The 72,089-nt window shown below is 40.6% G+C and overlaps 1 protein-coding gene across 2 annotated transcripts; it reads left to right on the top strand.

Annotated features, from left to right (window-relative positions):
• The first annotated feature begins 49,890 nt into the window (after positions 1-49,890).
• On the top strand, positions 49,891-70,357 carry Top2 (DNA topoisomerase 2). 2 transcript variants are annotated; one of them, XR_013083349.1, is made up of 24 exons: positions 49,891-50,374; positions 51,149-51,478; positions 51,585-51,828; positions 51,900-52,286; positions 52,384-52,623; positions 52,726-52,831; positions 52,943-53,095; positions 53,186-53,355; positions 53,433-53,643; positions 53,734-54,322; positions 54,780-55,011; positions 55,092-55,291; positions 55,380-55,515; positions 55,598-55,897; positions 56,088-56,321; positions 56,395-56,580; positions 56,671-56,788; positions 56,878-57,030; positions 57,660-57,741; positions 57,810-57,889; positions 57,972-58,250; positions 58,329-58,447; positions 68,848-69,368; positions 69,456-70,357. XR_013083349.1 is itself a non-coding variant. In XM_076799935.1 (23 exons), exons 2-23 carry the CDS (start codon positions 51,177-51,179, stop codon positions 68,989-68,991), a joined length of 4,665 nt encoding a protein of 1,554 aa, XP_076656050.1. In that variant the 5' UTR covers positions 49,891-50,374; positions 51,149-51,176; the 3' UTR covers positions 68,992-70,357. The 2 variants fall into 2 exon arrangements, 1 of the variants encoding a protein (XP_076656050.1); XM_076799935.1 differs by having other exon boundaries at positions 68,848-70,357.
• The last annotated feature ends 1,732 nt before the right edge of the window (positions 70,358-72,089 follow it).

The following is a 72,089-nucleotide window of genomic DNA, read 5'->3' as shown; positions in this document are numbered from 1 at the left end:
CCTTTCGTTATCAGGGTGGTCGTTTGGTCGATCAGTCGCTGGTTCCGGACATCTACCAGGAGGCCGATATGTGCTAGAAAATCAGCACCGATGATGGTCTTGAAGACATCGGCGATCACGAACTGCCAGATGACAACCCGACGAAGGCCCAAATTCAGTGTCAACGTAGTCGTCCCGTACGTTGGGATTGGCGTGCCATTTGCCGCGGAGAGCTTGTATCCAAAGTTCGAGCATAAGCTGCGGATAAAAGATTTCTGATAGATGCAGAGGTTCGGACCGGCGAACTCGGAATCATTATGCTTGAGCTGCCCCGGGCTGTCCAGTGAATCCGGGACGAGGGCCTTAAGGCGCCCGGTCCTGATGAGGTTCCTGGACGGGTGCTGGCCTTGGTGTTAGACGTCCTTGCCCGGGCCCTAATACAGGTAATGAACTCCGGTTTGAGCCGGGGACCTTCCCCAGGGAATGGAAGTGCGCCGGGCTGGTCCTCCTCCGTAAGGTCGGAAGGCCCGCGGATTCTCCCGCGGCTTGCCGGCCCCTGTGTCTCCTTGACGAGGTAGGAAAGATTTTCGAGAAGATTCTTGCGGACCGCCTCGTCGAACACCTGTCCCGTGATGGTCCCGAACTGAGCGACAGCAAGCCGGAGGGGGGGGGGCGTTTGACGATCGATGCGTTTGGTCGTTTCGCTACCCATCGGACTGAGGCTATCGCTCGGGGCAGTGAGTCTCGACATCGTCGACGTCTTCAACGCCCTGCCCTAGAATGAGATAGTAGGGGCCCTGGAACACTTCTAGATGCCCCCCCCCCCCCCTATCTGAGGCCTAATAATACTTAGGAAAACTCAGAGGAATGGGCGGAGCCGGAACCGGGGCTCCGTGGCCACGTGCGTGCGGTGGAATGGGTGGTCTACTGTCGACCTGACATGGGCCACACCCACAGCCATGCACCGTGTGTCCGCCTGGCGGGTGGCCGAAGAGTGGGAGACTATATCGGACCACTTCCATGTCACCATGGAGGTGGACGCCACCACGCAGACGGATAGGACCCTCTGGGCGAGAAGCATCCGGTCCGTGCCCAAGAAATGGGCGCGGAAGCAGCTGGACGGAGACGTCTTGAGAGCCGCAGCTCTCGCCTATTCGTGGCTGGGAACCAGGGAGCGCGGGGCGGACGAAGAGGAGTGGTTCCGGGGCGTTATGGAGTCGCTGTACGACGCCTCCATGCCCCGAGCTAAGGACTGCGCCTTGGAAAGGTCCATGCACTGGTAGTTGGACGAGATCGCGGTCATGCGGGGGACGTGTATCCGCGCCCGCTGCCAGTACACCCGTGCTAGACACCGCCTCTCGAGGAGGGGTGACGATGAGGCGAGTGTAGCCGACCTATACAGAGAGTACAGGCCCGTATGGGTCTCCAGCGAGCAATGGCTGCCGCCAAGGCCTGGGATGAGCTTCTGAATACCCTTCATAAGGGTCTTTGAGGGCGCCTGTATAAGGCGGTGCTTGGGAAGCTGGACGTCCCCTTTGACGGAGCAGCTCGACCCCGAGTTCTTGGGGCGGCACGTGACCCCGATGGAGACCCCGGACGCGTACTGGCTACGGTGCTGGACGTCCTGGCCCCTGCTTTCAGGCGGGTGCTGAATGCCTGCCTGTGCCGGGCAGTCTTCCCGGGTGTATGGAAGTCGGCAAGGTTGGATCTCCTCCGCAAGGAGTCAGGCCCGCAGATTCTCCCGCTGCGTACCGGCTCATTTGTCTTCTCAATGAGATGTGCAAGATTTTCGAGAAAATTCTCGCGAATCGCCTGGTAGAGCACCTGTCCGTGGTGGTCCCGACTTGAGCGACAGCCAATTCGGGTTCCGGAGGGAGCGATCGACAGTGGACGCGGTCATGCATCTTGCCTCCCTCTGGGCTGCGGCTGTCGCTTGGGGCGGGGTGTTGTTTGCTGTGGGGTTGGACTATTATATATCGAGGGCCTTGGACTATTTTCGGGAGGCGTCCGTATCTCCGGGCAGCGATTCGGGACTACCTGTCAGACAGGTGGTTTGAGTTTCCGGGCTGATACGACATAATGCGGAGGGAGGCGATGCATCGCGAGGTCCCGCAGGGTCAGGTCCTCGAGCCTCTGTTGTGGGACCTGGCGTATGATGCGGTTCTGCGGGACCTCGCTTCCCCCCGATGTCAGTGTCATTTGCTACGCCGGTAGTAACGGAGGGGGAGAATTGGAGGAGGACGGACCACCTTGACGAGATTGGTGTGAAATGCGTCGCCGGTGGGATCCGCAGGCTGGGGATGAAGATATCCGTCGGCAAGAAAGAGGCAATGTGGCTTCACGCATTGCGTCGGGGTCGGCGGGCGCCCCAGCTCTGGATCCGGGTGGGCGATGCCACTGTCGAGGGGAAGGAAAATATGGGTTATCTCGGCCTAAACGTTGACAGCCGCTGGCGCTTCGAGATGGGCTTCGACTGTACGGCCCCCCGAGCCGAGAAGGTGGCGGTCGCCCTTGGGCGACGAATTCTGCGCAACGCCGGCTGTCTTTGCGGTCCATACGGCGACATCGTACCATCCCTGCTGAGACGGCATTCCTTCCGAGGGAGAGGGGGGGGGGTACGGCTCGCCAACAGTTCATGGCGAAGGATTGCCTGCTGTATCCGCGGAGGGGAACTTAACCGCCAGGGGGGCGTGGTCAAAGTGCTGAAGGGCTAGGCCCGGCGGGACATTTTGACCCGCTGTCGGCAGCAGGTTGTCGGACCGGCCTATTGTCCGGGCCCTCCTGCCATTCTGGAGGGATGGATGCGAGAGGTAGGGAAGGATAACCTACCGCCTTATGTAGATGCTCTCCGGACACGGTTGTTTCGGGGAGTACCTGCGCAAACTAGGCGGAGCCACGACGGCGCAGTGCCATCAATGTCGAGAGGCCCGGGATACCGCGCCGCGTCCTTAGGGGCATTATCGGGGCGGACCTCTCACTACCGGCCGTGGTTGACCATATAGTCGACGACGAGTGGCCATGGAATGCGGTCGCTTCCTTCTGCGAACGAGTAATGACGCAGAAGGAGGCGGTGGAGAGGGAGAGGGAGAGTGAGGCCGACTCCCCCCCTCCGCCAGGCGAGTGGCCCCTAGGGGACGTCCTCTAGGGATGGGCGGGGCCTAGAGTGCGTCTCACCCTGTTCCGCCAATACGACTGGCCGGCCGCCCTAGCTACCGGGCGTCACGGCCTGGGTGGGGTAGGAGCGGACTAGGTGAGCTGAAACTCGCCTTGGTCTCTCTTTATCGCGTGCGGAGACCTCCTCCCTCGGCCGGGTGGGGAGTCTCTCAGGGCTACTCTACCCCTCGACCGAGGGAGGGGTTCTCCGGGGGTCGCGAGTTGGGGCTCGTGTCGCCCAGCCTAGCGGCTCTCATGTGGGGGGACTCCGTGTAGTAGCCCGCGCGAGGTCCTACTAGAGTAGGATCACATGGGGATAGCTTCTCTCCCCTCGGGATGGGGTCATAGTTGCCAGCGGTAGGGGGTGGTCGGTTGTATTCGATTTCGACATCCCGACCGCCTGCCAATTAGGTCAGGGAGGCCACCGTGGGGTTTAGTGGGTATACCCGGCATTGCACACACCGCCGGGAGTCCCACATACCCCCGTTTCCCACCCAAGTGGTTTGGAAGATGCATAGTGCATTTCCCTCGTGTTAAAAGAAAAGGCTGGTTTCGGGACAAGCGTATCTCAGCGATTTATTGCTGCATCTCTTCCGTCTTCTCCTGCAAGAAGATGAGGTTCCGCATCATCTGCTCGGTCAGTACTTCAGCCTTCAGTGCGTTTCCAGAATGGTATCCACCAATTTGGCAACTTTGTCTAGCGGCGTCTCCTTCTGAGTTGCCAGGATGGCCCGTATACTTGCGGGTAGGCGCCCAAGTCATAGAGTCCGCAGGTGCTGTAAAAATTGAGACAGCTTACGATGTCCGATCTCTTCCCGCTCCACGAGTTATTGTATGTTATCGGAACGGCGAGGTGATCGGAGAGGATGATGGGACTTTCCTCCGGGCCACCCATGCTTGACCCAGGTGTCGATAGACCGTTGGGTCCGCTTCAAGTGCCCTTCAGTTCGTCTCTTAATTTACGACGGTCTCAGTTTGCTATTGAGGACTTTGGGACACAACTCTAATAAACATGCTTCGACTAGGCCTGGAAAATGTCCACTCAAAAATAGCTTCGTCGAACGAGAGTCGTAAATTGCGTTGGCCGTTTGCACGAAAGAACGACTCTTTTGTGTGCGTGCGACCGGACGCTACATCACCCCCTTACCAGTGCAAACGTTACCTAATTCTACTTATCCTACATAAACTAACTTACGTTTAGACCTAAAACTACTATTTACAAAAAACTTATCTCGAACTATTTACAATGACTAGCATCCGACCTGTAAGCGGTCGGGGAACCATACTCGCCTACCCGATCGAGTATGTATAGATTTTCGCGTACCAGCTTGTGGGTAATCAGGAATATGCCCGTCGTTCAAATTTCTTTTGACATGATCCTGGTCGCGTTTCTCGTCTATGTCGTTGTCTAATATGTAGGCGGGTTTGAGCCTGTCAATTGAGACGGTAGTTTCTTTGCCTCAAACCCGCACTACGAAAGTTTTCTTATTTCGACATACGACTGGGAATTGACCGTCATAAGGATTTTGCAGAGGAGTTCGCACCGCGTCTGTTCTAATAAAAACGTGCGATGTCGTCTCTAAGTCCTTGAATACAAAAATCCTCCTCTGTCCGTGACGTGATCCATTCACCGGTCGCATGTCTCTAAAATGCTCGCGGAGCTGGCGTACTAATTCCGCCGGATCAGATACTCTGATCGGCTCGTCGCTAAATATCTCCGCTGGCAAGCGTATGTTTTCGCCGTAAACTAACTCGGCCGCGGATGACTTAAGGTCGTCGCGGTGCGCGGCGCGGATACCCAGCAGAACGGCAGGCAACGCATCGGTCCACCGATCGTCGGCGCGACACTTTATCGCGGCCTTCAACTGTCGATGGAAGCGTTCCACTAGACCGTTTGCTGCGGGGTGGTAAGCGGTAGTTCTCAGGTGCGAGCACCCAAGCAATGCATTTAATTGCTTGAAAAGATGGGACTCGAATTGCCGGCCCTGATCGGTGGTAATTCTCGCCGGTGTCCCAAAACGTGCTACCCACCCCGAAACAAAGGCACGCGCCACAGTTTCGGCCTCGATATTCTCGAGTGGGAAGGCTTCTGGCCAACGCGTAAACCTATCGACGCAGGTAAGGCAGTGTTTATTGCCCCTAGACACAGGTAGTGGTCCTACCAAGTCGAGGTGCACGTGCTCGAACCTGCTCGACGGCGGCGCGAAGGTGCCTACCTCACTCGAGACGTGTCGATTGACTTTTGCTCGTTGACAAGCGAAACAATTCCGATACCAATCTCGACAATCCTTCTCCATTGACGGCCAAACAAAACGCTGTTTTACCAGACGGACTGTCGCCTTCGCTCCCGGGTGCGACAATCCGTGTACGGCGTCAAAAACTTGGCGTCGGAAGGAGGGTGTTACGTACGGACGCAGGTTCCCGGTGGACACGTCACAATAAACGAAAAATTAAAGAAAATTAAAGTTTCACCTAGAACTGATGTCGAATATCTTCGACCACGATTCCTATACCTGTGAATGCGAAGGAAATATTTTTCATCACACTATAAATATCGATCAGAAGATGTGTCTGTGTGTGTGTTAACTGTTAAAACAACACTGACTTTCTCTTAAGTTATCATCAGAGATCTTAAAAATGGTGTCCTTCCACGATGACACATTTCATGAAACGTGCATTGACCGACTGTACAGATCTTTCAATTGTTTCGGAATTAATATCACCACAAGCTCTAACCAGAGAGCAAATGAGAGTGCTCACGTTCGGGGTTTTAGTGTTCCCACTTTTCCTGTATCATTTTTTTAGCATGGAACAGAACCTGCATCGTGTTTTTAACCTGGAACAGAATCTGCATCAACTTTTTAGTCTGGACCAGAACCAACATCATCTTTTTAGCCTGTATTAGAACATGCATCATCTTTTAGGCTGGATCAGAGCCTACATAGAAGAGCCTCTTTTAACATAGAAGCACAGACGAGGTATAAGGATAGACCTATCATCTTATGGGACTTCATGTCTCATGTTCTGAAATATCGACTGTTTAAAAAATCAGAGGTTTTGGTATGCCCTCTACGATTTAGAGTGGTGAGTTTAGGAATTATATTGAATTACAGGTATCGAAGGCGTAGTTGCCAAATCACATCCGAGAATATTCGTCGCATAGTTATTAATTTACTGTTACTTTCGTGTAATGCACGGGACGCATTTCGGCTATTTTCCAAGTTACAGACGCAATTCTGGAAAAGTAAACGAAACGAGCAATTACATGATTAATTCAACATGAATATTTCATTCCTGTTTAAATACAATGGTTTCTGTTTCCATACTCATTTTAAAGCTAAACAAATGCTTTTTCAATTTATATAAATAAACCTTTATTTATTGATAGTAAACAAAATAATAATTGTTGTTGAAAATTGATATACATATTTAGCGCTATTTTTATCTGGAAATTGATTCATATAAACTGTTGTTGGCTTCTTTGAACCTTCTGCTACCAAATACAATTTTCAAAAGGATGTAAAGAATATTCAAAAGATTGTCAACAAAAATTTTAATGACAGTTATGCGAGGTTCCACATTCGTTGCAAGTTGCGGCGTGTCTGTTATTATATGTTAACATTACATATGTATACTATTATTAGTTCTTTTTCCCAAATATTTTCATAAGTTGTACAAGAATTTATGAATTATAAACTGTTTGGAACTACAGCGAAAGGAATGAGGTATAACGGTTGTGAAAGAGACGGGTAGAGAATAATAGTGGACTGTATGATATAACAAAATAGTATATTAAAAGAAAGTGGAAAATGTACATGAAAGAGATGAGTATACGAAGGTGAAGATGTGACGCACAAACCGTGAAGCGCACGATTTGGGAGATAAACGAGTCGTGAAGCGCACGAGTGAACGAAAGTATAAAGCGACTGTGATCGAGCGATCGAGCGTGTCAAAGGACCCCGCGCAGCGGTTATCGCGGGTTATTTATACTGTGCGGGGCCATCGACAGCGGTAGGAATAAGGAGTGGGGTTTTTGAAAATGACAAAGGAATTGGCAGTGTCGAACGTTAGTTAGCGCACGAGGGCAATGCCCTAACGGCCGTTGCTGCACAGGAGACAAGGACGGTGGGTAACGGGTTTGGTATTTTGGAATATGGGAAACAGTGGCTCATGCGACAAGTAATCCTTCAGACGTAAACATAAAGTTTACGTCTGCGTGCGTTCACCCGTTCTCGGCGCCAAGCTCGATCAGCTGGGCTATTGTCAACGCCGAGACACGGTCACACCGAGGCCGCTCGTCTGCGGATTAGCGCGCAAAAACTTCATGGCCTCTATAAGAAAAGAAATGGTGTTTACGTTACCGAAGTTCCCGGTAACGCCTGCAACGATTTCGAACATTCCGCCCGCCTTCGACAATCGTCGAACGAAAATGATAGCGCGTGGGTGAGCGGGATGCGAATGAGGATGATTTGAATTAGATTCGATGATATGATATACAAAGATGCGATGGTTTACACGGTGATGAAATGAAATAGGTCACGGGTAGCCCGGGGTTTACACGTCCGCCGCACGGCGCAAGTAAATGATTTTTGTCACCGGTCGCTTGTATTTGCTGGTTGCTGTCTTGACGGTGACGACGCGGACGTGTCCGTCGGCTCCTGGATGGACCTCGTCGATGCGCGCCAGCGGCCATCTGGAGGGGGACGTCAGCTCCGATCTGATGAGGACGAGTTCCCCGACCTTGAGCGATGTCTCCGTGGCGGTCCACTTCGGCCTGGTCTGCAATTGGTGCAGGTACTCTGCTGCCCACCGGCGCCAGAAGTGTTCCAGGCGTTGCTGGAGCCGTTGCCAACGAGTTAGCCGCGACCTTGGCACCTCCAGGAGCGACGAGGAAGTGACCTGGCGCCAGCGGGGTGAGGTCTTCCGGGTCGGTGAGGGCTTGCAGCGGCCGTGAATTGAGGCAGGCCCCCACCTGGCAGAGAAGGGTAGAGAATTCCTCGTACGTGAGAGGGTCGTCGGAGACGACCCTGTGGAGGTGGTGCTTCACCGACCGAACTGCCGCTTACCAGAGCCCGTCGAAGTGTGATGCGCCCGGTGGAATGAACTTCCACCAGTGCTGCTCGTTGTACTGTAGCAGTGCGTTGTGGAGCCGCCTTCCCACGCGCAGGATGCCGTGTGCGTCGAGAAACGGTGTCAGCTTGCTGAGCCCGCTACCCCTCGATACTGGCTTCTCCTGTTCGACGGCGGAGATTTCGTTGATTTCGTGTCAAGTTGCCGTTGGAGTCGAGGACCCAAGGCTAGTTGCCGGGCCTGAAAGGATCCAACCGAAACTGGTCTCCTGCGCGACCGGACCTCGATGCCCTCCGCTTCTGGTGCCCGCCAGCAGGACCTGTGGGTATACATCCGCTCCCAGAAGCAGGTCGGTGGGGGTTGCGGACATGAAGGTCGGGTCGGCGAGAGTAAGCCCCGAAATATGCGGCCAGGTTAGGGCGAAGGTGTGGCAGCGCGGCCTGTATGATGTCAGCCGGGGGAGAATAAGCGCCTCCACTGCGCAGGAGAGTTCAGCTTGGTGTCTCGAGGCGACGTCCATACGGGTTCTCCCTCTTGCGCTCGCTGTGGCCTTAGCACCTGCGCCCTCTACCACCTGTGAGCAAGACGTCCGGTGGAGTTGTAGTTGTTGTACCAGCGACACCTCGGAGCAAGGGTCAATCAGCGCCCTGGCGACGACGGTCCGACCTGCTGACTGGCTGGACACGAGGGCGGTGGCGAGGAGTTTGTTTGTTTTCGAATTAACGAAATGCCGAAATGGTTGAAATGAATATAGGAGTCGTTCGTTTCACAAGTTTATTGCGTGGTAATGAAACTTGACAAGTCGGCCTTGTCGGCCCTGTTTGCTTTACAAACTGATACGATGGCACGACGTTACAAACGGTGTTACAAAGACGTTACAGCGACTCCCCGGTGTTAGAGATACGACGTTGACGATTGCGCGGTGTTATTGGTAAGAAGCTCTCTATCTTAGTGCTTGGTTGTACTTATATCTACTTCTGCCCCCAACCACGATTCCCTCGCTTCGTCATTTTTTGCCTTTTGGGAGGAGTCGTTGAAATGACCTAGGTGCTGTCATTGACGGAATTGAACGGTACCGCCTTGCCAAGACGCACTCTCAGGTACTGATAGTTCCGTAGGGGGTGAGGGTCACTCGGGCGGACCGTTCCTTGAATTTGGAAGATGACCGTAGCAGACAATGAAACAAGGAAGCGCTTCGGACCTGACAAGATACATTGAAGTTAAAAACGCGATAAATAGGATGGCGCGGGCTGGCAAACAGATGGCCCGGGGACGAAATATGTAGTTAAAAATCAGACGCTAAACAGTTGTGTCCCATGGCTTCGAGGATTTATTGTAGCTATGTCATAAACGGCAGTTTATTTGAATTCGCAGGGTTGTAGACGGACCCGTCTCGGTAATGGTGTTAGAACCGTTTTTTCGGTGGGCACGTGGCGGACAGCAGGCACGCCTAGGCTATTGTTTAAAAAGGTGAAGGCGCAGGTAACTCAAGGACGCTCCGAAAACCGTTAAGCGTGAAGGGGCGGGGGGGGGGGGCGCGTCGCAACAATTGGCAAATTAAGCTTTTGTATATTTAATTAGAATAATATTATTAATACGAATAAGTTGTAGAGCTTATCCCGATGAAAATGAGTCCAAACACGACATCATTTGGACTCTGTTCAATAAGATTGTAGTTTTTATCGTAACATTACGTATCAATGAAAATTGTTCGATTACACTCGAATTTGAACTCATTTTCATCAGGAAAATCCCATCAATTCACTCGTCACAATTTTATGAAGGTATATTGAAAAATCTAAAAGTTTAAACTTCCATTTGTGCGGGATCCTCGATCTGCTTACATTGTATGCCGTTTGTCAGTCACTGGGTCTTTGAAGTTCGGCGCTCGTCGGACCTCATCGCCGTTTTTTTTTATTCGGGCTGGTAAAAGTTATTCGAAGATTTATTCAAAGCCTTCGAATAAAAGATACAGATAAAAGATGAAAAAATTATTCGAAGTTTGAATAAATCCGCTTCGAATAAAAAATATTATCTTTATTCGTCGGATAAATTCTCGTCGAATAAAATTATTTACTCGATTCTCGTTTGAATAACGAATAAGGATAAAGTATTTTTTACTCGAATCGTTATTTAAATAATTCTTTATCTAAATAATGGCCAACTCTGTTGGGCCCATCATCAGTGACCCAAATGAAGGCGTCTGGGTATGTTTTGAACATTTCGGATAACCTGGCTGAAAACTGTTTGCAACAAAAGTTAATCGATACTCAGTCATTTATAAATCCCAATAGAAAAAAATTACAAAACATTATTTTTAATAAAAAATTATGGTCACCTTAATTTTTAAAATGCCACTAAGTATTTTTTATTACATATTGTTGTAGCTGATGTCAAAACGAATCCTTTATTTATTGTTAACAAATATATTAATAATTGGTGTTCAAATTCCAAATATCTACTGATTAGAGGCTATTTATATATAACCAAATTACGTTCAAAGCTTGGCTTTGTAGTTTTTAGTAAATTATTAAGATATTTGTTTTGTAAGGTTTATGAAAATTTTCATAAAAACCACTTGCTATGAAAGTGAACTGAAAGCAATGTAGTTAATCAATAATAGGAACAAATTTATGTCATCCTATAACAATAACAATACAGTTCTAAACGATGAATTTATTCGTGTATACATTACAATTATAAAGTACATATTAAAAAACATATGCTGTTAAACATATTCGTTATTGTACGTATATAATTTATAATATATAAAATTATATAAAATTAAATAATCGTAATCGAAATTGGTATTTGAAATCGTTGAAGCATTTTAAAAAACAATATTCTATTGTATTCGCGAGACTGCAGTGACTATATTGACTATATATAGCTGTTTTTAATTTTAATTCCTACCACTAACGACGCTGTCAGCAGATTTCAGTTCGAGCACAGACGAGGTATAGGAGTAGACCAATCACCATATGGGGTTTCGTATCTCACACGTAAACAACTGGTTTTCTTACGCCCTCTACGCTGACGAACAATAAATGTTGGAACCAGATCTACAAAAATGATCAAATCTGGTCAAATACAAATGATTAACGAATTATGTATGTGATGTTATGACTATATGTTCAAATTATATTTTTTTATTTGATGTCATTATGTTATATATCTACAATTATCTTTTTCAATACAATATTAATAAATATAGATACCACGTTTTCAAATTATAGAAATACAATTTTCATAAATCTTGAACGTAAATAACATTACGCATACATTTGTTTTATACATTTTATTTATACATTTCCCCATACGTACAATTATTATTCGCATTTCTACAATTTTTTAACACTGTTAATACGCATCCATTTTGGACATATTTTCTAACTGAATTTGAAAAAGAAATTAAATTGAAATTTACTATATATTTTCATGTATATTTCATTTAAACAACATAAATTTTAGCTTTAAAGAATCTTGCAAAATATCAATTCATATCAATTGTGAAATTCGAAAGAGTTGATCGTTTTTTGCGAGATGTCAATCTATTTTACTGCTGACTCAGAACGTAGTTGTATTATTTTCTTTCACGTTTGTAGAGAGAAAATAAACGGCGAACGCAACAGTACGACACATACGAATACTTAGTATTCGAGCTGTCGAGCTATTCATCAAGCACGATCAGACTTGTAGGGAGTATCGTTGACTCCCTAGTGCATCCGCTAGGCGACGCAGCGGGCGCCAATAAATAGGAGCACGACTCTATGTATCTAGGGATTTTCCCCGAGACACGCTCGGCGTCCTCCCTAGGCACCAGTCGCACAGAGTCTGCCGCCACGTGCAGATACAAATAAAGTTCCTCTTGCCAACATACACGTGCCTAGTTCTTTACCTGGATGGTAGGCCCCATACCTACAGACTCGTTCAGTCTGTAGCGTGGCCAGTTGACCACGCGAACATAGCTAGATATATATAGTATCGATTAATGGCGCGGAGAGGCAAATTTAAATATAAAATGCAATCGCGTATTTCATACATACGTATTTTATTTGGGCGCGATAGTTTAGAGTAGGTAAAGAAAGACCGGGAGAGTTCCATAGAGATCCTTGACGAAATTCGAGTCGGCGAGACTAATTGCGGAATTTAGAGAAAGTCACGCAGCCTCTTAGAGTAGCTTCTCCAATTCTACATAAATTAGGGATAGTCGAAGTCCGGAATCAGTTAAGGACAAGAGGTCATAAATTCTCAGTCAAGGACCTCTTGGAACTCCCTCGGACCTCTCTCTTGTTCGGTCCCACATGGCCCCACGTCCCTTGTTTTGGCGGGGCTTCACCCTCATGCGTACCCCACTCCCGTGCGTGCGCTATTAAGATCCATCCACTACCAATCACCATCAAGCAGCAACCGGAAGACGAGTGATCCGACGAATCAACGCCTAGCCAGAAGATCCCAATTTTCCTATTGGCTAAGGAAGCGAGACGAGAAGGAAGAAGCTAGAAAAAGGATTCGAAGCTCCAGGACGACACAGAACTCATTATAGAACCGAGGGAGTTACATCTCCAAGAATTTCTAAATAAATCTTTAACAATTATTTTCGCCATTTTACTCTGTGTACGAAGTTATTTGTGAACCTCCACGAGCAGAGCGCTTCAGCGCTCCACGGGCACTCGAACCCACAACAAAAGTCCCCATCCCACCACACTGCGACGCAACAGTTACATACACGAGTTTATCACTATCGATAAAAAGTCTCCCAGCGGTTCTGTGCAGAGTAGGCTGCATCTTGGTTCCGCACTTATCCGCGGGACCCTTAAACCTACGACTGGTGACCCCGACGTGATCTGGAAATCAAGAACCACGCTGCACGTGCCCGGAAGCTGGTGCACGTTTTCACGGAGACCACCAGGAAGAAATTGCTGGTTCCTGGCGGCGAGCAATGCGCTCGCTCCACGCTGCCGTTGCTGGTTCCCGGCGGCGAGCAATCCGCTCGCTGCACGCTGCCGTTGCTGGTTCCTGGCGGCGAGCAATCCGCTCGCTGCACGCTGCCGTTGTCGGTTCCAGGCGGCGAGCTATCCGCTCGCTGCACGAGGTCGAACACTGCACATCGGATGCCATCCTGGACGTCTACAGAGGACGAGCTTGCTGGAGTTCCGCTAATTGCGTGAAGCCACCGACCACCGGCGCCTTGACGAGCATCACATTGCAGCCAGCCTATCGACGAGCCCAACCATGCGTGCGCCGGCAGGTATCGTTCCGATTATGCGAAATTTCGCCCCATTAATGTAAACGATCGTGATCGCCGCGCGGTTCCTCGTGGCGAAAATATCTGCGAAGCCATTTTCGTATACCTGTTGATTCGACCGTTTCGCGACCTTCGCGTTGTTGTGTTTATGCCGTGTCGATTCTCCCGTCGACTCGCGTGACCGCTACGACACCGGGTAGTTCATGTTTACCGCGTCGCGCCGTGCCCTTGCGAAACTGCGTACGTCTGCGCAGAGCGCGCGTTACGAATAATTCGCTGCCGGTCCAAACACACGAGTGTTCGAAAATCGCGCAAAATGACTACCCACGCGCCGCTCACTCAGGATGAACTCCTCCATGCACTGTTACAGGGTCGCGTCGATTCGTACCGGCAACCAAAAGTGCCCGATTTCTTCAAAGAAGATCCGGCACTTTGGTTCGCACAAGTCGAGTCATCCTTGTCCGCGGCAAGAATTAACAACCAAAAAACAATGGCTGACGTAGTGGTGGCCGCGTTGAAGTACGACGTTGTCACTACGATCAAGGACATACTATTCATGTCGCCTCCTCCAGAGGATTTATACGATCGAATAAAAGCACGAATCATATCTAGCTACGCTGTTTCTGCCGAGAGCAAGCTCCGACAGCTCTTGAAGGGCGAAGTTCTGAGTGAGGGCAAACCGTCCCAGATATTGACGCGCCTCCTCAACCTGAACGACGGGTCTTGCAGCGATGAAATAATTCGCGCCGTATTTCTAGAACAGCTGCCGTCGCATGTCCGTGCCGTCCTGGCCATGGCGAACGTTTCCGAGCCGCGGAAGCTCGCCGAATTAGCCGACAAGGTCGTTGAGGCCTCCGGAACAGGCACATCCGCGATAGCTGCCGTCTCGTCCCGAGACGCCTCCCTACGCGCGTTAGAACTTCGCGCACCCGCGAGAGTCGCGTCCGCCGACGAACCCCTTCACGGAGTAGGAATCGATCGCGCGAAAACCGCTCTCTGCCGAAGGAAACCGCGTGCTGGTTTCACAGGAAGTTCGGGAAAGATGCGCGTCGTTGTGTCAAGCCGTGCTCCTGGGAGACGGAAAACTGAAAAGTACTAGCTGTTTGGAGGCGAGCCCGTCTAGTACCGAATCTCATCGTCTCCACATACGAGACCGCGATCTCGGTCTCACGTTCTTAATCGACACCGGAGCCGATCTCTCTTTGCTGCCGGTTGCCAAAGGCTCGCGTCGCCCAACGGGTTATAAACTCTACGCGGCAAATGAGACAATGATTGACACGTACGGCGAGAAGCGTTTGACTTTGAATCTCAACCTCCGCCGTTCATTCCCGTGGAATTTCTGCGTCGCATCGGTACCGTACCCGATAATCGGTGCCGACTTTCTAAAACATTACGGGCTGCTCGTTGACTTGCGCCTCCGCAAACTGATCGACCCCATGACGAAGATTGCCGCCATCGGCACTGTAAAACCTTCGTCCGTGCGCGATGTTAAATCGGTCGATCCAGCGTCCGCGTTCGCCGGAATTTTAACCGAGTTTCCGAATGTTGTCGGGCCGTCACAGAATAATGACCGTACGCCACAAGACGTCCTTCATCATATTGTGACCGAAGGTCCACCAATTGCGGAACGCGCACGGAGGCTAGCGCAGGAAAAACTGCGCGCCGCGAAAGCAGAGTTCAAACAGCTCGTCAGCTCGGGAATTTGCAGGCCTTCTAGCAGTCCTTGGGCGAATCCTATTCATCTCGTCCCGAAAAAGGACGGGGGCTGGCGCGTCTGCGGCGATTACCGCTGTCTCAACGCGGTAACGATTCCTGATAAATATCCAGTCCCCCATCTTCACGATTACTTCGTGAACCTTCACGGAAAATCGGTTTTCACGAAGCTCGACCTTCACCGGGCATATCAACAAATTCCGATCGCCCCGTCTGACATTCCGAAAACGGCGGTCATTACCCCGTTTGGACTTTTCGAATACACGGTAATGCCCTTTGGCCTTCGTAATGCCGGACAAACCTTCCAGCGTTACATCTACCGTGCCCTCGGGGATTTAGACTTTGTATTCGCGTATATCGATGATATTCTCATTGCGTCCTCGAACCGAAAGGAGCATGAAGATCACCTACGCGTAGTCCTGCAACGCTTGCAGGAATATTGTCTTCGGCTAAACACTCAAAAGTGCGAGTTCGGGAAGTCATCTCTCGAATTCCTCGGTCATGTCATTGACCAGCACAGGTCTAGCCCAATTCCCGAGAAAGTCAAGGCCATAATAGATTTTCCAAGGCCTCGGACCGTTGCCGATCTTCGTAGGTTCCTTGGCATGGCCAATTTCTACCGACGTAGCATTCGACACGCTGCCGACGTGCAGGCCCCCCTGCACGAGTACCTCGGCGAGTCGAAGAAAAATGACAAACGCGAGATTGTATGGACTCCTAAATCTGAGGAAGCGTTCGCTCGGGTCAAAAGTGACCTCGCCAACGCAACCATGCTCGCTCATCCCGCGGCAAACGCAGTGACGCGTATCGTCACTGACGCCTCCGATTTCGGCATGGGCGCGTCACTCGAGCAAAAGCTCGAAGACTCTTGGAAGCCCTTGGCTTTCTTCTCCAGGAAATTCAGTCCTGCCCAACGCAATTATAGTGCGTACGATCGCGAGTTGACTGCCGCTTATGAGGCACTAAAATACTTCCGACACTTCTTAGAAGGTCGTGAATTCAGCATTGTTACAGATCACAAGCCTCTCACGTACGCGTTTCGTCAGAAAGCCGACAAGGCATCTCCTCGACAGCTCAGACAGTTGTCGTATATCTCACAATTCACCACTCGCATTGAGTATCTTCCTGGCTCGGAAAACGTCGTTGCCGATTCATTATCACGAGTCGACTCGCTGCGCCTCGCCGCGAACATTTCTCTGGATGAACTGTCCAAAATGCAAGAGATCGACGACGAGCTTAAGGAACTACTGCGCTCCGCTGACCACTCGTTGTCCCTGCGACAGATAAGGTGGGGACCTTCCCACACTGCGATCGCGTGCGACCTCACGGGCGAAACCTTGCGTCCGTACATTCCACAGCCGGCTAGAAAAAAGATTTTCGACACATTCCACAACCCTGCGCACCCCTGTGCTAAGATCACAGATCGGGTAATTCGGAAACGTTACGTCTGGCCGGACATGCATCGCGACATTATTAAGTGGTCCAAAGACTGCTTGGACTGTCAACAGTCTAAAGTAACGCGGCATAACCACGTGGCTCCTGCGGAATTCGTAGCTCCCGACAGCCGCTTTAAACACGTCCATATGGACATTGTCGGTCCGCTGCCGGTTTCCGACGGCAATCGCTATTGCCTTACAATAATCGATCGTTTCTCGCGATGGCCCGAAGCCATTCCGCTGCCGGATATCGAAGCAACCACCGTGTGTAGAGCTTTTGTAGATCACTGGATCTCGCGATACGGCACGCCAGAAACGCTAACAACTGACCAAGGTAGTCAGTTCGAATCCAAATTGTTCACAGCGTTATTGCAACTATCCGGTTGTCACCGGATACGTACTACCGCGTTCCATCCCGCCTCTAACCGCATGATCGAACGATGGCACCGCTGCCTGAAAACCGCGATAATGTGTCACGCGAACACGAAATGGTCACGAGTCCTGTCCACCGTGATGTTAGGGTTGCGAAACAACGTGATGGACACCGGGTCCTCACCTGCCGAATACCTGTACGGCACGACGTTGCGTATTCCGGGAGAGTTGTTCTTCCCGACGACGGTCCGTCCGACCCGCAAATATTCGTTGAAGAGTTTCGCGATCACATGCGCCAAGTGAAACCTGTCCCCGTGGGACAGCGACATAAGAAGCGCGCGTTTATATTTAAAGATTTGTCAACATGTTCGCACGTGTTCCTTCGCGCAGGCACTCTCAAGAAATCGCTTGAACGTCCATACACGGGACCGCATAAAGTCTTAAAACGCGTCAACGACAGAGTTATCGAAATCGAGGTCAATTGTAAACCGCGTTCGGTATCTGTTGAAAACGTAAAACCCGCGTACGCAGTTCGCGAATCGAACTTAGAAGCTGCCGGCGACCCTGCAGTCGTTACGGGAAGCAGCACGATCCGCACGTATACAAATAAAAAGCGCGTTACGTTCGCTGCCGAAGCGAGTAAAATTACAAAAAGAAAATTGTAAGAGCATGCAGTATGTATAACACTTCTCCTTGTTAAAACAGCGGTTAATTTAAATGTCGTATACACTCGGGGGGGGGGGGAGTGTGTAGGGATATTGGCGCTGCCGCGCCATTCCCCTAGGCACGCGCCTAGAGAATATGCTCCGACGAGGTTGGCACTCTCAACCTCGGGCAATGCAGGCGAGAGAACCGCCCGATGTACTCTCTCGCTGCCCGACTCTCGATCGAGACAGAATTCTCGATCCTACGCTCTCGAAGTGAAGTCGAATAAAGTTGTTTTGTTACATACACGAGTTTATCACTATCGATAAAAAGTCTCCCAGCGGTTCTGTGCAGAGTAGGCTGCATCTTGGTTCCGCACTTATCCGCGGGACCCTTAAACCTACAATGTTGTGTTTTCTACCTCCCTCTAGGATAGATTTTGGCTGGAGTAAGAAACAGAAGGCCAACGACGGTATCTCGTCGGTGCAGAAGACCACTAAGGAAAATCTCGTCGGTGAGAAGGTGAATCATCACGGAACCAAATCGATTATCAAATGTTACATTCTCCGACAAACGTATTCAAATTAAACAGATATTTTTTTTTAGTGTTGCTTTTTAAGATTTAAAATATTAAAAGTAAAACTAATATCAAGGACGAAAAATTCGTAAAAATATTTTACGTAAGAAATTATTAAAGTATAATTTTAGGAAAATCAATTTCTACTTCCATATGAGATACCTTAATTTGTAATTTAAAAATATTTCATGAACAAGCATTATTTCCTTACACTTTTTTATAGATAATTGTTCCAAGAATCGATCTGTGGGAACAGAAATATGTTGAAAACCAGAGTAGCGTTTATTTAACGTACTATTCCGAATAGTATAGAGTTTGTAATTTCTTTAGAGAAATAGACATTTCAAACAGCGAATAAAAGATACAAAAATGATTTGTTACGCATCAAATAAAAATAATAATGTTATCTCTATTGCACACGTAATGAATTTATTCGACGAATAAAGATTTTTTTATAAAGACCGACCAACAGCCTACAATGTAAGCAGATGGAGAATCCAACATTATTGGCAATTTATGCTTTTATGTTTTTAATCGGAACAATATTGTTAATACGAATAAGTTGTAGAGCTTATCCCGATTAAAATGAGTCCAAACACGACATCATTTGGACTGTCTTTAATGAGATTGTAATTTTTATCGTAACATTACGTATCAGTGAAACTTGTTCGATTATACTCGAATTTGACCTCATTTTCATCAGAAAAATCCCCTCCATTCACTCGTCACAATTTTATGAGGATATATTGAAAAATCTAAAAGTTTAAACTTTCATACGTGCGCGATTCTCCATCCGCTTACATTGTATGTCGTCTGTCGTCGCTGGGTCTTTCAAGCTCGGCGGCTCGGCAAAAGTTATTCGAACATTTATTCGAAGCCTTCGAATAAAAGATACAGATAAAAGATGAAAAAATTATTCGAAGTTCGAATAAATCCGCTTCGAATAAAAAAAATTATCTTTATTCGTCGTGTGGCATCATGATAGGTCGATGAGAGAGTGAGTGAGCGAGAGAGAGAGAGAGAGAAGAGATAGAGAGACACGGCGCGGCAAGCGCGATACGGGAAAGGTAACAGATCGGTTGTAGCCGCTAAGAAATAAACACGAGATTTCGCACATACGCACCTTGTATCTTATTATATTATACTACTAGCTGTGTCGTGTAGCTAACAATTATTCAGAAGTGGGATCCAGTACGCTTGTGCGAATCTAGTTCAAGCAAGACGCTCAGAATCGCGGAAAATTCAACGTTGTCTGTTAACTGGCGGGGTCCGTGGCACAGAAGCAGTAGCGTGGGCCGCGAGGATACTGCAAGTGCAATTCGAGGATTTTGGAGCAGTTGTAGCTGACTCTATTCTCGATGTCGATGGCGACGGCGGACGCGAACGGACGGTTAACGGAAGAGCGCCATTTTCGCGATGTCGCGAAAGTCTTGCCGGAGTTCGACCCGGTCAAGGACGATCTCAACGTGCTTCAATGGATTGATAAACTCGAGGAATATGGCGATCTTTATATGTGGGACGATGTGACCATAAAACATTACGCTCTATCCAAGCTAGGCGGCGTAGCACGAACTTGGAGGGACAGTCTGCCACGGCAGGAACGCACGTGGGCTCAGTGGAAGGCGCTATTGGAAGAAAATTTTCCGGTGGACGAAAATCCCGTTCCATTACGACTACAAGCGCAAAACTATCATCGCAAAACAGGTCAGAATGTCGTTGAATATTTCTATGAAAAACTTTCGAGATGTAATAAAGCCAAAATGGAAGACCGCGAGGCTATAAACTGGATAGCGGACGGCTTAAATAGCATTCGTTTTCGCGATTACCTAGGACCGTTAAATAAATATCGTAAACCGAGCGAGTTGTTACCAGACTTGAAAAGCGGGAGTCTTTACATCAAAGAGACGGTTAATAGTCGATCGGATAAATACGGTTCGAATTCCTTCGGGGCGACCACGTCAGGATCGAAAGGTCAGAACGGTAAACAAACTGGGCACGCGTCTAAGTCAAACTCGAACGCGAGCAAGCCGGTAGTGTGTTTCAAATGCGGCCAACGAGGACATTACGCGCGACATTGTGCGAACGATACGATTTCATCCGAAACGAGCCGAACGGAGAGTAAACAAATTATGCTTGTGAGCGGTAACACGCACGCGAAGTATTTCAAAGACGCTCTAATTAACGGTCGAGCAGTAAGGTGTTACGTGGACTTGGGAAGCAGTGTAAATGCTATGCGTCGGGACGCGGTTGAACAATACGGCATCACGTATTACGAGACGAAGCTACAACCTCTCAGCGGTTATGGTAACGGTCAAGTTCAACCATTAGGCGTATTCACGAGCACTATTTCCATAGATGACGTTGAAGTACGAACGGAAATACACGTAGTACCGGATAATGCTCAAGAGGTGCCACTTTTGGTTGGGCACCCCTATACGGAACACTCCGATGTTCTTATCCTAAGCACGGCCGAGGAACTCAGGATAGCGTCGACGCTCGATCAGCTGATGCAGAGCTCAGCAGCACCGATCCAGAAAACTGTTCTACAGGCAAGTGAAGCGCAGGTAATACCGAATAATTACCTTGGTCGTATTATTGTAGCGGGAACACTACCAGACGCAGAGCTGTGCGTCGAAGGCGGCCTTCGGGGGAAGGGGCCGACGGTACCACGATGTCTTGTTGCAACTGATGCAGGAGGTCGTGCTATCATTCCTGTTTTGAACGTCACGGGTCAGGATCTGGTCATCAAACCGGGAGAAACTGTAGCACGCGGAGAAGCTTGCGAAGGACAGGAGTACCAAAGGGAGATCAACGAGGAGCCAGTGACACTGGACGACATTGATACAGATTTGGACGGCGAGGAGGCCGAGCGACTTGTCGAGGTGCTCGATAAGCATAGAGAACTGGTGGCGAAGACCATGCGGCAGATCGGTAAGACCGACCGAGCTGCGATGACCATTAACTTAACTAGCGACAAACCTGTTTACTACCGTCCTTATCGACTGTCACATCATGAACGGCAACAATTGCGCGATATGGTCGATGATTTAAAAAGCGCAGATATAGTCGAGGATAGCAATTCGTCTTTCGCGAGTCCGGTTATTCTCGTAAGGAAAAAGACAGGCGACGTTAGGATGTGTATAGATTACCGTGGCATTAATAAAATAACCGTAAAGGATAAATATCCATTACCACTTATTGATAGTCAGTTGGATAGGCTGCAAGGCCAGGAGTATTTCACTAGTTTAGACTTATTCAGTGGTTACTATCAAGTACCAGTTCAGATTCACGAAATAAAACCGCTTTTGTCACGCCCGACGGCCAATTTCAATTCAAACGTATGCCATTCGGGTTGTGCAATGCACCCGCTATGTTTCAGCGGCTAATAAACACAGTTTTAGGGAATTTACGCTATGACGTAGCGATGGCCTACCTTGATGATGTAATTATACCGAGCACGTCGGTCGAAGAAGGGCTAGGGCGATTAGAAAAAGTATTAAACCTCTTCGAGGACGCGGGGCTAACACTGAATTTAAAGAAATGCCACTTTTTCAAGAAAAGTATCGAATATTTGGGTTTTGAAGTGTCGAAACGGGGCATAGAGCCGGGGAAAAGAAAACTAAAGAGTATAGCCGATTTCCCGGAACCAGTAGATATTAAAGGGGTACGTAGTTTCTTGGGTCTAGCGAGTTATTTCAGACGGTTCGTTAAGGGGTTCGCTACTATTGTCAAGCCCATGACAGACCTGCTAGCGAAAAATGCAAAGTTTCAGTGGGGAAAGGAGCAAACGGATGCTTTCCGCGAAATAAAACGACGTTTACTGTCCAAACCCATACTGGTCATGTATGATTCGAAGGCAGAAACAGAGGTGCATACGGACGCAAGTTCGGTAGGACTGGGCGCCGTTTTGTTACAAAAACAATCAGATAATACGTGGCATCCAGTTAGTTATTTTAGTCGAAAAACCTCTCCGGAAGAAGCGAAGTATCATTCTTACGAGCTAGAAGCTCTCGCTATTGTGTGTGCGCTCGAGAAATTTCGCGTTTATTTGATTGGGACGCATTTCGTAATAAAAACCGATTGCAATAGCCTCAAATTATTGGGTAATAAACGTGATTTAAGTCCGAGGATAGGACGATGGTTCGTGCGATTATCGGAGTTCGATTATACAATAGAATATCAAAGAGGAGAAGAAAATAAAATTGCAGATGCGTTGAGTAGAAATCCAACTGAGAAGGACGAAGAAACCAGTTTGGTAGGATTGCCAGTGTTAGGCGTTAAAATAAATACCGATTGGGTAGCCGCGATGCAGCGTGGTGATCCCGAGATTTTACACGTACGTGATCTATTAGAGACAGGTGATTCGGCAACGCATTCGAAATTTACAATGTACAATGGACGCGTATATAAAATAACGAAAGGCAGATGGAGGCTTTACGTACCACAGGACCTTCGTTACGAAGTGACGTCAGAAGCGCACCGTTCGTTAGCTCACTTAGGTTCGGAAAAGACACTAGAAAAGATCAAGCAGGAATATTACTTCCCCGGGATGAAAGATTTTGTTACACAATTCGTAAACCGATGTATTAGTTGCCTGTATCAGAAAACACCTACGGGTAAGCAACCCGGTTTTCTACATCCTTTAGATAAAGGGAACGCGCCGTTTCAATGCGTACACGTTGACCATCTAGGTCCCTTTTTGAAAAGTAAAAATGGCAACAAATACGTTGTAGTAGCGGTTTGTGGTTATAGTAAGTATTCGGTTCTAGAGGCGACACCGGATACGGGAACGGACTCGACTATTTTATTTGTGAAAAGTTTCATGGCCCATTACGGCAAGCCGAAGCGCATAACGACAGATCGCGGCACGGCATTCACGTTGAACGCATTTGAAAAATTTGTTAAAGATTATCAGGTAGAACACGTAAAAATTGCGGCAGGATCGCCACGCGCGAATGGCCAGGTAGAGCGGGTGAACGCCGTAATTATTAATTGCTTAGCAGCGTCGAGTGATACAGTAGATGGAGAAGATTGGGAGAATCATTTGTTCGAAGTGCAATGGGCATTAAATAGTAGCCGCCATAAAGTCAAGCGTCGTACGCCTTTTGAGATAATATTTAATTTTAAGGTAGAAGGGTGGCACGAAAGCCAACTCACTGCGGACATACGCGAACTAAATACTCAATTGGGAGCGGAGAATGAGAGCGTAGATGTAGCGGAAATGTTGCGGAAGAATGAGAAGAGAATGTGTGAGCAGTTCGATAAAAAGCGCAAAAGTGGACGACAATATAGAGAGCGCGATATAGTTTTAGTACGTGCAGAGCACCCGGCAACAGGCGAAAGCCGAAAATTAATGCCGAAGTACAGAGGACCCTATGAAATCGAACGAGTTAATACTCGCTCCCTAATGGGAACGACAGATTTGTAGTCGCGGACATCGAAGGCGAGCAACAAAGTCAGCGTCGATATAAGGGAATTGTAGCCGCGGATCGTTTGAAATTTGTGTGCACCGCAACTGATTATAAAGCGCGCGCAACAACGCGAGCACGAGCGCTAAGTAGTGAGAGTGGTAAAGGAGTGCAGTATGACAGCGATTGAGTATGAGAGTGGTAAAGGAGTGCAGTATGACAGCGATTGAGTATGAGAGAGATTCTGTGTGGCGCATCGACGAGGACGTCGAAATTCGCAGTATGGCCGAATTGTGGCATCATGATAGGTCGATGAGAGAGTGAGTGAGCGAGAGAGAGAGAGAAGAGATAGAGAGACACGGCGCGGCAAGCGCGATACGGGAAAGGTAACAGATCGGTTGTAGCCGCTAAGATGTAAACACGAGATTTCGCACATACGCACCTTGTATCTTATTATATTATACTACTAGCTGTGTCGTGTAGCTAACAGTCGGATAAATTCTCGTCGAATAAAATTATTTATTCGATACTCGTTGAATAAAGATACCTTTTTTATTCGAACCTTTGAATAAGGAAATAAAAATTTTTTTATCTTTTATTCGTTATTCGAAATTTTTGTTTAGATAAATATTTTGCCCAACTCTGGTCGGAGAATGTAACATTTGATAATCGATATGGGTCCGTGATAATTCACCTTCTCACCGACGAGAATTTCCTTAGTGGTCTTCTGCACCGACGAAATACCGTCATTGGCCTTCTGTTTCTTACTCCAGCCAAAATCTATCCTAGAGGGCGGTAGAAAACGCCGTATTTTTCGAGCGACACATTCTCCCGTAAGGCTGGCAGTCTTTATATATATCTCGTCGGTGACTGATCTCAAATACCAACATCGCTAAACATGCTGCGCTCGCTACCTAAATAGAACATTTGCTCGTGAATTACGGAAGAAACGTCAGTGACATAGGCAATAAATAACGTATAATGCGTAGAATGAAAATAATTATTTTTTATTGTATAATTTCATTACACTCTGATTGCCTTCTTATTTTCCATATTGTTCACCATTGTAATCATTATTTTATAATCGATAGTTTATAGGTGAAATTAATTAATTTGGAAATTATTGCGATATTTATAAAATAATGATTATTCAATAAAATATATTCTGTAATAGTTATAGAATTAAAAAAAAAAGAATAAATACAATATACAAGTAATGACAAAATTCAATCGTTCTTATTGTGATCCGTAGTAAAAAACAGAAAATTCATTTTTTTACTTATTTATCCGACAATACCACTTCTAATGCTCGACTGCATTGACTGCAATTATTCAAGTAGAGGCAGTAACGAAATAAAAGTGTTATGTAATGAAACTAACTTTCGACGGCTCTTATCCATATAAAGCTATTTGGTGGCAGTATTATTGCTATTTGTACAAACACACAGATACACAGATTCTTATATCTTGCAATGCACGTTGTTTTTTTCTCCGTCAACCGATTTCGATGAAATTTTCAGTTTGTATATCACTAACATAGAGGTAGAGATAAAAGTTTTGAAAAGTGTCTGTCATTTTAAGTTTTAATTATAATTGTATTGTTTGCTATTTTTTATACCTTATAGAATTGTTTCTTTACATTTAATATTCTTTATATTTTATAAGCAATAAACTTTATGTATAAAAATTAATTGTATTGTTAAATTTAATTTACTGTGAGTAATTGTCAATCATATACATTAGTAACCACATCTATTTGTCCGCGGCGAAAACCAAGCTGTCGAACTCGAGACGGGTAGGACTCGCCGCGTCTCTTTCTTTTCATATGCTGTCCTTCTTTGCGTCCGAAACTTCCGTTGTTCTTTACACAAGTAAATATCATCGGAATTTTGTCATATTAGGTACCGTTTTTCTTAGAAAAATGCCACGAGTATGTTGTTGAAAGTCCGGTAGAAAAATAATTAATAATGAAAAAGTTTATTTTTTTATTTAAAGGCCTGAGCTCACGCCAGTCTTTCATCTTTTCCGAACGCTTCGACTCTCCGCGGCTCTTTCTTTCCCATACGCTGTCCTTCTTCGCGTCCGAAACTTCAATCGTTCATTACACAAGTAATTATCATCGGAATTATATCATATTTGGTTTCATTTTAATCAGAAAAATGCCACGAATATGTTGGTAAAAGTTAAAAAAAAATAACGAAAAATAAAGAAGTTTTGTAATTGGATTAGTAGTGGTCTTCTGGTCTCACACCGATATAGCCGACAATGTGCGGCCCACTCCTCGGCGATGAAGCGACGGTTCTCGAGTTTCGCTGTCCGCTTCTCCGTGCAACATCCGTCGGAGACGGATATTCTCTCCGTTTGAATACCAGTCATTTTGGTGTGCCCAGAGTTGGGCATTATTTAGATAAAAAATTATTTAAATAATAATTCGAATAAAAGATACTCCATCTTTATTCGTTATTCGAAGGTTCGAATAAAAAAGGTATCTTTATACGACGAGTATCGAATAAATAATTTTATTCGACGAGAATTTATCCGACGAATACAGATACTTTTTTTTATTCGAAGCAGATTTATTCAAACTACGAGAAATTTTTTCATCTTTTATCTGTATCTTTTATTCGAAGGCTTCGAATAAATGTTCGAATAACTTTTGCCGAGACGCCGAGCTTCAAAGACCCAGCGACGACAGACGACATACAATGTAAGCGGATGGAGAATCGCGCACGTATGAAAGTTTAAACTTTTAGATTTTTCAATATATCCTCATAAAATTGTGACGAGCGAATGGAGGGCATTTTCCTGATGAAAATGAGGTCAAATTCGAGTATAATCGAACAAATTTCACTGATACGTAATGTTACGGTAAAAATTAGAATCACATTAAAGACAGTCCAAATGATGTCGTGTTTGGACTCATTTTGATCGGGATGAGCTCTACAACTCATTCGTATTAACAATATTGTTCTGATTAAAAACATAAAAGCATAAATTGCCAATAATGTTGGATTCTCCATCTGCTTACATTGTAGGCTGTTGGTCGGTCTTTATAAAAAAATCTTTATTCGTCCAATGAAATCATTACGTGTGGAATAGAGATAACATAATTATTTTTATTTGATGCGTAACAAATCATTTTTTTATCTTTTATTCGCTGTTTGAAATGTCTATTTCAATAAAAATTTGTCCATCTTTGCTCCTACAATTATATGATTTTATATTATATTAATTCATCCACGTGATTCTCTCTCAAACTCTATACTATTCGGAATAGTACGTTAAATAAACGCTACTCTGGTTTTCAACATATTTCTGTTCCCACAGATCGATTCTTCGAACAATTATCTATAAAAAAAGTGTAAGGAAATAATGCTTGTTCATGAAATATTTTAAAATTACAAATTAAGGTATCTCATATGAAATTTGAAGTAGAAATTGATTTTCCTAAAATTATGCTTTAATCATTTCTTACGTAAAATATTTTTACGAATTTTTCGTCTTTGATATTAGTTTTACTTTTAATATTTTAAATCTTAAAAAGCAACACTAAAAAAAAATATCTGTTTAATTTGAATACGTTTGGCGGAGAATGTAACATTTGATAATCGATATGGTTCCGTGATGATTCACCTTCTCACCGACGAGAATTTCCTTCGTGGGCTTTTGCACCGACGAGATACCGTCGTTGACCTTCTGTTTCTTACTCCAGCCAAAATCTATCCTAGAGGGCGGTAGAAAACACCGTGTTTTTCGAGCGACACATTCTCCCGTAAGGCTGGCAGTCTTTATATATATCTCGTCGACCAGATTTGATCATTTTTGTGGATCTAGTTCCAACATTTATCGTTCGTCAGCGTAGAGGGCGTAAGAAAACCAGTCGTTTACATGTGAGACACGAAACCCCATATGGTGATTGGTCTACTCCTATACCTCGTCTGTGTTTATATATATCTCGTCGGTGGCTATACCCAATGAAAAATTATCTTTATTCGTCGAATAAATTTTCATCGAATAAAACGTTATTTATTACGTGTGGTATAGAGATGACATAATTATTTTTATTTAACGTGTGACAAATACTTTTTTTATCTTTTATTCGCTGTTTGAAATGTCTATTTCAATAAAAATTTGCCCATCTTTGCTCTTACAATTATAGTATATTATATTATATTCATTATATTATATTATATTCATCCACGTGATTCTTTCTCAAACTATTAGTTTTAATATTTGATTACAACGGATAATAAACATCGGATTGTTTACAACAAGCAGCATTGACGGTGACGAACGAACCGAACAGATCAGAACAAAACTATGGGACCCGTAATGGTCCCCAACGCTGCGGTAGATGTCGCGGCAGAAAATCCAAACTAATGGCGCGGCGCGAACTTACAAACTAATATATATGCGGATTGTAATCGCTAACACAAACTCTTTATTATTCGAAATAGTATGTCAAATAAACGTTACTCTGGTTTTCAATATATTTCTGTTCCCACAGATCGATTCTTGGATCTATAAAAAATGTGTAAGGAAATAATGCTTGTTTATGAAATATTTTTAAATTACAAATTGAGGTATCTCATATGAAATGTGAAGTAGAAATGATTGATTTCCCTAAAATTATGCTTTAATACTTTCTTACGTAGAATATTTCTACGAATTTTTTGTCCTTGATATTAGTTTTACTTTTAATGTTTTAGACCTTAAAAAGCAACACCAAAAAATATATCTGTTTAACTCGAATACGTTCGTCGGAGAATGTAACATTTGATAATCGATATGTTTCCGTGATGATTCACCTTCTCACCGACGAGAACTTTCTCAGTGGCCTTCTGCAACGACGAGATACCGTCGTTGACCTTCTGTTTCTAACTCCAGCCAAAATATTTCCTAGAGGGCGGTAGAAAACACCGTATTTTTCGAACGACACATTCTCCCGTAAGGCTGGCAGTCTGTAATGGTCTTTAACCCTTTTAGTGCCAGGCATTTTACGGAGTACATGCGAAGAATGCCACGGGCCGATTTGATAAACAAGCGAGGCCTGAATTACGAAGGCGAGAACTGAATGGACGAAGAAACTTCGCGGCTCAACCAGAAGATACAGCAGAAGACTTCAGCTGAAAAGGTAAGTGCCACGCAAAATTTTTTTGGAAGGCCATTTGCAAAACCAAATCTAAACGCATCGCGCGCGGCTTTTATATTTCGAGCTACTCTGCCATTGTATCCATTGTTGTCTCGCCTCGCATGGGCGCCTATTTAGGGTAATTCCGGGAGAAATGCACCACATTTTGTCCTGTGTTTATAAAAATTTTATTTATAATAATTGAAAGTATAGGCAGGCATAGTTTAATTATTTATTTAAATCTCATTAATAATAATAAAAACTTTTATTTTAATATATTGATATGCTGTTTAAAAGAGTTCGAAAAAGTACATCTCTCCCTACGGCTTGGGGTTAGATGTACTCCTGATTGGACATAGACGCACTCCTTCAGTTTATACCTTCTTCTCCCTACTTGTATTCTTTTTTTTCTCTACCACATATTACACAAAGAAGAATATATAGTACATGTTTCATGGAGCCATTTGTAGCATTATAAACAAGAAATACAATTTACTTTAGATGTGGTTGAATAATAATCTTCTAAACATTCAATGCTATAATTATTAGAATCTACTAGCCAGTCTTTTTTTATCAAAAATGAAGCATCTCCTGCTTAATTACCTCATTACAGAGTAATAAATATAAATTAATTCATTTTAGTTAATTAAAGTGTAAGATCTTGACAAATAGGATGGCAAAAAACAACTCAGTTTTAATTTATTGCTTTTTAATTTATTAATGCTTCAAAATATTTCATCAGAAGTTTGGAGCACTAACAAGTTTTTCCAGCACTAAGACGTGTTCTTTGTTTTGAGATTATTTTCAAATGTTAAAATGTTATAAATGATAACAGAAAAACAGTTGAGAATCGTCAGTGTTGCCATAATAAAATCTAGTGCATCTCACCCTATGGCGCATCTCTCCCGAAATTACCCTACATATTTTAAGTAGATTTCGTTTATCTACTATGCACAATTTATTGCAGTCTTCATCGTATGATTGAATTAATTCCTACTCTATAAGATTAATAATGTCGTGGTTTTGTTTGTTTTTCATTTGTATACCGGAAAGAACTTCGAACAGTGACATTCCTATTGCTCTTTGAAATGTGCTATTAATAAATTTTTGGACTTAGCCTACGTGTTTGTATCATAGATCTGGATTGGAAGCGATAATTTTGTCAATGTCGGAATTATCGTGCGAATTGTTCTTTCGGCTTGTCCGTTTGCTCGTGGAACTCCTGTCGTGACTTGTAACGTTTTTATACCTTCCTCTTCGACATGTTTTCGAAATTCTAATGACGTGAATGCGGAGCACAGTGTGCGAAAACCCCCAAAAAGCTGGCCAAGCATTAAAAACACTAGAAGAACGTGAAAAACCTTTCTAAAAATACCGTGTACTAGGGTTTCTGAGGTCGTTGATCACGAATTTAATGTTAGATTAACATTTCAATTAACCGTTCGTGAAGAAAAAATTACATTTTTATAAAAAATGTTATTTTATGATATATATTTATGTAAGAATATAAACTTTTTTTAGGTATGAACATCAATTTGAAACAAGCCAATGTTTAATTTAGCAATGTTAAAATTAATTTTTGAAATTAATTCTTTTTTTATAGTTTGCACTATTATCTCATGATAAGACAACTAAAATGAACAATATTCGTTACTTCGAAAAGTTGTCCTACGACTAGCTTTTGGGCCTTATTGCATACTGTGCGGCGCACAGTGGGCAATTTGGACGAAATCGGATTCAAAATCAAAGAACTTTCGATAGAAATGAGGTAAAGCGATGAAATTTTTTTTAAATTAAAGCTGAAACTTTGTAGAATATGGGAAAAATAGGGATATTATGGTACGATCGTTTTTTAACCTTGAGAAAATTCGTTAAACTTGCACAATTTCAAGAAAATTATGGTTTTTCCAATACCACGTGCGGAAAATTTTTTTTTAACATGCTATACATCATTTCCCATAGATTTTTTCACGCTGATTTCAAATCTGGTCTCAAAATTTGTCTACGACCTCAGGATCTTGCAAAAAAATAGATTTTTATTGTGGTCATTGTGATTGTTTTATTGTGATTATTATTTTTATTGTGTTTTATATATGAGAGTACGCTATGCCTTCGAACTAGTGTGTTATCAAACCATTTCAACGAAAAAATGATTTCATTAGTTTTTGTCACAAAAATCAATTTTTAGCAAAATCCTGAGGTCGTAGGCAAATTTCGAGGCCAGATTTGAAATCAGCGTGAAAAAATCTATGGGAAATGATGTATAGCATGTTAAAAAAATTTTTTTCCGCGCGTGGTATTGGAAAAACCACAATTTTCTTGAAATTGTGCAAGTTTAACGAATTTTCTCAAGGTTAAAAAACGTTCGTACCATAACCTCCCTATTTTTCCCATATTCTACAAAGTTTCAGTTTTAATTTTAAAAAAATTTCATCGCTCTACCTCATTTCTATCGAAAGTTCTTTGATTATGAATCCGATTTCGTCCAAATTGCCCACTGTGCGCCGCCTCATTCGGAGATAATACGGTCTGGATTTCCAAAGATTTTCTGTCGATTATCGTTAATAATTGAGTTTTTTTCAAGTTGTGTGTTTTTGAGTAGGAAATTCTTATTTTAACTACAGTTATTTGTTTAAACAATATATTAAAAATTCGAATTTTTGCAGTTTAATACTATTTATTGTTAATTTCTTTTTACATAAACTCGTGAGTGTGATCGTTGATCCAAAATAGGGTACACGTGTTTTGGGATTTTTTTGTCTTTTACCGTTGACCAATAATTGTACGTAATGAATGATAGTCACCCCTCGTGCGTAGGAAGCTGTTCTGGCTTGTTTTATAGAAAGAGGAGCATTCAATATGAACGTTTGTAGTATTTCAAACGATGACATTGGATTATATGTCGTTAATTGTTTTACTGGTAGTCAATGAAAGGTGGCGCAGGTACAAGCGTGATGCGGTGCTAATCAACGCTGCGATGGTATAAGGGTATTATCTTCTATAGCCAATTTGTAATTAGCGGGCGTTACACAGTGTGCAAAAACGCCGAAAAGCTGGCCAAGCATCAATAACACTAGTGGAACATGAAAAACCTTTCTAAAAATACCGTGTACTAAGACTTTTGAGGTCGCCGATTACGAATTTAATGTTAGATTAATATTTCAGCAGACACGATGAAATTTAACAGAATTCAACAGAAACAAGGAAATTTGTAAATCATGGATTCTATATTGATACCGAAAAGGCATCCTTAACCTAATGAATAAGGAAACATGCAATTTTATATTAATTTTTAATGTTTTTAATAAAACACCTCAAGTATATCGATATCGATTTGTCAATTTTTATTAAAAAAATAATTAACCAAATTATTATTATACATAAATTGTTAAATATGGGTTGGCAAATAAGTTCGTTCGGTTTTTGTTCCAGTCTAAGTTTCACTCGGATTTGCTTTTCTTTTGTCAGCGTTATTGTGCAAATCGAATACACATTTGAAAGGTTATATGTCACTGTTTATGTTGTGCTGTGTTTGGTTAGGTTAACCTCAATATTGTGTGTGCTGCCTAGCTGTGAACATAGAAATAAATATCGTGCATTATCGTCACATTTTGCTCTAATATTTTTAAAACGGACTGCGGATGCTCATAAAAAAATATGCCGTGTGTATGGAGATGATGCCTTAACAGAACGCGTATGCCAAATTCCGTTCTGGAAATTTCGACGTCAATGATGAGCCCCGCTCAGGTCGTCCGACCAAGATTAATTCAACTGATGTTAAGGCTATAATCGACGTAAATCCATCTCAATCAGTACGTGAGATTGCTACGACATTAAATATATCCCATACAAGCGTAGAAAACCATTTGCGCGAGCTGGGTTACGTTTCTCAGCTTAATGTTTGGGTGCCGCACCAATTAACCGAGGCTAACTTGACCACACGCATATCCATTTGCGATTTGCTACAGAAACGTCAAGAAAACGACCCATTTTTTAAACGAATGGTGATGGGTGACGAAAAATGGGTCTTCTACGATAATGTAACACTTAAAAGATCATGGGGGCACAGCAGCGAACCATCACAAACAACCTCGAAGGCGGGATCAAAAGGCGGCATCCAAAGAAAATAATGCTCTCCGTATGGTGGGATTTCAAGGGTGTCATCTATTACGAACTGTTACCGGCAAGCACAACGATTGATTCAACTGTATACTGTTCGCAATTAACGAAATTGGACCAAGCAATCCGCACAAAACGTCCAGAATTGGCAAATTGCAAGGGTGTCGTCTTCCACCACGACAACGCCAAACCTCATACGTCATTGACCACTCGGAATAAATCGATTAGGCTTGGCTGGGATGTTGTGCCTCATCCTGCGTATTCACCGGATCTAGCCCCTTGTGATTATCATTTGTTCCGGTCGCTACAGAACTCTATGAACGGGAAAACCTTCAGGGCTGAAGAGGCCGTTAAAAACCACCTGGATTGGTTTTTCGCCGATAAGCCGCAGACATTTTACGAACGCGGTATAATGAAGTTGGTGGAAAGATGGCAAGAGGTTATCAATAAAGATGGCCAATATATAATTGACTCAAATTTATCTTGTGTATCAAAAAATGTTGTGTTTTATTCCACTCTAAAAAACCGAACGAACTTATTTGCCACCCATATATAGAAATGGGACTCGAGGTATAGCATTGCTTGTACAATATACTAATATTGGTATCCTACTGCCTTGCATTTAAAACTAAAACATTAACTTCTTGTTTTGGCGCAAACGTGCGCAAGATTTTCTTTTGGGATATTGTTACAGACATATTAATAAATACTTCCCATGCAAAACGGGCATGTGTTCTTGTGTTTCTTTTTTTTTTTTTTTTGTTATTTAAGTTGCAAGTCAAACAAAATGATTTTTCTTTATGAAACCGCACATTTTAAACTACACACATATTCATCCATGGTCACTAAAGTAATTCTAACATTAAAATTTCATTATGTAGTCATCAAAGTACAATTTTCTATACAAACTTATACTCCAAAGCGTACAGATTCAACACAATATGACGAAATTACTAGTTTGAATTATTACTTAATCACATCACAACTCAGATAAACAATATTCGTTATTTCGAAAAATTGTTCTATGATCAGCTTTTGGGTGTTTTTGCACACTGTGCGTTAGGCGCCGATAGCCAAGCATTAAATTTGATTTTAAAAACACATCCGTAAAGGAGAGACTTGGGACCATATCCTCATAAAACAGGTTTTTTTCTATTCTGTTTTCAGACTGCAGCGGTTAGCTTCCAAAGAAGGAAACTTCAAATCGTCTCCCCGTACATGAAAATACAGAGGCAGCGGAGAATGTAGCGCCGTCGACGAGTGGATTGGAAGAGGAAATGTTGTGCGACCCTCCCCACACTAACGCCGAACACTCGGAAGAAATGGCAGAAGATGAAAAAATGGCAGAAGATGAAGAAATGGCAGAAGAAGCCGAAGGAAGAAGGCAAGAAGCCGAAGAAACAAAACAAAGCGCCGAAGTACAAAGACAAGAGGCCGAAGAAATAACAATACAAGAAGATCTAGAAAGAAGACTTCAAGCTGAAAAAAGAAAAATACAAGAAACGAAGATGACGAAGATGCAATTTCGTAAATGTCATGATTACATCATGAACGGATTCGGCGCTGCTGCGGAAGAAGAGATGATGACAACGGCTGAAGAGGAGAAAAGCCTAACCGGTGAAAGAGGCGACGTCCTCCCATGTGGAATTCCACACATTCCAGTCGTGGCTGACGGAAGCTGGATGAAGAGGTCGTACCGAACAGGGAAATACGACTCGACGTCTGGTGTCGGCGTTATAATGGGCTACCATACGAAGAAGGTGCTGTTCGTTGCAGTCAAAATCAAGACTTGCTGCATTTGCCAAGCTGCGGCGAAAATGGAAAAACAACCGCGGAAACACCAATGTATTAAGAATTGGGGCGCAAATCAGACATCTACCAGAATGGACAGCGAAGCCATAGCAGAAGGATTCAACAACAGTGTCGAAAAACGAGGATTGATCTATTCGACATTGATTGCTGACGGCGATAGATTGCGATCAATATAAAAATCCGTGTCAAGAAAATTGAATGCACGAATCATTTGATGCGCAGCTTCTGCAACAAAATGAAAGATGTTGCGAAGAAGACTCCACCCGGAGAGTTCAGGAAAGCCATGGAAAATAATATTCTGCGAATGCGCACGGACATCTTGAAAGCTGCAAAGTACAGATTCCAACAGTCAAATCTTCCGATGTCTCAGAAAGTGAGAAGTTTGGTCGAAGACCAAACTTTATGTTTTGAAGAACATAAACAATGAAAGGAACTAGGATACTTCTGCGATGGGACCTCGAAGATGGACGAACAGAATATTGTTGCATAATTGTCAACCGTTGGAGTCTACGAAACTATCAAGGGCATCATCCGGATACTGTTGGCGTATTCTGAAAGCCTCCTCCATCAAAGCAACAACAACACGGTGGAGAGCTTCAACTCCGTTATCGCGAAGTATATTGGCGGAAAGAAAATACACTTCGACCAAAGAGGATCATACCTCGCAAGATGTGCCGCTGCCGTGGTTCAATACAATACAAGCGAAGCGTTGTCTCGCTTACACAAAGCGATGAAAAAAGAGCCGCCACAAGTTTTGAAAAACATGGAAAAGCGGCGCAAAAAGAGAGGCTAGGAAAATGCCCAAAAGAAGGGGACCACGAAGAGCACGAAGAAGTCCGCACAATCAATGATTCGGATTATGGACCAAACGCACAGAAGCCAGACATGGACAATGCATGTTTGATCTACAGAAGGAAAAGCATATGGAAATGCCAAATAATTGGCAGAAGGACAGAGAGAACATCAAGCAGAATATCATTGGACAGAGCACGAACAGAAAGTGGCTGACGTTCAAGTCGAAACATTTGACAGCGTCCAACTTCCGCACCGTATGCTACCGAAAGAAAACAATGCTTTGTTCGAAGCTTGTGAGGACGTTGCTCTACCCACGCCTGCTAACCGTTCCCGCTGCAGAATATGGAAGGCAGAATGAAGATGTTGCTCGTGAAGAACTGTCGAGAAAAGAAAATATTCAAATTCGACAGTGTGAACTTTTCATCGATCCATCGATTCCCTATTTGGGAGCATCGCCAGACGGTGTCATAGATGACGACAGTATTGTCGAAATAAAATGTCCACAAACCGCAGCGAATTTAACGCCAGAAGATGCAATAAATACAGTACCAGCTGTCAAGAGCATATTCGCAGACAGTGCGGGTACTGTAATGAATAAAAACCACGCGTACTTCTACCAAGTTCAAGGACAGCTAAACGTAACTGGTAGAAAGTACTGCCTGTTTTGCTTGTGGACAAATAAAGGAACAAAGTCAGTTAAAGTTGACAGAGACGATGAATTTTGGCAACGTGAAATAGAGCCAAATTGTCGCGCTTTTACATGGATTGTATGCTGCCCGAAATAGTCGACAGCAGACATACAAGAGGCATGGGTCATTTGGGAACCTCAATATATTCTCGAAGCCAGAGGAAATTCATGCAAAAATAAAAAGGTTTAAACTATCCGACGTCGAACATGAGGAGCTTATGTAATCCGAAAACTATCCGACATCAGCAAATAAGTGTGCAGGATCGCTGACTAATTTCAACGATTGGAATTGCTCAGTAACTACAATTCGACAAAAACATTCCGAGGCGACAATGGATAGAGCATGAAGAATGTAAGTAGATCAACAAAATTCCGCGACAAGAACATGTAGTATTGACCACCCCCCGTGAGGGGAGTTCCGTACCTCGGGGATTCGCCCCATACCGGAAAAGTCAGCCGTTCATGTTTGGCTCTCTACTTCTAACTCCATCAGTTGCGAAGGAAACAGTCCGTAGGTGTTGTGGACTGGGCATTGGAAAAACTCCTCGTTCACCAGTTAAGGATCATCACAAAGGTAGACCGTCCCGTACGGGAAGTAACTCGCTTAGCCGCTACCGAATCGGCTTGCGCCGACCCAGGAGCGTTACCAGCGGGGGCCACGAGGAGGCGGAGTTACCAGCTTAGCGCTCGGTCTCTAGCAGGTTTCGTCAACGGTGTGGCAGCCGTTCTCATGACTATTTCACCCTACGATCCCGAATACCCAGTTGTTGAGGTATTACCTGCGAAGGATCGTCAGGGTTATTTTGCCTTTACTTCTCAAGTGCCAAAGTCTGTGCGACTGAGGCATAATTCAATTGCGTGTTTAAACGCCGCACAATTCTTGTCTCGCAGACCATGGTTGGATGGTCTGCCTGCTCTCTTGCAGTTTATGCAAGAAGGCTTCTCTTCTTTCGACGGGCATTTGTCATACGTATGCCCGTCTTTACCGCAGTGCCCGCACGTGTCGGTTTTTGCTTTGCAGTGCTTCGCAACGTGCCCAAATGACTGGCATTTGAAGCACCTCGTTGCAGCAATATAATCCTTAAGCCCGTAGGCTTGAAACCCTATGAAGACCCGGTTCCTGTCCAGCAGGATTTTCCGGGTCTTTACTGACACCTCCGCCACCCAGTTCGTGGCTGCTTGGTCCTTTTTGCCGGTTTTAAATAGGAGTTTAAACTCCTCTTCTAACTTTGCCTCTGGATCAATATCAAGATTTTGATTTTTGATCGCTTTTTGGATTTCCGCCTCAGATGTCTCCGAGGGGATTCCAAATATTATGATTTTTGGTCTCCTCTTGGGGAGGGGACCAATATCCACTTTCTCTTTCAGTTTCTTATTTCCGAGGACTTGCTCAAGGTCCTCGGTTGTTTCAGTCTCTATTAGAATACCGGAGTTCCCGAGTTTCCTCAGGTTCCGGATTCTTATTTTCTGTTCTGTCGGATTGATACAATCCGACAGTACCTTCTTGGTCTCGTCACTGTTCTTGATCTTACTACCCTTTACAGGGTAGATTGCTGCAGCTGGCTTGGACATTGTAACGGGGGTCCTCTTTGCCAGCTGCTTGGTTGCCTTGTTTGCTCTGATTATATCTGAGTAGAGCAACGGTTTGGAGGGTGGAACCTCCTGGCCGCGACTCTTCTCAGGCATCGAGTCTATCTTTGCAGATAGCTCGTTGAGTTTCTCTGTTACTCTTGCCATCTGGTCTTGCATGGAGCTCTGCTCCTTTTGCGCGTCCAGTTTTTCCCTTAAAGACGTGTTGTCCCTAATGAGTTCCATTCGGAACTCCCTGGCTTCCGTCTCCATTTCCTCATGTTCCCTGAGTAGGGTGTTTAGGAGTTCTTCTCCTCTCTTTCGATCGGGCTCGGTGAGTCCCCTGAGGAACCTTCTGAGGTCTTCCTCTGGGCTTAGAGGCAGTTCATCGAACCGCTCCAGCTCAATTTTCACCTCTTTTATTAACTTCTTGTGTGACTCGTTGCACGGGTCACCTGGTCGCTTATTTTTCCTCTTTCTACTTTTGGGAAATTCCCATTTAAAGTCCTCTTGACTTATGTCTGAATAGGAATCGTCTGTGTATCCGTCCGATTCGTCGTCCCAGACAGTAGCTGTGCCCTGTTCTGTCTGGGTCGTTTCTTTGTTCACCTTCGTCTTTCCTACTACTTCCTTTTTCCTTGTTCCTCCTGCCTTCTTCGATTTTGTTTTAGATTTTTTAAGTGTATACATATTTGTTCCCACGAGTAGGGACGAAAGACGGTCGCTCCCCGGGTTACGCCCTTTCCGGGGAGAAGGCTTTTACGCTCAGGTTTCGCCTGGTATCCTGAGGTTTGCGCTAATGGTCGATGGACCCACCGACCGCCCGTGTAAACACGGGACCTCTTTCGCCGCGTTCTCAGCTTAGAGGTTAAGGGTTTGTTCAAGGGGTTCGCCTCCCCGTTAGGCCGACCGGCTAAGGTAAGCCCCCCGTTTCTCCCGTTCTGCAACATACCACCAGATGTATCCGGTGGGTCGTCGCGGCAGAGGGGAGTCTTCCGGGTGAGAGCCGCGGTTATCGCGAACGATCACACGCATGGGCTCCCTGAGAGCCGCGGTCATCGCAAAGCGATGACTCCGCCAGAACTCTCTTTATGAGAGAGCCGCGGTTGTCGCAGAGCGACAACTCACGCAGAGCTCTCTTACTAGAGCCCCGTTAGTCACCCGAAGGTGTCCAGGTCCTACCAGGTGAAGGAGGGGTTGGTGCGTCAGGGTTATACCATAATATAAGTCCCTGACGCTTATAAGACCCCCGCGACAAGAACAACGAAAAAAAGGAGCAGCCAAACGAGGACGACCAAGCTCCATCTCCACGATGTCCACAACGAGGAGGACGCTTCTTCACCACCCGCCGACGCCGCCCCGCGGAAGTGAAGCATCACCCCTCCACGGGAATAATGTCAGAGTCGAGGTCCAAAATCCCCGTCAATTGACGACATTAGTTAACGCGCCCCGAATACACACGCACGCACGCACGCACACACACTTTGTTCAAAAACACGCTCTTCCCACATTACATATTGTCTATTGTACTAGTTCGTGCGTACTAATAAATTCATTGAACAGTGAAAATGTAGAAATCGTTGTACTCCCCCCTCTCTCTCCCTCTCTCCCTCTCTCTCCCCTCTCTCTTATTATTATTATTACTCTCCCTTATTATTGATAAGGTTTTTACATACCTTAATCAAACTGGTAATTTTTCTGTTGGTGTTACAACTTCCCGAAACGTTGTATTTTGCTTCCTTATGGCGTGTTCTATTTTTCCCAATAGAACTGTAAATTGCACTGAAGACATGCGGAAGTACTGATGAAATTTTTCCTCATTTCAACAATTCCTCGTACAAGGTATGAAACTCGGCCTCAATTTGTCTCGATCGCAAACTCCTATGTATCCAATATCTCCTTGTGCGACTTGTATTTTCCTCGTCTTCGTCCAGCAGCATGGCGATGGATGCTAATTCAACGTTGGTGAAGTCGAGCATGTTCGTATTCATCCTGACACTGCTAGCAATGGTAACTAACGCAAATGATGTCGAAGATCTTGTTGATTAGTTTCTTTTGTTTGGTTTCATGCAATTCTTTTGTCTCCATTGAATTGATTAAAATATGGCGTGGAATAACTTAGAAAAGCTCCTCGACTTGAACAAACCATGCAGAAAGTAAAAGAAGGTAAATTTTACGTTCAGGGGAGGCAGCTCATGTGATCTTCGGAACGACCTAAAAAGTTAGAAACAAACTTCCTAATGGCATTCTGTGTTTGTATTGTTCATCAACAAACCACTGTAGGAACCTGCTGCATATATTAGAGTGGTCATACGTACATACTATGTCTATAAGATTTTTCAGATTAGTGAAACGAAGCAAGAAAACACACTCAACTTCATGAGAAAAAGCTTTCGCCGCCCTTATCCAAAACTTGGTGTACAGTAGCAACTCTTAAATTTCAGATCAAAGAATGAATAGAAGAAACCGCATCACTTTCAGGATACCCCAATACTTTAAGTAAGATTAAAGTATCTCACTTCATGCCAGGTTATTATTATAAAATATTTGATTTTGTGCTTTAGACCGGCAAGTGGACAAATTTTATTCTATGATTTAGATTCTTAAAATACAAATATTTTATCTCGTGGTTCAGACTGACTGAAATAAAAATATTTTAATTTTGAAATTAAATATATCTTATTTGAAATACTATTTTTTTAAAGCCGAATAAAATCAAATATATGAAATAGTATTTAAAATATTTATTTTGCCAAACATTGCCCACCACTGCGTGCTTACTTGCAACGTCATAAGCGCGCTAATCAGCCTTCGGAAATTCTCGGATTGCTGCTAGGTAAAATAGAAAACGCGATTACGAAGCATACTACGTTTATATTCTAACACTAAGCTGGGGAAGGGAGTACACCTACAGAAAAATTGACAGCCTGTTTGTGGTATGTAAATATATTTTTATTCGCAGTATAAAAAACTCATAAATTCGTGTATTCCAGTGGTTAAAATATAATAAATTTAACAATAAATTACTCGTTAATTGACGAACGAATTCTATTTTTTTTTCGATCTTCCTTTTAGTCGTGTGTGCGACGACCTTTATATTGTTAGAATTTTTTAATAACTATTTATTCTTATCTTTAAGTTCCGTTTCATGCAAAAAATGATGCGGTTCTGTTACATGCAAAAAGGTGATGTGGTCCTCTTCGATGCAAAAAGTAGACATGGTTCTGTTCAACTTTTTTATCTGAGCCTATAACGATAATTTAAAAAATGCGTTTTGTTGATTTCGGTAACTTACATGCATACGGAAAATTTCATCGAAATCGGTCAACGTTGCAATGAGCTACAAACGTTTCAAGATGATCACATAAGGGCGAAATTCCCTGGCAAGTTCCAAAATCTGCGATTTTCAGTTTGTAGCTCATTGCAACGTTGACCGATTTCGATGAAATTTTCCGTATGCATTTTTTAAATTATCGTTATAGACTCAGATAAAAAAGTAGAAAAATCATAATTTTTCATTTTTTTTTATCATTCCAACCAAGTGCAATCTAAAAAATTGTTTATTTAGTCATTCTCTAGCAAACTAGTTGGTCGAACATCTAAAAAAGATTCAAGTCATTTGGACCAATTTTAGAAAAGTTATTCCGCTTGAAAAGGTGTCCGATTACTTCTGGACGGTAGTGTACGTCGCAGAGACTTCTGAGTTAAGGTCGACCCATACAAGACCGGGACGGGACCGGGCACGTTTGGCCGCTAGATTCGAAACCAGGGTGTAGGGTTTGAATCGACGGAGCTTCAGTGTAACCAACTATATTTCTGCTCGCCTCGGTTGGGTCATTATCTCGAGCGTTTGACCACTTCCAGATGGCCTTTCGGGAGCGCGTTGACAGTTCCCTGCTGTGCATGGCACAAAAAAAATGTTTTTAGGGCCTTCACGGCTCCTTAGGTAAACTATCGGTATCTCCCCTTTACAATACCATGGAAATAGGAAACCTTGCTGCCTCTTAGTGAAACATCATACATCCTTGTATTGTATGTAAATTATACATACATATTGTTACGAGTATCGATATGTTTCGATATCGAGACATTGCGCCGAATGGTCTTCGTTGCCACGTCGTCTTAGTGACGACGATACAACGGAGTCGGTTGACGAACGTCGCTGAGGGAAGTCGCAAAGCTAAGTACTCCTCCTCTATTTAATAAAGGTCTCTTTGGTATTTCACTCGTTTTATTCTTTAAAGATGCCCCGAACCCGTAACAATATATTGTAAAAACGAGAATAGTTGTTATTTTTTTTAAGGAAATATCCACATTAGGAAGGGGATCATTCCATGTGAATTCGATCATTTTTTGGGGACTATGTCTCGAATTTTGATGACATTGAAGTATGTTGTGGTCCAAGAGAAAATGGGAGGCGGGGGTTGAGCCGGGTTATCACAAAAGACTGCTGTTCTCAAATAATTTATTTTTTCCTTGGTGAATGTCATTTCTTAATTAAAAAATATTAGAAATATCTTTGTTTTGCAAATTTTACCACTGGTTCAAGTGTGAAAAAATTTGAATAAATATGGCTGTATTCTACGTTTCTTCATCTTTCTCTTTGAAATTTCGTTTTGTAATTCGCGGAGCCGCAAAACTATTTATTGTACTATTCATTATTTTAGGTTCATAAAATTGCTGGATATTCTTTAGACATTCTGAAGTAAGGGTCGCTAGCGAAAAAATGTATTAGGACCTTGAATAAGTTCTCGCTGTTTCTTCAAAAATGGCAATAGCAGTACCCCGTTCGTGGAATTTCGAATGGTAACACACATGCAAGGTAGTAGTGTATCTAACCTTAAATTTCAGTGTATGGTAGTTCACTTTAGTGTAAACAAAGCAATTTTTTCTTAGTTCTGAAAATGTCTACTTTTGTGCCAAATAAAGTGTATTTGCGGGGAATTTTATTGCACTACTTTATTCAAAAGAAATCTGCAGCTGAAGCACATAGAATTCTTGTTGAGACTTATGGTGACAATGCTTTGTCGGATACGACATGCAGAGACTGGTTTCGACGCTTCAAAAATAATGATTTTGAACTTGAGGATAAAGAACGTTCTGGCGCACCGAAAAAATTTGAAGACGAAAAGTTGGAGGAATTACTCGATCAAGACCGATGTCAGACGCTAGCAGAACTTGGAAAAACATTACAAGTAGATGAGTCAACTGTTTCAGAACGTTTAAAAGTTTTAGGAATGATCCAGAAGCAAGAACATTGGGTACCGTATGAATTGAAGCCGAGAGACTTCGAACGGCGTTTTCTCACGTGTGAACTACTGATTCAACGGCAGAAAAAAAAAATGTTTTTTGCACCGCATCGTGACTGGCGATGAAAAGTGGATACACTACGATAATCCAAAGCGTAGAAAATCGTGGGGTAAGCCCGGCCATGCATCAACATAGTCTGCAAAACCAAATATCCATGGTTCGAAGCTTCTTCTCTGTATTTGGTGGGATCAGCAGGGTGTAATTTATTATGAGCTGCTCAAACCGAATGAGACTATCACGGGGGAGCGCTATCGACTTCAATTGATGCGTTTAAGTCGAGCCTTAAAAGAAAAACGGCCGCTATACGAGCAAAGACACGTCGAAGTGATTTTGCTACATGACAACGCTCGGCCTCATGTTGCAAAACAAGTGAAAACCTACCTGGAAACGCTTCAATGGGAAGTTCTACCCCACCCGCCGTATTCACCTGACATAGCCCCTTCTGATTTTCACCTATTCCGTTCGATGGCACATGGCCTAGCTGACCAGCGCTTTCATTCTTATGAAGAAGCTAAAAAATGGATCGATTCTTGGATAGCCTCAAAAGACATGTCGTTTTTCCGACGCGGAATTCATATACTGTCAGAAAGATGGGAGAAAGTGGTCGTTACTGATGGGCAATACTTTGAATGAAATGTTTTTGTTCCTTATAATTTAAATAAAGCTTTTATTTTGTAAAAGAAACAGCGAGAACTTATTCAAGGTCCTAATATGTATATGGAAAACTTCTGAATTCTTGTCCATAATGATCTAAAAATGGTTAGATGGAAGGTTCCCTGGCAGGAATGCGGTGACGTATCTATATCTTGTCCAATGAGACGAGGCAGTAGACGTAAACATAGCCAGTCGAGTGGGACAGAGTTGAAGTTATTATCCTTCCAAGATAATTAGCAAAGGACGCACGCTGATACTTCACTGCCTCGTCTCTTTGGACAGAGTAGAGGTACCAATGCGCGGCTGATTGGTTCAGACTGGAAGGGGCAGGCCTCGTTTCACACGCATTTTCGGCTGCAGTCCAAATATTGACTACAGCGGTCACACACACTATGTATCGGGTGACGTCGAAGCCAAAACAATGGGACTACGGGCGCAGCTGAGGTGGGGATAGGCACACCTAACGGTAGGCTTCTCAAGAATGGTGACACTTTAAAAATGGCGAAATTAAAATGGTTTCAAGTGTACGCTGCACCGCGACATTGCCTTCTTTTTGACGGCAGACGAGCGGTTACGAGCAGCTGTACTTGTCGTCCTTACACCATGTACATATGCGACTGCCACATGATCTAATACAATTATGAATTGTTAGAGAAATTCACTTCACGGACCTGTTTTTAAAAAATCGGACACTTCAAAATTGACAAAATTAAAATTATTTGAAGTGAACGCTGCACCGCGATACATAGCCTAGCACGGTTGGTGCACGGTAGAAGCAGAGCCCGGGAGGCTGTCAGGCCCGGGTTCACTTGAAATAATTTTAATTTCGTCAATTTTGAAGTATCCACTTACTTAAAAACAGGTCTGTAGAGGGGACACTTGGGGCTATAACCTCATTTTTTAAAATAATACAACGTTTATAATGTTTTTCTCCCTTCGCCACGGCGACCGGGGTCGAAAATGACAACATTTTCGGTAAACACTTTTATGTTTTCGCTATAATAAGCTTCCAAAAACTCATTTTCATCGGTGTGACAGTTCTAGTCTTATAATATAATGAAAAAAGGGTGACACGTATTTTTACGCGTCTGTAAAACCAACAATTTTTAAAACATCGAAAAATCCATTGAGATTCGATTGATAGGTCATCATCATCGGTGAAGTAGTTTTTAAAATAATACAACATTTATAATGTTTTTCTCCCTTCGCCACGGCCACGCCACGGCGACCGGGGTCGCTGAGTATTCTTCGCAAGAATATTTCGTGAAACCCCGGCCGGGGCCCGGTCGGCTCTACCATTGGATCCTCAGGGGTAAGCGGGGAGTAAACGGTGCTGGGGTTCTGGTAGCTAACCCCCGTAGTGCGCGGCACTTGGCCTTTGTTGCGAGCATCTTGAGCGCCTCTCAAGTCGCCTTCGAACACGGCCAACTCTGTATGGCATAGGGAAAACGTGCCTCGTTCCCGGTCCCGGTGAAACCCGTCTTGTATGGGTCGACCTTTAGCCGTCGCGGAATCATCGCCATTACCGCGGGCCGCGGGGTATATCCCATGAGGGACTCAAAGGGTCGAGAGCCGCCGCGCCGCGCCGCCGAGTGTGAAGATAATACGGGTCGGGTATGACGATGTGAGATCAGGAGACCACTACTAATGCAAAAAGAGAACTTCTTTATTATCCATTACATTTTTTTGGGACTTTCACCAACATATTCGTGAATTTTTTTTAATGAAACTGATATCAAGTATGATATAATTCCAATGATGTTGACTGCTGTAATGAACGATTAAAATTTCGCGTAGGAAAAAAGGATAGCGTATAGGAGAGAAAGAGACGCGGAGAGTCGAAGCGTTCGGGAAAGATGAAAGACTGGCGTAAGCTTAGGCCTTTAAATCCAGAATTAAACTTTTTTATTATTAATTATTTTGTTATGATACTTTCACCAATATATTTGTGGAATTTATCTGATTAGAATGAAACCAAATATGATATAATTCCGATGATATTTACTTGTATAATGAACAAGGAAAGTTACTTTCCATTACAATTATATTAACGGAAAATTAGTATAAATATAATCCGAATTGTATTGTGGCGGCCTTGGCGACGCCTTTACGCCTTACGCCGCGGAAATCCCCGAAAGCTTTCGAAACTCTCTCTGTCTCTTTCCCATTGTTTTGTATTTCCGCTCTGTGCGGGTCTAGGCAGTCCTCATCCACATCTGACGACCAGACCCACGCGGGCCTAACCGTACCACTTTATGATCCCTGGGTCTCGCTGGGGTCTGTTCAAGATCTAAGAGCAGACCCTGGCGAACCTTCCCGTTTCTCCTTATTTATGACTTCCTTCTCCTATTGCCTTTTTCCGCACGTGCGGACTTTCCTCTCCTTAACTTCCTCTCCACGAAGTTTCCACTACCATTCCGCCTAGGTTTTGGACTCTGACGAAGTCTGTCAACGGGAGAGGGCACAGAGAGAGAGAGAGAGCGAGTCGCGAACGGTTGAGAGGCAACAAGTCTCCCGCACGAGGACAAGTATAAATATATTTACGTGAGGAAACCACCACGGAGTCGTTTCCTTTTACCTTTCCTCCGTTACCTACCGTATCGTATTTGGTATCATTTTAATCAGAAAAATTCCACAAATATATTGGTGAAAATCTCATAAAAATATAATTTATGATAAAAAATTTTTAATTTTGATTTAAAAGCCTGAGCTCACGCCAGTCTTTCATTTTTCCTAAACGCTTCGACTCTCCGCGTCTCTTTCTTTCCCATACGCTATCCTTCTTTGCATCCGAAACTTTAATGGTTCATTACACAAGGAGTTATCATCGGGATCATATCATATTTGGTTTCATTTTAATCAGAAAAATGCCACAAATATGTTGGTGAAAAAATAAAGAAATATAATGAAAATATAGAAGTTCTCGAGTAGAAGGTATAAAAATAAAGAAGTTCTCGAGCTTCGCTGTCCTGTTCTACGTTCGGAACTCCATCAAAGCATAGTAAGGTCTCGTCGGCAGCCTTTCCTCGCTGTGATTTTCACATATAACATGTGAGACATACGAATTAGGGCGTATTTACAGTCTGCGGCGAGTATCGCTGTCATTTTCTACGTTCGGCACTGCATCAAAGAATAGTGGCTTTCTAACTTAAAGGACGACAAGACCCGGGCTGCTGACATGAAACGCGGATTCACTGTACCTGGTTGTCAAATATTGTGCGATAGTTCTTGTTTGAGTTATTGAATATTGAAGAAAATATTGTCTTTTTAATTTTAACTGGCTCCAGAAAGCGAAAACATAATTGTAGAATCTTGTGCAAAAAAGCAATAGAAAGAACATTTCTCTCTCTTGAAAGCACTTCTTTTGTTTTTTTCAATTTAATTAACATTTCCATATACCAGGTCTTTCTAAAAATATGCTTAAAATATGCAATTTTTGCCGGAGTTATGATCATTTGAAATTGACCCAATTTCTCGGGTTCGTAGAGGTGACCCTATAATTTTTATTTGAGAAGTGTAGCATGACGAAGGTAGACTTAAAATTAAAGATTTATCCGATATCTGCAAACGGGTAAAACTTCTGAATGTTACACAATTAGTTACCATTATGTTTTTATGAAGAATGTAAAAAAATTAGCATCGCTAGAAATAAAGTTTATCACTAGAATTAAAATTATTAGTTGAAATATTACTCTTTCTCTTCCTCACTCAAATGATGAGGCCGAACGTATTTTTTCTATTGGAACAGATGTAAAGAATAAAAAAAGAAATACGTTATCTGACGATACTGTATCTTCAATTTGTGTAGTTCGGTCCAGTTTTCAATCTAACAATATTAATTTTGAAAGATCCGCGACATTTTGAATTGCATAATGCACAAAATTTATATACAGAAAGCACATGTGGTAGTAATTATATTATATTGTTACTTATTTGTTTATTTTGTTTTTATAACACAAGAAAAAAGTAAAAAATGTAATGTTTTGTTCATTTTTGTTTCTTACTTATTTTTTTATAACATAAGAAAATAGCCGTATGTGCAATGTTTTTTTTTGTTTTAAGCATATTTCGATTTCAGCATTCAGTAATTATGTATAAGTTTATACAAGTATTAACCTAAGTTTGGTTTTAGTTATAAAATATTTTATGATGTTTTTAAATTTTATTAATTATATTCTTCTTTTAAATTCTATAAATATATTTTTGTTTTGTGAATACTGATAAGGTTTTTGCAGTTTTCCTTATCCTAGTAGCGAATGTTGATATTCTTTAATTGCTTCTATGATACAAAACCAAATTTTTTTTATTACGTATTTTGCTTAAAGTTATTTTAACACCATTCCGTTACCCATACCTAAAATAAACTATAATTGTAAATTATATAACACATTTACATACAATTATTATTCATTTATACATATTTATTATTAAATTTTAATATTTTATATTTTATATCACTGATCAGATATTGTGCGGGTTTATATTTATTTATGCGTGAGTTATGCGTCACCCCGCACAATTTCGCAAAATTTGTTATGATTTGATTATGAAAAAGGAATGTATAACATATGTATGTCAATCAAATATTAATAGTAACTTACGAAAAATTCGTAGTACCCTTGTCTCTCATCTTCGACTCTTCCGGCTCTTTCCCGCCAATAATAGTATATATAATAGTATCCTACGACTTTCGTCTTTCGCCACAATATAAATACGTTACTGCACTGGACACGCATACGCGAAAAAACCCGAAAAATATCTCATCACTGATCCCATCACTGTCGAGGATAGTAGTGCTATAAATAGTGGAGCAAACAAAAGAATGTTGGGTCCTTCAGACCCAAACTCCCTTATTATTAAAGATATTGTAACGAAAATATTACCAGCTGATAGGAGATGTTTTTTTTTTATTAAAACTTATCTTTATTCCATATGAATCCAAAAATAACGAAGATTAAATTAATATTAAAAAATCTCATGTAAAACAGTTTCGGTACCGAAGCTTGCCTACTCTAGGACTGGACCGAGTTTGATCGAGCTCAATGAATGCGGTAGTGTCTATACGTGTCGTATGATTGTGTTCGTCATTTGTTTTCTCACGCCAATCGTGAAAGAAATATACTACAACTACATTCCGAGTCAGTGGTAAAATGGATTGCCATCTCCTCATAAACGGTCTACTACATAATTATTGATTAATTAATTCTTAACACTTTCGAATTTCATGAATTTTTGTATCTAAAATTTGTGTTGTAAATTTTAATAAAGTATGTTAAAATTTAAATAAAATATAGTAAATATTAATTTAATTTCTTTTTTAAATTCAGTTGCAAGATATATTCAAAAGAGATGTGTATTAATAGTGTTAGAAAATTATAGAAATGCGAATAATAATTATACGTATGGAGAAATATATAAATAAAATGTATAAAATAAATTTATGCGTAATGTTATTTACGTTCAAGATTTATGAAAATTGTATTTCTATAATTCGAAAACGTGGTGTCTACATTTATTAATGTTGTATTGATCAAGATATAATTATAGATACATAACATAATAACATCAAATAACAAAATATAATTTGAACATATAATCATAACATCGCAGACACAACTCGTCAGTCATTTGCATTTGACCAGATTTCCGTGGATCTAGTTCCAACATTTATCGTTTGTCAGCGTAGAGGGCGTAAGGAAACAAGTTGTTTTTGTGTGAGACACGAAACCCCATATGGTGATTGGTCCACTCATATACCTCGTCTGTGCTACAACACTTGTAGGTTTGAGCATTCTCATTTCCTCTCTGTTTCTACTTAATGTAGTTACTATTATTTAATAACAAAAATGCAATTATAAAATAATAAAATCAATAATTGAAAAAGTTAAGAATATTGTCCAGTATTTGACATATTACTTTCTGCTGTTTCTACATTTTTGTACTTACATGATTTATAATATTAAAAAATGTAAAAAATAGTATAACGTTGTATACAATTTATGAAAATAAGAATTTTTAAGATGCGATAATATATTTTTTGAATGCTAGGGATTAATTGCTATTTTAAGGATGTCAGGAAAAATTTATACAAATAAAACCAAATGAGAATACGTAAATGTGACACGTATTTTATTGTATAATAACAATTGAAGGAAAAAAAAATAGTCTGTGTATGATTGTTGAGAATCATTTCGTTACTACATACTACATACATACACAAATACATCCTGCTTATATATTACTCAAGTATAACTAATTTATAACCATACTTTAACTTGGATCAGAGTAAATAATGATATATTTTCGTTTGGAAATATACCACTGTGAATAAGATTGTTTGACCAATAGAAGATGAAGTTTTAGTTTGTTTAGTTAATTTTAGGTTGTCTTTTGGAACGGTGTCCATAGTAACACAGTGACTTTAGCCGCTTGAAAATGGGTAGTTTGTATCACTACCGTATAGGCAGCTTCAGTCGAAGTGTAGGACAAGAGAAACACTTTTTGTGTAGGATCAATTATTTAATTACCATTTGCCACTTAAAAAAGCAAAACAGTGTGTGCAATAATTAACTAATTTTAATTATATATTGATTGTGGTACGCCACTTCGTAGTCTTATTCGAAATTCGGATACGATAACTGCGAAAGTTTCTGTTGCCGACGCTACTCAGTATTTTTATCGCTATTTTACTGAAGGTAAGCTATAAGAAAACAAGTTTATAGTTTAGTTTTGTAATCAAATCATTTATTTTCATTATTTCTACGAAGACAAATTGAAGATTTGTAGATAGATTTATGATTTTCGAAAACTAAATGTTTATACTAAATTGGCGTCTTCTTCCGCACTGGCCAATTACACAGGAGATGTTTTCCCGCCATATTAGCAAATTTTGTTTCGGGTACGAAATTCTTTTACCAAATTTTACTTCGAATTTCTGATATGAAAAGAACAGTAATTCGTACATATGTATAACGTTTCCTAAGATTCGAATCGGTAGGTTATATTTGTATTTTGTAGTTTTAAAAGATTGAATTTTAAAGAAAGTACTGAACTTAATTGCTATGATGTAAAACAATAACTGTAATAATTGTTCTGCAATTGCGTAATTTTGTGAGATTTATATTTTAATGTACTAAGAACAACAGATGTAATAACAACATGTAGTAATTAATAAGTAGCTACTATATTGTACGATTGTTATGATTTCTTGTTTATAAATAGTGAAAATGTTTTGAAATTTATAAATCAGGATTTTCAAAACTCATATACGATTATTGTACGAATTCTGTATAAGTAAAGTCTGATATTTATACAACTATTATTAGCATTTATATGGTCTTTCCATTATAGTATGTTCTCACATATAACATAGTTAAAGGACTAACTAATTGTTATGCAAGATTTTGTATTTCATTTTATTTGTACACACGATATACTTACGTTTATATCTTATATTTTATTTGTTACAGTTATATAAAAACTAACATCTGTAACAGTATGAGTACAACAGTGGAAAATGGAGGTGGCGATAATGCTCCAAAGAAGAAAACGATTGAAGGCATATATCAAAAAAAGTCTCAGTTGGAGCATATTTTACTACGTCCCGATACTTACATCGGTTCTGTCGAACCAGTAACAGAATTAATGTGGGTTTATGATAAAGAGAAAGAAGCAATGGTCCAGAGGGAAATAAAATATGTTCCTGGGCTATACAAAATATTCGATGAGATTTTAGTAAACGCAGCCGATAATAAACAAAGAGATCCCAAAATGGATACAATTAAAATTGAGTTAGATCAGTACGTATTGACTATATAAATGTAGTACATTGTTTCGTGTATGAGAAATGAAAATGGCATTATATAGTCATTGTAAGATTGATAATAACTGAACTTAAATTTACAGAGAAAATAATCTTGTGTCTGTATGGAATAATGGTAAGGGTATTCCAGTGGTAATTCATAAAGAAGAAAACATGTATGTTCCTACAATGATATTTGGGCACTTGTTGACATCGTCCAACTACGATGATGAAGAAGAAAAAGTAACTGGTGGTAGGAACGGCTATGGTGCCAAATTGTGTAATATTTTCAGCCATCGTTTCACTGTGGAAACTGCATCTAAAGAGTATAAGAGATGTTTGAAACAAGTAAATATTTTATAGATACTTTCATTTTTCTGTATGTCCAATACGTGTATATAATATGCTTACATTTGTAGACATGGAGTAATAATATGGGATTTGCAAGCGAGCCCAGAATTAAAGAATTCGCAGGAGAAGATTTTACGAAGGTTATATTTTCACCGGACTTAACAAAATTTAAAATGAATTCTCTAGACGATGATATAATTGCTCTTATGTCTCGAAGGGCTTATGATATAGCAGCCTCTAGTAGGGGTGTTAAAGTATATCTGAATGGAACGAGAGTTCCTGTAAAAACTTTTAAGGATTACGTTGACTTGTATATTAAAGGTAAAGAGGATGATATTGGTAATCCTTTAAAAATTGTGTACGAAAATTGTGGGCCTCGTTGGGAAGTAGCTGTTGCCTTATCCGATAGAGGTTACCAGCAAATGTCCTTTGTAAACAGTATTGCAACTACCAAGGTACAAATCGAAGAATCGTATAGCACAGTAAAATCTCTAATAACATTGCACACGAAAAGAAATTTTTCATTGTTTTTTTTTTTTTAATATAAAATAGGGTGGACGGCACGTGGATCATGTTACAGAATTGATAGTGAAGCAACTCATAGAGACATTAAAGAAAAAGAACAAAGCAGGAGTAGCAATCAAACCATTTCAAATAAAAAATCATTTATGGATTTTTATTAATTGTCTCATTAATAATCCCACATTTGATTCACAAACTAAGGAAAATATGACATTGCAAGCTAAAAGTTTTGGGTCGAAAGCAACTCTTAGCGATAAATTTATAACAGGGGTACTATGAAATTTCAATTTTTATATATAAAAATAGTAATAGTATTTTTATATTTGGAAATATTCTAATTAATTTCTGTGTTTAATTTTAATTGATACGCAGGTAACAAAAATGGGTATTGTTGAAGCAGTTTTAACTTGGGCAAAGTTTAAGGCTGATAGTCAACTTCAAAAATTGGGACCCAAATCAAAGCAAAGAAAATTACAAGGTAAATTTAATGGTGTATGAGTACTGAAATATTGTTAAGGATAATACATAACAATTTTACGGAGTCGATATTAAAATGATAGCGATTATTTGATTCAAATTTATGCTTCAGGAATACCAAAATTAGAAGATGCTAATGATGCTGGTACTGGTAGGTCGCTGGATTGCACTCTTATTTTAACCGAGGGAGATTCAGCTAAGACCATGGCTGTCTCTGGGCTATCCGCGATAGGTAGAGACAAATATGGTATATTTCCTCTCAGAGGTAAATACTTATAAAATGTAATATTATTGATAATTGTGGTTTAAATTGGTTTGTATAATACATATTGTAATTTGTAAAATTGAATTTCAGGTAAAATTTTAAATGTAAGAGAAGCTACGCATAAGCAGATTTTGGAAAATGCAGAAATTAATAACCTAATAAAAATTCTCGGTCTTCAATATAAAAAGAAATATGAATCTCGAGATGATTTAAAAACGTTACGTTACGGCAAGATGATGATAATGACAGATCAGGATCAGGTTAATTATTAATAAATTGAATACTTCGATAAATATATTATAACACACGATAATCGTGTTTTCTTTTGTGCGTACAGGATGGTTCACATATAAAGGGGCTATTAATCAATTTTATTCATCATAATTGGCCGTCACTATTAAAGCTGAACTTCGTGGAAGAATTTATTACGCCAATTGTAAAAGCGACAAAAGGAAGCGAAGTATTAAGTTTCTTCTCACTACCAGAATTTCAAAAATGGAAGTCAGAAACACATAATTTTCATACTTACAGAATCAAGTATTACAAAGGTTTTTAATTTTCCATTTTTTTTGTAAATATTGCCATTACCAGGATTTTATTTCGAATAATGTTACAGTACTACTTTTTTCCCCATATAGGTTTGGGTACTTCCACTGCTAAAGAAGCGAAGGAATATTTTCAAAATATGGCTAGACACCGAATTCAATTTAAATATAAAGGAGATCAAGATGATCAGAATATTATCATGGCTTTCAGTAAGAAATGCGTTGACCAACGTAAGGACTGGTTAATGAATCATATGGATGAGACGAAAAGAAGAAAAGAAATAGGACTTGGAGAGCGTTTTCTTTATGAAAAGGACACTCGTGCTGTGTCGTATTCTGACTTTATTAACGTTGAACTGGTTTTATACAGTAACTACGATAATGTACGTTCTATACCTAGTATGGTGGATGGCTTCAAACCTGGACAAAGAAAAGTTTTATATACATGTATAAAGCGTAATGATAAACGTGAAGTGAAAGTTGCTCAGTTAGCTGGTTCTGTGGCTGAACATTCAGCGTATCACCACGGTGAAATGTCTCTTATGGCAACAATTATTAATCTTGCACAAAATTTCGTGGGAAGCAATAATATTAACTTACTCCAACCAATTGGTCAGTTTGGTACACGACTAACAGGAGGAAAAGACGCAGCGAGCCCGCGTTATATTTTCACAATGCTTAGGTATATATATATATACAGGGTGTCCCACGTAACACTTTTCACAATATTTCAAGTACTTGCGATAATTTGACAAATATTTTAAACAAAAGATGATCAGTTTTCGATTGGCTATACATTGCAATAAAAAAAAGTTCGAAAAAAATTTGTTTCTAGTATTGTCAAGGTCGCCTTCTTTTTTTTAATTGGCACATTGTATTTTTGACTTACTAAACTACTAAAAAAAAATACTAAACTACTAAAATACTAAAAAAAAATTTTTCGAACTTTTTTTATTGCAATGTATGGTCAATCGAAAACTGATCACCTTTTGTTGAAAATATTTGTTTGTCGGATTATCGCAAGTACTTGAAAAATCGTGAAAAGTGTTATGTGGGATACCCTGTATATATGTTCTTTTTCTGTAACAGTTATAAAGGTCAGTTAAGTTAATATTCTTTATGTCTTGTTATGATTGCAGTCCATTGGCAAGATTTATATTTCACAAACATGATGATGCTTTATTGAAGCACGAATATGATGATAATCAAAAAATTGAACCTGTTTACTATGTGCCAACTATACCAATGGTATTGGTAAATGGTGCTGATGGTATTGGTACCGGTTGGATGACAAAGATACCTAACTATAATCCTAGAGAGATCATTGAAAACTTGTTTCGAATGATGGAAGGTGCTGATCCGAAACCAATGGTAATATATAGATATTGTAATAGTTATATATTTTTCTTATTGTTTTCACCGTTTTTTCATGGTATTTTCATATGATCCAGATACCATATTACAAAAACTTTAAAGGAGTCATAGAAAGTTGTGGAGATTATAGATATGTTGTTAATGGAGAAATATCAGTAATTGGACCAGATAAAGTTGAAATCACTGAACTACCAATTGGAAGTTGGACACAAACATATAAAGAAACCGTTTTAGAGCCAATGTTGCATGGGACTGATAAAACACCAGCCGTTATTTCGTTAGTATTATCGATATTCCCACAAACATGATGAAAACAGATAAATGCAAAATATTTGTTGAATTATTATTTTTAAACAATATTTTAGAGACTATAAGGAGTACAATACAGATACATCAGTGCATTTTGTGGTTATTTTGAACCGTGATAAATTGGTGGAGCTAGAAAGGGATGGTCTCCACAAAGCATTTAAATTACAGACGACGATGGCAATTACATCAATGGTAAGGAGCAAGAAATGTCATTTCTAATGTATAACAATAGCCAGAATACTTTTAATTCTACAATATGTTTATTTTCCTTTAGTGTGCATTCGATGATAGCCAGTGTCTTCGAAAATATGATAACGTTTTACAAATTATGAAATCCTTTTATAAACTAAGATTGGAGACGTACCACAAAAGAAAAGATTATTTGGAAGGTATCCTGAACGCAGAGGCATCTAAGCTTTCGAATCAAGCCCGGTTTATTTTAGAAAAATGTGATGGCACTGTCGTAATAGAAAATAAGAAGAAAAAAGATATGATAGCCGAGTTAATTAAACGAAACTATGAATCCGATCCAGTGATTGCTTGGAAACTGTCGCAGAATAGGGAAGAAGTATTGGTACGTACTCTAAAAAGATTTATATTTCAAAGAAGTATCGTATAATTTATGATAATTTAACTGTTATGCCACGTTAGGAAGATCAAGTAAGTGAAGTGGAACAAACAGGATTTCACTTGCGAATGATTTCTAATTAAATTTCCGCATTTTTATACATATATTATATAACTAAATGGTAATATATTGTTAGGAAGAGGTAGCCGAAACCGCCGAAGATGAAGCTGCCGCAGCACCTACTGCTTTAGCAAGTGAAAACTTTGATTATCTACTCGGTATGACATTGTGGAGTTTGACGAAAGAAAGGAAAGACGATTTGCTACGACAGAGAGATGAAAAAATTGCCGAATTGAAAAGACTACAAAGTCGAACGCCTGTATCTTTATGGAAAGAGGATCTAGACAATTTGTTGAGCGAATTGAACAAAGTAACTATATTTTTCAAATATCGAAAGATTTATAGGTGAATATTTTTTGTATATATATTACACGTTTCGTTAGGTTGAGGAGAAAGAACGTAAAGATGAGCAGAAATCGTCTAAAACCATTAAGAAACCACCAACAAAGTTCTATTCTCCGGAGACCATTCGACGAGTGGTGCCTGTAATTGATACCGAATTGAAGAAAAAAATTGAGAAAGCAGATATTGTGTCTAAAGACAAGAAGGAAGGGGTTAAAAAACCAAGGGTAAATTTAACGAAACTTTTATTTTGCATGCAATTCAATTGTTCCTATGGCAATGCTCTAACCTATAAATTGAATGCAATATGTTGTTAGGTAAAGAAAGAATCTACAGAGGAGAAAGATGAATTTGACGCCCTGGTTGATGCAAATACGAAACCTTTGGAAGATAGAGTAGGCAGTTCTCCAGAGAAGAAAGCAGGTGGCAAAAGAGGTACTTGATTATATGTACAAGCGGCATTAACTAAAAATCGATAGGTTTCACAAGTTTTACTAAATACTTTTATTTTTCATTGCAATTAGCATTGAAACAGTCAACATTACCTTTCAAATCAAAGGGGAAGAAAGAAAAATCTGATAAGAAAGGAAACAAAGACTCTGATAGTAACGACGACATTGACTTTGGTAGCATTTCTCCTCCTCCGGAACCTCGAAAAACATCACGTAGAAACGCAGGTACAGATTTTTATATTTGTTCATGTAGAAAATAGAATGTGCGTACATTTGCGCATGAAAAATCATACCGCAGCAGTGCATGTTTGCTGTGTATACAGTAACGTATACACAGCATATACGGCCCCAAATGCCGAGCCGATAAAAGTCCCAGAACTATCCCACTGCTGCGGGGTATACGAGGGGTCATGAACCGAGGCTTCTAGAGTAGTGATGGGCACCAACGTCGTTCTCGTGCAGCACGCACCTTTGCTGCGCAGCGATGCCTTCCTCTCTTCCTTCGTACGTCCTGCTGCAGTCAACTCGTGCGCGACTTATGCTGTCTATTCTCATCCACGAAGCGTCGTGTCATAATACGCGACGTACGAGGCAAGAGACGAAGGCACCGAGCGAAGATGTGCGCTGCATGAAAGGTGGGGGAAGCAGGCAGCTCAAGGGCCCCTACCGGGCTCACCACTGCTCTAAAGCTTCGCTATCCTTTTCTGCGTTCGGCGTGGATCAAAGAATAGTATCTCCTGGCCGATAAAGAGATACTATGTATGTCCCTAGCTAGACATATGTTTTGGACATATATCGAGTAAACACTGTATATGTATAGCTAATGATTTTTGTGGATATTTTAAATGTTGCAGCTAAAAAGAACTATAATTTAAGTGAAGTATCGTCATCCGAGAGTGAACTTGAAACAGTACCGATACATTCAGATTCTGAACCGTGAGTAGCAATAGTGATTACAGATACGCGAAGTTTCGATATTTTTATTATTCCTTATTTTTCCCCAGAAAAATGAAGCCTCCCGCGATTGTAGACAGCGATTCGGATGATAGCTTTAAAATAGATAGAAAGTCATTACCACCGCAACGTAAGTGTATACAAGGATTTCAAGTGTATTAGGTATTATTGGATCTTTATATTGTTTCAAAGACTATTTTTGTTTATATCAGCAAGCTCAGAAGAATTATTTGATTCTTTAATTGGTAATTCCTCTCGTGAGAAACAAAAAAATATTGCATCATCCAGCGAAGAATCAATGTTCTCACCTGTGGCAAAAACAACATCGAAGAAAAAGACTGAAAACGGAGGAGGGAAAGGAGTGAAAAGACAATTAAAAACAAAGACAGGTTCCTCTGATTCGGAATCCGAGGAAGTTGCAATTTCCAACAAACAACAAAAAATTATCATATCTTCTAGCGAAGATTCAACGTTTTCACCACCTGGAAAAGGTAAGGTTTTCATTAATATACCAATGACAACAATATTATTTTTCGTTTTATTTGAAAGTTTCTGTATTTGCATGTTAGCGCCCGCCAAAAAGAAAACAGAAAATGGTGGAGGGAAGGGTGCGAAAAGGCAATTGAAGAAAAAAACAGTTGATTCAGATTCAGACTCAGAAGATTTTACGTTTACCAACAAACAAAATGTAAGTACAAAGCCAAGACAAACGAATTTAGTAACATAAATAGTAATCCTAACAAGTATTTCTAAGGATCGCAAGCTTCATCGTTATAATTTAATTATAATAAAGTGTGTCCCACGAGCTCTGTCCACTTGAATATCTTGGTTATTTCAAACAATACGAGAAAATGTTACTTACAGAGGTTATAGGGTTTAAGAAACTATATAATATTGTATAAATTATGTTCTTGCAAGTGGAGGCGTAGAGAAGATACAGAGGTCACCTCTATTTTTTTTTTAATGGAATGTCCAATTTTTTATGCTCGATTTCGATACATTGGCGTATTCTGAGTATAAAAGTACTAAAGTGTATTTGTTCTAAAACTTACTGTTGCTGGGATATTTGACTGTTTTCATTCTATTACTTTCATTATGGAACGTATTCAAGAATATGCTTACTACGTCAAATGTAAACATTGGTAGGCTTTCGACGTCTCTCAGTGTCAGTCAGTTTCTCAGTTAGTGAACATAAGATAGTGAATGTCAAATTTTCATTTGAAGAACAATTAGAGATACAGTGAAATTTCGTTGTATATCAGTCCAGCCGTTCTTTTTACTGACACGATTACGAAATCGGAGGTTTTCGCCGAGCGTCGCATTTGAAATACACAGGGCACGCTGGAAACCTAAGAGTCTTCATCAAGTCATAAGAAACCTATGGCCACTAAGCGCTAGTGACAAGAAGACTGCGAAAATGTCCGTCTCCAATACAATGTTGCACGAAGAAGTGGACAGCGAAGCTCGAGAGCCGTCGTCGCCGAGGAGTATGCCACACATTGTCGGCTATATCGGTGTGACACCAGAAGATCACTACTAATTCAATTACAAAACTTCTTTATTTTTCGTTATTTTTTTATGAAACTTTTACCAACATATTTGTGGCATTATTCTAATTCAAATGATACCAAACGCGATATAATTCGGATCACATTTGCATTAATTTTCGGTTAATGTAATTGTAAATATTATCGGAATTATATCATATTTGGTTTCATTTTAATCAGAAAAATGCCACGAATATGTTAGTGAAAGTTTCATAAAAAAATTACGAAAAATAAAGAAGTTTTGTAATTGGACTAGTAGTGATCTGTTGTGGCCGCGACGGCTCTCGAGCTTGGGCCACTCACCGCGGTGGTGTCACGTTTTTCCACTGACTTCTAATTTATGGAGAAAGTAAGAGAATGCAATTGTGGTTTGAAATTTGTATAGTGAAAGATATCCAAACCGCAGATGCCCTTGCATATGCGTTAGGCATATATTATTGCATATGTCTTATTTTATGCATATGCATAACAAGATTTTTGAAAGATTGTGTAAATAATTAAAAGAAACTGGAAGTCTCGCTGTTCGTAACATGAATCGTGAAAAGCCTGTATGTAGTGATGAAGATAATGAAATTAATGTTGTTGCAATGGTACATCATGATCCTCATATCAATGTACGTCAGATTCAGCGCGAGTCTGACGTCAATAAAAATAGTGCATCACGAATTCTCACTCGTCACAAAGATCATCCGTACCACATTAGCCTTCACCAGAAAGAGCAGCTACAAATCAATCCACTTTTTTCTCTTGAATACTATTTTCCGATGAAGCTACTTTTATCAGCACTGGGCGTGTTAATTTACATAACACGCATTATTGGTCAGTACAAAATCCTAACTGGCTACGAGAAATTCATCATCAAAGACGCTGATCCATTAATGTGTGGTGTGGAATCATAGGACAACAAATAATTGGGCCTTATTTCATTGGCGGCACTTTTACTTATCAAAAATATGATACGTTCTTAAGAAATACATAGCCAAATTTATTAGAAAACGTGACATTAAGCGTTCGTCAACAATGTGGTATCAGCACGATGGTTGTCCAACACACTACGCTCGAAGAGTGAGAAGTACACTGAACGAAATATTCTCAAATCGATGAACAGGACGCGGTGGCACTATTTGGTGGCCAGCACGAAGTCCAGATTTAACACCCCTAGATTTTTTCTTGTGGAGAACATTAAAAAATACTGTGTATCGAGATGCACCAACAAGTCCGGAAAATATGAAGCAACGAATTACCGCAGCGTGTGCTACAATAGACGCTCCAACAATAAGACGTGTAAGAGACGCAACAGTTCAAAGAGTACAACGTTGCATCGCTGCAGATGTAACTATGGAATACTTTTATCCTCAGAATACGCCAATCTATCGAAATCGAGCATAAAAAATTGGACATTCCATATAAAAAAACAACGGTGACCTCTGTATGTTCTCTACGCCTCCACTTGCAAAAATATCATTTATACCACATTATGTAGTTTCTTAAACCCTACAACTTTTGTAACATTTTCTCGTAATGTTTGAAATAACCAAGATATTCAAATAGATAGAGTTCGGGGGACACACTGTATATTATAAAGTATGTGCGCGTGCTTATATCTGAACTTCAAACTTTTATTCAATAGAATATTGATGATACGAACAAAATATTCATATATACAGGGTGAGTCACTAACGTTTGCACCTCAAATATCTTTGTTGTTTCTAAAGATACGTAAAATATGGTAAGGACAAAGTTGAATGATATAATGGGGCTGACACGATGCCAAAAAAATGTTGTTTTTATGTCATTTTTGTAGAGATATCAAGGTCACCTTGACTTTTTTTAATGGAACCACCCCTTTTTTAAACACCTACAATGATAGTCCCTTTCATTAGGAGTTCAGTGACAATAATTATTCCAAGGTCATTCAAGGCCAAGGACAGAAAAAACGTATAAAACTAAAATGTGGAAGCAAAATACCTGTATTTTATAAATGTTCGAAATGATGGCCGTCTACGTCGATACATTGATGTAAACGAGCTCTGAAGGAATTTTGAATTCTGATAAGTACATCCGAGGTGATATTCGTACATGCTATGATGATACGCTGACGCATATCTTCAACTGTTGTTGGAGCATCCATGTACACGATCTGTTTTAGCAGACCCCATAAAAAGAAATCCAGTGGATTTAAATCGGGCGAACGTGCTGGCCATGAAACAGTTCCGCCTCGTCCAATCCATCGGTTTGGAAATCGAGAATCCAACGTTTCTCTTGCTACTCGTGCATAATGAGCAGGACAACCGTCATGTTGGTACCACATATGATAGCGATTTTGTAAAGGGACATCTTCTAACAAAATTGGCAGATCTCCTTGCAAAAATTGAGCGTATTTCTGTCCCGTCATCATTCCGTTAACGAAATATGGTTCAATTACTTTGTCGTTCAAAATACCACACCACACGTTTACGCTCCAATGTCTTTGGTGATCAATTTATCGCAGCCAGTGCGGATTATCCACAGACCAATAATGGGCGTTCCATAGATTAATTGAGCCATAATTAGTGAATGTTGCTTCGTCCGTAAACAAGACATTAGAAAAAATGAATGATTTTGAGGTAATCCCCATTGACAAAAGCTAATTCTATTTTGAAAAAGTTTTTTTTTAGTTTTAAAGTTGTTTTAGTTCTATACTAATTCTATACTTATTTCTATACTTATTCAATGACCTTGGAATAATTATTGTCACTGAATTCCTAATGAAAGGGACTATCATTGTAGGTGTTTAAAAAAGGGTGGTTCCATTTAAAAAAGTCAAGATGACCTTGATATCTCTACAAAAATGACATAAAAGCAACATTTTTTGGCATCGTGTCAGCCCCATTGTATCATTCACCTTTGTCCTTACCATATTTTACGTATCTTCAGAAACAACAAAGATATTTGAGGTGCAAACGTAAGGTGACTCACCCTGTATATACAGGGTGTTCATTTGTAAACTTTCCAGGCGAATATCTCGAAAAGTATGAAAGATAATAAAAAAACGTAAAACACGTGACCAAGGAATTCGAGGGGGAAAAGGGGGGGCGGTATCAGTTTTTTATTTAGGTGGCGTTTTCCAGGTCATTTGAAGATCAACTTTGTTTTTTTTATGGAATATCCCATTTTTTATACCATAGATCGATAGAGTATCAAAGTCTGAGTATAAAAGCGTTGACCTTCATATGTCCTAAACCTAATAGTTAACAAGATATTATCCAAAGAAGAAAGAAAATTATTTCGATAATATCTTGTTAACTATTAGATTTAGGATATATGGAGGTCAATTCAGTTTTACTCAGAATTCGATAGTCTATCGATTCATGATACAGAAAGTAGGTCTTTCCATTTAAATAAAATCAAGGTGAACTTGAAATCTCCTCTATGCCTCCACCGACGCAGAGAATGTTTGTGTGACACTATGCCCCCCCTATACCGTGTAAGTTTTGTATACAACATTTCTTTATATTATTACAAATAACGGCAATATTCAAAGTGAACATAGTTATTGCCCCACCTTGTATAATACACACTTCCTTGCCGCCTCTGGTTGTTGATATTACTTCATCTCTGTCTCGTAATCTCTTATTATGGGTCGTTGAATGTAAATAAACATTCAATCAGGCTGTACGCTTCACCTGTACTTTAGTCGATTATGAAAATCTCTGCCGAGCGAAGCGCATCTTAAGTGGAGGGGGGGGGGGTATAGGGGGAGGGCATACTGTGACATTCTCTGCGTGGGTGGAGGCATAGAGAAGATTTCAAGGTCGCCTTGATTTTTTTAAATGGAGAGACGTACTTTCTGTATCATGAATCGATAAACTATCGAATTCTGAGAAAACTGTATTGACCTCCATATGTCCTAAATCTAATAGTTAACGAGATATTATCGAAATAATTTTCTATATCGGAAAAATTTTTTAAAATGCAGTAATAAATGATGTAATCGAAATGAATATTCTATTTTAAAAATGAATCAAAAAAGATTTGTTTCCGCTAAACAGTTCATTTTTATAATTTTGTGTAATGATTGGCACCTAAAACGCCAAACAACATATAGTCGGATAAGGAGGTCAAAAGTGCCCTTGAGTAGAATTATATGACCGATGGGTCATTTGATAGGCCATCAAAACAAAAACAGTGTGTAAAATTTCAACCCCATATCTCGTTCGGGACGGTAGTTATGGGGTAAAATCGAAAAATTAGTTTTTGGCCTATTTTCCCTAGTTAATGATATTTAGAAATTCTGAGAAAAATCTGAGACATGTCAAGCACTCCCATACATACTTTGCAATTCGTTTTAGATTTTTAAATTGAAAAATGAAAAAAAATGAAAAATGAAAATGAAAATTCTGAAAATTCTGTTTGTAAAAAATCAAAAACCTCAAAAAAAGAACAAAACAAAAATGCAGATTTCACAGGTCTTCGAAGATTGAAACTTATGCCCATTTCGGTGAAAACGAGCTTCACTTACGAATTTTTATAAAAATATTTTTAAAAGAAATATTTTTAAAACAATGTAGACATATGCCGGGCGTGAACCTAGTATAAGCACGTCCATAGCCGAACGCCTAACGCCCTGAGCCATCCGGGTTGTTGGGAACGTGGTTAATACTTCCAGATGAAATGTTCAAGATTTATCAGTGCCTGATAGACACACTATCGTCCCGATAAGTACCGTCCCGATCGACATATGGGGTTGAAATTTTACACAGTATGTTTTTTCTTGATGCCCTATCGATTGTGACCCATCGGCCATATAATTCGACTCAAGGGCACTTTTGGTCTCCTTACCCTGGCTTATACCCTTTATGTAATTTAAGCATAGTTACGCATAGTCACGACCCTGGCGAGTCGAGAAAAGGCTGCAATGGCCGCGTGGTTCGAATGCGTAGCATATAAGCTGTCAATGAAAATTTGTTGACCTGCTCATATACTAACCGAACCAGATACTTTTCCTGAATGGTTTCTTTCCCAGAAACGTCTGTATAATAAATTCTTGCTAGATAAAGGATTTTTCACATAAATACAAAAATAGAGCGTATAAAATACCCGCGTCAGCTCGTTTTCAAACTTCAACAAGCATTTACAACTATTAGAAAGTATAAAAAAATTTAATTGGCTGTATGGATATACAGGATGTCCCAATAATCTTGTACTTCCTTGAAAGCGGTGATTCCTGAGGACATTTGAAGTAACTTTTCCTTTGCGAAAATATTGTCCGTGGCTTCGTTACGGAGTTATTAATGAAAAACATGCACCAATCAGAGTGCGGCAACAGCTGACCGATTCCCGCTCAGCAACAGACTCCGCCGAGTGTAGCGTTGGTATTGGCCGAGCCGAAATCTGTCCGCTGTAGCGACGTTCTGATTGGTTCATGTTTTTCGTTAAGAATTCCTTAACAATGCCGAGGAGAACATTTTCTGAAAGAAAAAGTTACTTCAAATGGCCTCAGGAATTACCCTTTTCAAGGAAGTACAATATTTTGGGACACCGTGTATATAGGAGAGTCCCCTCTATCTTTTGACTCAAACCTGAACTTTCTCGCTCGATTGGTTTTTGCGTAACACCAAGTTTTATCAAAATCGTGCAGTTTTACAGAAACCAATGTTCTACGAAAACGTTGTATGATAGAGAAATTCTGCTTTCGAATTTGGTTTTAGAATTACGAAGTCTATAAGAATAACCCAACAGTTATTCCTGAACAAATTTGGTGTTGTACAGTGTTATTTAAAAAACACTGCAAAGTTATGAGAAAAACGGTATCTCACTACAATGAAATCTCGTTGTATGCCAGTGCCAACCTTGCGTTTCCAAGTCAGTGGAAAACCTCACACCACCGTGGTGAGTGGCCGAAGCTCGAGAGCCGTCGCGGCCACATCATTGGCCGCTATATCGGTGTGAGACCAGAAGACCACTACTAATCCAATTACAAAACTTCTTTATTTTTCGTTCTTTTTTTATGAAACTTTTACCAACATATTCGTGACATTTTTCTGATTAAAATAAAACCAAATATGATATAATTCCGATGATATTTATAATTAGTATGAGTGTCAGTAAAAAGAACGACGGCACTGACGTACAACGAGATTTCACTGTATACCTAACTCGAAGTTATCACTTTAAATATTTCCGTTATCAATGTATATGTACATACGTGAATCAAAGAAGTATTCAACCGGTTTCTTTAAATAAATTATCTTATATTGTTATTGATTTTTAACGGCATTGACACGTTTGTGAATATGAATGAGTGTATACAGTGAATTCTCGATATATGTCGCCGAGGCCTGGATGATATATGTCGCGGGATTATAACGGTCGCCGAGGAGTATAAAGGTCAACCCATACAAGACCGGGACGGGACCGGGCACGTTTGGCCGCTAGATTCGAAACCAGGGTGTAGGGTTTGAGTCGACGGAGCTTCAGTGTTCCCAACTATATTTCTGCTCGCCCCGGTTGGGTCATTATCTCGAGCGTTTGACCATTTCCAGATGGCCTTTCGGGAGCGTGTTGACAGTTACCTGCTGTGCATGGCACAAAAAAAATGTTTTTAGGGCCTTCACGGTTCCTTAGGTAAACTATCGGTATCTCCCGTTTACAATACCATGGAAATAGGAAACCTTCCTGCCTCTTGGTGAAACATTATACATCCTTGTATTGTATGTAAATTATACATACATATATAGTAAAAACGAGAATAGTTGTTATCTTTTTTTAAGGAAATATCCACATTAGAAAGGGGATCATTCCATGTGAATTCGATTATTTTTTGGGGACTATGTCTCGAATTTTGATGACATTGAAGTATGTTGTGGTCCAAGAGAAAATGGGAGGCGGGGGTTGAGCCGGGTTATCACAAAAGACTGCTGTTCTCAAATAATTTATTTTTTCCTTGGTTAATGTCATTTCTTAATTAAAAAATATTAGAAATATCTTTGTTTTGCAAATTTTACCACTGGTTCAAGTGTGAAAAAATTTGAATAAATATGGCTGTATTTGACGTTTCTTCATCTTTCTCTTTGAAATTTCGTTTTGTAATTCGCGGAGCCGCAAAACTATTTATTGTACTATTCATTATTTTAGGTTCATAAAATTGCTGGATATTCTTTAGACATTCTGAAGAAAGGGTCGCTAGCGAAAAAATGTATGTATATGGAAAACTTCTGAATTCTTGTCCATAATGATCTAAAAATGGTTAGATGGAAGGTTCCCTGGCAGGAATGCGGTGACGTATCTATATCTTGTCCAATGAGACGAGGCAGTAGACGTAAACATAGCCAGTCGAGTGGGACAGTGTTGAAGTTATTATCCTTCCAAGATAATTAGCAAAGGACGCACGCAGATACTTCACTGCCTCGTCTCGTTGGACAGAGTAGAGGTACCAATGCGCGGCTGATTGGTTCAGACTGGAAGGAGCAGGCCTCGTTTCACACGCATTTTCGGCTGCAGTCCAAATATTGACTACTATGTAGCGGGTGACGTCGAAGCCAAAACAATGGGACTACGGGCGCAGCTGAGGTGGGGATAGGCACACCTAACGGTAGGCTTCTCAAGTATGGTGACACTTTAAAAATGGCGAAATTAAAATTATTTGAAGTGAACGCTGCACCGCGATACATAGCCTAGCAGCACGGTTGGCGCACGGTAGAAGCAGAGCCCGGGAGGCTGTTAGGCCTATGGCCTCCCGGGCCCGGGTTCACTTGAAATAATTTTAATTTCGTCAATTTTCAAGTATCCACTTACTTAAAAACAGGTCTGCAGAGAGGGGACACTTTGGGCTATAGCCTCAATTTTTTTCAAATTTTTACAAAGGTACCTGCTACGAAAACATAGCATTTGTTTAAAATAATTGCCAAATAAATGGTGAAAAAAACATTTTCTCCAAATGACAACATTTTCGGTAAACACTTTCATGTTTTCGCTATAAGCTTCCAAAAACTCATTTTCATCGGTGTGATAGTTCTAGTCTTATAATATAATGAAAAAAGGGTGACACGTATTTTTACGCGTCTGTAAAATCAACAATTTTTAAAACATCGAAAAATCCATTGAGATTCGATTGATAGGTCATCATCATCGGTGAAGTAGTTTTTAAAATAATACAACATTTATAATGTTTTTCTCCCTTCGCCACGGCCACGCCACGGTGACCGGGGTCGCTGAGTATTCTTCGCAAGAATATTTCGTGAAACCCCGGCCGGGGCCCGGCCGGCTCTACCATTGAATCCTCAGGGGTATGCGGGGAGTAAACGGTGCTGGGGTTCTGGTAGCTAACCCCCGTGGTGCGCGGCACTTGGCCTTTGTTGCGAGCATCTTGAGCGCCTCTCAAGTCGCCTTCGAACACGGCCAACTCTGTATGGCATAGGGAAAACGTGCCCCGTTCTCGGGCACGGTGAGACCCGTCTTGTATGGATTGACCTTAACATAACACTGGTCGGGTATATCGGTGTGAGACCAGGAGCCAACTACAAATCCAATAATAAAACTTCCTTATTTTTAATTACTTTTTTATGGGACTTTCACCAACATATTCGTGGCATTTTTCTGATGAAAATGATACAAAATATGATATAATTCTGGGAGTTACTTCCCATTACAATTATATTAACGGAAAATTAGTATCAACATGATCCGAATTGTATCGTGTTTCACGGTATCATTTTAATCAGAAAAATTCAACAGATGTATTGGTAAAAGTTTCGTAAAATAATAATTCATAATAAAAAAGTTAAATTTTTTATTTAAATGCTTGAGCTCACGCCAGTCTTTCATCTTTCCCGAACGTTTCGACACTCCGCGTCTCTTTCTTTCCCATACGCTGTGCTTCTTTGCATCTGAAACTTTAATCGTTCATTACACAAGTAATTATCATCGGGATCCTATCATATTTAGTTTCATTTTTGTCAAAAAAATGCCATGAATATGTTGGTGAAAAAATATAAATATAAAGAAATATAATAAAAATATAGAAGTTCTCGAGTTAAAGGTATAAAAATAAAGGAGTTCTCGAGCTTCGCTGTCCTTTTCTACGTTCGGAACTTCATCAAAGAATAGTACCCCCAGCTCGACAAGACCGAAGCTTCTGACATATAAAGCGGATTCACTGTAGTATGAATAGTCTCTAACGGGTTCACGAATGATATATGGGACATTCAAAGCAATTGTAAAGACATCAAATGGCATGGTGTTAATCAATGCCAATACTTTAAATTTTATTTATGGTTTTCCACGTCGATAGTGTTAAATGATCTTGAATTGTAGTTCATTGTACGTACATATCTTAAAACGTCCTATTAAAATCCAAGTAAAAGGATACGTCTTTTCATTGAAAGGAAAGTGAAAATGACTGTTAGATGTTTGCTATACATCCAACTACGTATAGAATTTATTTTATTGACGTTAAATTGAGTTTTACTTGATACCAAGACCACAACAACTGTTGAATTATCCAGGCGAACTGGTTAACTTGTCTTACTTTGTATATTTATATCTTTATTCAATGGCATAGGTAAAAAAGAAGAAGAAATCTGAAGCACAAGATAGTACTGCCAGAGACACATCTCCTCAACCACCACCGAGATCCGGAGGAGGTCGTGTTCGTAAACCTGTTTCATATGCTGTAAAATCAGACGACGATGAAGACTCCAATTGAACGACTTCGTCCAAGCAAGTGTTCGGTTGAAGCATTATTCAAATTGTTATTAACAAACTTTGTGATCGTATTTGATATAAATTTTAAGAAAATTTTGCCTTGGTTCTTATCAGGGCATTAGCAATTTTATATAACACTGTACATACATGCACTAGACATTTACTTTTATTATTGTAATAATTAAGTGTAAGGTAAAAGTTTCATTTCATGTACATACAATAAGTGTGTAAAACACATTAAACTAATTATATTCGGATCGAAGATGGAATCGACGTGACTGAGAAAAAGTTTTTCTAGTGACTATCTTTCGTAAACTTGACTCGTAGATATGTCTAAGATTTAGTGGCAACGTCCAAGTCGTCTCGAACGAAGCTGTGGTAAAAATGCAAAATTTTTCATGTTTTTTAATTGCATAGAAAATTAATATTATATTATAATATTCATATGATATTGTTATTCTCCAGTAATTAAATTGAAATCAATTTGACGTATACATACAAACATTTTATTCATCTAATTTTGATAGTATCTTTGTAATGTCGAAATAAGAACAAAATATGGTTCTGCTGAAATGACAAAAACAACAAGAAACTTTAAAATCGATCCATTCTTCGGTGTAAGTATAATTATGATACAGTTTTCATTTTTTTATTAATAGTATTAATTGATCACGATATATTCTGAAAAATACTGGATGTTCTATGTATATGTAGTAAGTATGCGTAGAAATTATCTGTACAATTTCTTATTTATCTCTAGTTTTTTATCTTTGTAATTTTGTAGATGTAATTATAACAAACATCGTGGTCTCACCAGGAATTGAACATTACGCGATATTAATCTGCGTTGTGTATATTTTTTACAAATCAATTACAATGTTGGCTTGCCAGATAAGTTCTAATTATTTTTTTTTATCTACTATAACCAAACAATTATTTTTTATGTGTAGGTTTAATTAGAAATTCGCATTGTACACTGGATATGAGAGGTACTTACCCGTAACTTGTGAAAACAACTGTATCAATTACCGAGGTTACCTAGTTCGTTTGATATTAAAATGCAATAAAGAACAAAAAAAAATAATACCGAAAGAACTTTAGCACAGTCGATATTTTCTTATCACTAAATATTGTAACGTGATTTTCTAAACCTGTTTCTAAGATTTTATCTAAAACATAGTCTCGCATGACCTTGTATGTGGTCCACGAGTAAGCATATCAGTTTTATATAGACCTGTCTGTATGTATATAAATTCTTTTTTCAATGTATTGGCGACAAATTTATATGTGCTGAAGCACGAAAACATAATTGATAACATATTATATATCATCAGATGAGAATATATATATACAGTTGGTGGACAAGATATAGTGAACTTGTACTTTTTTTCGATACCTATAAGGGCTTTCTTACATCTCAGAACTACCCACTGCTGTAACAACCCCCACTCAGCGAAACCAGGCAATGGCAGAAATCAGCAATACTGCTAGGAGATGCAGGCGGTAAGTTTGCGGTTACCAATCGAGTCAGACGGTTGGTACAGCCACCGACGAGATACTATTAAAGAGCCTAGCCGGACGAGGTAGTCAATAAAATGCCCTTCAACATATTTGAATGGCCGTTGCGCCAGTCGATTTTTGATCAACTTTTTCCAATTAACTGCATGCAAAAATATTTAAAATATCTGACGAATTGCGGTTATTGATATTCATATTTGAGAATTTCTGTCGATTTTTCGGTTGAAAATCATATTTACAAAAAATGAGAGACACGTAAAAATTCCACAAATACAGGTTTTTTTTATAGAAATTGAAAAAGGACATCGATTCTATTTTCACAGTAGCAACATATCATTAGAACTTTTTTTAATTGAAGAAGCAGCTATTATGAAATAAATTTTTACAACAGAGTCAATAAATTCATGTGTAAAGCTAAATTAAACCAAAAATGAAATGGTTCAAAATTTGAAAGGTCTAAAAAGAACTACGATTCATAAGTGCCCACAGATTCATTTGATCCCCGTTTTGGTCATTAGGCGATACATATGTACAACTACATACATTGTAACGCGCGCGGCAGTCTTTGACTGCTCTGTCCTCGTTACAGCATTCGAACGCGGCTCCGAAAATTATTCGAAGTCGATTAAAGCGCCGAATAAAGACACAGATAAAAATGAACACTTTATTCAACGCTAAAGATGAATCGCTGAACCCAATGAAAAATTATCTTTATTCGTCGAATAAATTCATTACGTGTGGTATAGAGATAACATAATTATTTTTATTTGACGCGTAACAAATAATTTTTTTATATTTTATTCGCTGTTTGAAATGTCTATTTCAATAAAAATTTGCCCATCTTTGCTTCTACAATTATATTATTTTATATTATATTAATTCATCCACGTGATTCTCTGTCAAACTCTATACTATTCGGAATAGTACGTTAAATAAACGTTACTCTGGTTTTCAACATATTTCTGTTTCCACAGATCGATCCTTGGAATAATTATCTATAAAAAAAGTGTAAGGAAATAATGCTTGTTCATGAAACATTTTTAAATTACAAATTAAGGTATCTCATATGAAATTTGAAGTAGAAATTGATTTTCCTAAAATTATGCTTTAATAATTTCTTACGTAAAATATTTTTACGAATTTTTCGTCTTTGATATTAGTTTTACTTTTAATACTTTAAATCTTAAAAAGCAACACTAAAGAAAAAAATATCTGTTTAATTAGAATACGTTCGTCGGAGAATGTAACATTTGATAATCGATATGGTTCCGTGATGATTCACCTTCTCACCGACGAGAATTTCCTTCGTGGTCTTCTGCACCGACGAGATACCGTCGTTGGCCTTCTGTTTCTTACTCCAGGCAAAATCTATCCTAGAGGGCGGTAAACAACACCGTATTTTTCGAGCGACACATTCTCCCGTAAGGCTGGCAGTCTTTATATATATCTCGTCGGTGGATGAAGGAAAGGCACCTATTTGAAATTATAGTAATCATATTCATAAAAAAATTTGTGACGGGTATCCGTCGGGGTGGAGGGAGTGCCGACTCAGCCGGCTGCCAGGGGTCGGTAGCGCCTCGA

The sequence above is a fragment of the Halictus rubicundus genome, chromosome 14 (assembly GCF_050948215.1).
Source record: "Halictus rubicundus isolate RS-2024b chromosome 14, iyHalRubi1_principal, whole genome shotgun sequence".
Classification (NCBI taxonomy): Eukaryota; Metazoa; Arthropoda; class Insecta; order Hymenoptera; family Halictidae; genus Halictus; species Halictus rubicundus.
Note: the sequence above shows the minus strand (reverse complement) of the source record. Positions and strands in the feature narration are given on the sequence as shown.

Excerpts from the sequence above, each read along its gene's own strand:
- Top2 (XM_076799935.1), top strand. The coding sequence starts at position 51,177 with ATGAGTACAACAGTGGAAAATGGAGGTGGCGATAATGCTCCAAAGAAG. Across the intron at positions 51,479-51,584 it reads ATTAAAATTGAGTTAGATCA|AGAAAATAATCTTGTGTCTG; the intron begins GTACGTATTGAC and ends TTAAATTTACAG. Across the intron at positions 54,323-54,779 it reads TATATTTTCACAATGCTTAG|TCCATTGGCAAGATTTATAT; the intron begins GTATATATATAT and ends TTATGATTGCAG.